The sequence below is a fragment of the Notamacropus eugenii genome, chromosome 5, assembly GCF_028372415.1.
Source record: "Notamacropus eugenii isolate mMacEug1 chromosome 5, mMacEug1.pri_v2, whole genome shotgun sequence".
Classification (NCBI taxonomy): Eukaryota; Metazoa; Chordata; class Mammalia; order Diprotodontia; family Macropodidae; genus Notamacropus; species Notamacropus eugenii.
This window is the reverse complement of record NC_092876.1, coordinates 15,627,266-15,699,354: the sequence shown is the minus strand read 5'-3', so window position 1 is coordinate 15,699,354 and position 72,089 is coordinate 15,627,266. Positions and strand designations below refer to the sequence as shown.

The 72,089-nt window shown below is 36.5% G+C and overlaps 1 protein-coding gene across 1 annotated transcript; it reads right to left on the bottom strand.

The window, feature by feature from the left end:
- Positions 1-20,317: 20,317 nt before the first annotated feature.
- On the bottom strand, positions 20,318-56,065 carry LOC140507358 (uncharacterized). The gene is given in 6 exon segments (XM_072615468.1): positions 20,318-20,323; positions 21,491-21,645; positions 21,648-22,086; positions 22,089-22,345; positions 27,773-28,062; positions 55,164-56,065. Coding segments are annotated over 6 exon segments (2,049 nt in total).
- Positions 56,066-72,089: the final 16,024 nt, after the last annotated feature.

Genomic DNA, 72,089 nt, shown 5'->3' with positions numbered 1-72,089 from the left:
AATGGCTGAATAATTGTTATGTGAATGTAATAGAATACTATTACGCTACAAGAAATGATGATCTGGAAGACTTTGGAGAGACCTGGAAAGACTTACATGATATGATGCTGAGTGAAAGGAGCAGAACCAAGAGAACTTTGTGCACAGCAACACCCACAGTGTGTGAGTTTTTTCTGGTAAACTTGGAACTTCATTGAAATGCAAGGACTTTAAAAAATTACCAGTAATCTTCAAGGCAAATGATTTAAGGCCTTCCACATTCAGAGAAAGATCTATGGAATTCAATTGCAGAATGTAATAGATCATTTTCTTTTGTATTACATTTTGGTTTGTTATATGATTTCTCCCATTCATTTTAACTCTTCTATAAAGCACCATTATGGTGAAAATGTATTTAAAAGAAATGTATGTGTAGAACTTATATAAAATTGTATGCCATATCGGGGAGGGACGGGGAAGGTAGGAGGAAAGAAGAGAAAAGAAATCTAAGCTATGTGGCAGTGAGTGTAGAACACTGAAATTAAATAAAATTAATAAAAAGTAAAGAAAATATATAGAAACTTTAAAAGGTTGCAAAGCACATCTCTCAAGAAATTCAGTCCATTGCTCCAAATAACATGCCAGCTGCACCTATAAAATTTATCATTTAGAACCAGCTGTATACTGACTGAACTGGCTGTGCACTAGGTCATAATGACATGTACTACTCACTGAACAATCATATGTATCTTCTCCTTAGATGTATGTGCACTCCCTTTCCATTAATATTGTCTAACAAGACATTGATGAGAGAAGCCTGATTTTTTCTGGTCAGCCCTGACTGTTGGCTGACTTAGTGATGATTCAGGTCTAAAACCATACCTCCATGTAGCCCTGCCTTGGGTTATTTCCCAATAAATTTTGGGTAAAATACCTGTGCAATAGATACCAAAAGTGTATTTTTCTTTAAGAACTGACTATTCCTTAACCACTCCCTTATCACACCCCAAAGCACCTAATTAGCATATTTGGCACACATCTTACTATTGAATAATCTATAGAAACTTTACCTATAACTCTTTTAAATTTCAGGTTACCTAAGAAGTCTTGCCCACTGAAAGGCATAATTTTAATAAACATTTTTGCCTACTTGACTTAAGATTGCCTGAGTTCAGTGAATTCTTTCCAGACTAGGTTGACAAGGATTTCTAGTGGTCCCTGCACCTTTCTAGACCTTAATCAGTATTGATGTGGTTCAGACTCTGGGAATGTCCCTGAACTCCCCTTGAATCTCCCTACTTAACCTGACCTTTCATGCTCAAATCTGTTGCCCTTATTCTCTAGTCTGGCACTCCATTGTGTGTCACCTCTTGATTGCCCCACCAGCTTCCTACTCAAGCTCTCCATTGTCTGATAGCCGCCAATTGCCTCCAGCTGTCTCCCACCATTTATTACATCACTAGCTTCCTCAGTCTCATTAAGACCACCCAAGAGATCTTTCCCACAGACTTTCTGTGTATACCTTCCATCTCACCTCCATGAGGGTGCTCAGATTCAATCTAGCTCAGACTATGTCTAGACAAGAATCTATCTGGCCCACTTGCTAATATAAGCATTACAAATGCTTAGGCTCCTTAACAGTCAACCCAGTATGGCAAATCTTTAATAAACTTTGTTTTTCTTTGGTTTTAAGAATGCTTGTGTCGAATTCATTCAAGCAGTACCTGATGTATCAGTATTTTGGGGTCCCCAGTACCACTTAGACCTCAACAGTATGACATTTACTTTTCCAGATCATTTTCCAGATGAGAAAGAAGGTTAGTATTACAGTGACTTGTCCAGGGTTCCTCAGGTAGTAAATGTTTGAGGTCAGATTCGAACTCAGACTCTCCTGTCTCCAGGACCTGCATATTATTCACTTTGTCAATCATTCAGTCCTCTCAGGATGATTTCATCTGTTATATTAATCTCTTCTGTTTATATAAAAGTCCAGTTCAAAAGCAAATATTGCAAAATTTCTGAATTTATTGCTACTGAAAAAAATGCTGATCAAGAAAATGTCAGTTTGTATTGTCCCATTAAAGAGATTTAATTTCTTTTTTTCCCATCTATCAATTTTATTTTATGCATTTATTTTACATATTATTTAACTTGTTTTGTTAAGTTTGTCCCAATTTCATGTAAAAAAATTAACAGTTTTAAAATTTTGAGTTTTACTTTTTCTCTCTCCCATAATTTCCTAGTTCTTTGAGAAGACAAGCAATTGTGACCCTATTTTCCATATTAACGATGTTATATCCCCCCCACACAAGCAAAATAAAAATATAATAATAAACCTAAAGTAAAAAAAAAATACTATGTTTCAGTTGATAATGTTTAATATAAAATTTTGGAACAATCTCTTTGTTCTCTCTGAAGCAAACTCAGAGAATGCCTTTCCTATGTCAGCAAAAACCAGCCAAGGCTGACTCTACATTCCTTAAGGAGACCTTTAACCTAAGACCCTATGTTATAGCATATCTTGAATAATGGGACTTTCCTTTGTATCTTGTTGTCTATAGACACATACTATGTTATGGCATATTAATGGTAAAGAAAATATAGACATCTTAGGTCGTAATTTCTATTGAACATTGTTTACGCTTTCCCATATTAGTTATCTGTTTTGGGGCAGGAAGCCTGCCACTTACTAGTGGTGGGACTTCCGAGACATATGTTTACCCAGCTTGGAATCCCAAGGCCTGACCAACATTGCCTTGTTAATTGTCCTGTCTTCCTGAATTTATGATTTGCTCAATTAGGAGAGTTCCTTTCTCATGGCAAAATGTATATAAGCCAGAAGATTTCTGCACTGGGTAGCCAGAACATTTCTGGCTCCATAATGCATTATGTTACCGTTGTCTTTAATAAGGAATTGATTAATTAATTAATTAAATCATAAAATGTATGCATTTAGCCTGATGCCTTTCCTTAATACAGTTTTCAGGTCAACAGTTATGGCGCCCAAACGTGGATTGGAACTGTGGAAACGAATGGAAATTTCCTCATCTCGCCAACGCCAGAACTCCGGCGCCAATAGGAACCGTTTTTCCTAGAGTCCTGGGCCTTGACGGGGTCGGAGTAAGTCCTTCCATTCCCAGCTTCCAAAGGACTCAAAAATTCCCTTTAAAGATAACCGCAGGACAGAGACCACTCTGCGTGAAAACGCCTCTGTATTAATTAGGTCTCCTCTGAAGATCGATCTAGGGAAATCAGCTAGCTATGGGTCAGTCAAAAACTAGAAGCAGAAATCCGGCTGACAAGACCCCTGCTTCTTGTGTGTCAAGCCGTTACCAACCTGATGATCACAGGTATTACTAGCACTAGTGCTAATCAACTAAAGATAGCCCTAAATTATGTTGGCCACCACAGGGCTCTTTTGGACCGGTCAAAGTTACTTTATCTTACAACCAAATTAAGAAAGGCCAACAAAACAACTAGCCAGCAGCGAGGACGTTTCATCCTGGGCTTGCTGAATTGGCTGAACAAGAACAAAAGACAGGTAGCCTCTTCCTCTAAGGCTGGGAGCTGCTTCAGCACCTAGCCGTATCCTGGCAAAAATCCTTTCTTCTTCAAGGGCTCCAGTCTGTCCTTCCCTTCACTCCCCCCGTCCTATTCCTCACCCTTTTCCTTCCTCCTCCTCCTCCCCTTGAAGGCCTCTGATCTGGGGAAACTAACGGCACCTAGATGCAATCTTTCCCCCTCGCCTTCCCCTACCTTAGACCCGAGGAAGGCAGCCTCTGTTCAAGCCTGCGTTGCCTCCCTCCTCCCCATTCCCGATCCCCGCTTTCCCGTAAGGGCTCTGGTCCTGAAGAGGATAGTTACAATCCACCTAAGAACTAAAGGCCTGAACCTATTCGCATGGGGCCTGTTCCTTTAAGACATTCAGAAACTTTGGGACACCAAGACTCCCCACCCCTCCAACGACCGCAGGGGTGCTCTGAGCAAAGGCTGCAGGATTCCCCTTTATTATCAGACCTTGGATTCTTGCAACATACTTTCCTCAGAATGATAATAGCCAATTCATGATGGGGATTTTTAGCAAGCTTCTAATTGCCTTCTCTCTCTGGGTTGTTTTTTTTGAGCTGCGTTTGTATTTGTCCTGTTGTCAGTTTGTCGGTTGGTGTATGTCCCTGTCCGTATCATGTGTGCTGTGAATGAGTGTGTTACCTTGTAAGATTTAAGTGCAATCAGCCAGACTTCAAGGGCTGCAGCTAGGGAAATAAACAAACAAAACTTTGAGACTTTTCCTTGTCATTCTGGTCTGGCCAACCTGGAATTACAATGGAAAGTTAGATCATCTTAGGTAAAATCATTTTAGCAGATTTGTATGTTGTGAAATTTATCAGAACTATTTCGGGAACTGATCATTTGAAATAACTCCTAAGATTGTGAGTAGCCCACCTTTCTAGGTAAAACTTGGAAATGTCCTAGACATTCCTCCCACACTGTCCCAGCAGCTGCATCCCGTCTTGGGCTCAGTAAATTCTGCTGCTTTGGGGGGAATTGGTAAATGTGGAAGAATCAGGCCTGTAGAGAGCATTCTCTAAATTCTGCCTGTGAAAGTCACCACTGGGACATCAGTTTCTCTGCTCTTGGTAAGCTTCACTTCTCTGTTCAGTTGCAAAAAGTATTTTATCTCTGTTTGACCCATTTTTCTGATTTGTAAAAATAATTGTGCTTGTTGTTATGGGATCAAAATGATAAAGTGATTGTAAAATGCTTAACGTAATGACTGGTATATGTTACATACAACATTATTATCTCTAATGTAATTGTTAACTTTGAAGTAGTTTTAATTGCTAAAAGTAATAAGATCAATAATTTCTGGAAATGCAAATTATACCATCTGCAGTTATTGGTGTTTTAAAACTGTATTTCTAGGATTGTATTTCTAAATTTCTCTTAGATTGTGAAAATTGAGTGACCACTGTAATCTAAAAATAGTGTTAGACAAAGCAATTTTTAATTTGAATTTTGTTGAAACTAAAAGATGTTGGGAAAATTGTGTAACACCAGTTATGTTACTTTATCACTCTTGCTAACTTTGTCTTATAATGTTTTGTAATTGTCATTTAGAAAACCATGTATTTTCACCCTTGTCTGTTAAAAAAAAAAAGTTAAAGCTAAACAATTTGGCTCTCTTCTATGAAGTTGTAGGATTGTTAACTAAGTTATTTGGGATTACTGTTTTAATGCTGAAACCTAAAACTGTTAAGTGATTCCTGTGTATGGAAAGGAGGGAATGGAATGAAAATTAGATTCCCTCTGCCCATTCAGAACAGTCCCACAATGGAGTGAAAATATCATTTAAATCCCTTCTGCTCATTCAGAATAGTCCTCCCATTCCTGTCGGTATGATCATCAGTCCTAGTAAAGGAATTTGGTTGGTTAATGCAAATTCTAAACAATGAATATTATCTGCACAGAAGTTGTAATAATAATTGGCTTTTACATCAGGACAAGTTTTAAATCTGAGAAGGAAAGATGTTAAATGGAATCCCTTATGTGTGTGTGTCCTGGTAAATCTTTATTGTTTATTGTAACTCCATGAGAGTGGAAATAATTGTTATCTGACTCTAAGCTGTGATTAGTGAAACTTGCTGTTTAAGGTAAAAGGCATTTGGGACCATAATTATTTTTGTTTTGAGTTTAAATTTGGGTATAGTTGTCTGCATTAAATCAGTATCTGAGACACATACCACAAAGGAATATTTCTCACCTGTCTATTCCTGAGCCTGGCTATGAAACAGATACTGCATGATTGGAGAATTTCACTCTTATCTGAATTCAAACAGAGTAAAGGATGTTTTATCCTGTCATATATGATACCAAATATGTCACATGTCCCTGCTTTTTCCTTCTATAGCAAATTTCTGTGGTAAATAACAAGTGACCAGCAAAACGTGAGCCTTTTGTGTAATCTTACTGGGAAATCTAATATTATTTTTATCTGAAATTAGAACATGGGTAGAAGTTTATATAAACTACTTAAGACTTATCTTAAGATGTTCCCATTGTTTAAAAGAATTTTAAAAGCAACAGTGTTTTTCTGTGAGTCAGTCTCATATCTAAGAATACTGTAATAATTAAGAATTCAGTTTGTTATAATACTTTGGAAATTCATATTACTTAAGAACATTTTTGTAACAACTCAGCTTTAATGAATTCCGGTTTTAAAGGTTTATTTTTGCTTAAGAAGAAAAAAAGAAAGATATTAAGCATTTTAAAAGTTTCCAACTAGTTTTCTTCATAGGAGTTTAGTGAACATTACAGTAAATTTAAAACTGTTTTTAAAGAAGGGAAATACTTTTAGAAGAAATGTTTTGAAAAATCATGTGTGGTTCTTAGAAGGCCTACTAAAGCTTCAAAATGATATACTGTTAAATTAAGCTGTTTTGATCTGAATATGTAGTCATTCTATGGCCTAAGTTAGAGTTAAAGTTTGCGTTTCAATTTATTATGTAAAAGATTTAATTCTTGAAGTATCTCATTCTTCCAGAGTGAGTATAATTAGGGAAGAATAACAACTTGTGAAACAAAGACATAATTCCATCAAACTATAAATTTAGTCATTAACCTCTTTGTTTTGTTTAAGCGGGAATGAGATTCTAGTATAGTTATGCTAGTAAAAAGTAATAACTTATGAGCTATCTTGTCGTATGGCTAAAATGTAAAAGCAAGTGGAAGAATAGGATTGAGAGATTTGGAAAGATAAATTAAGTTCTGTTTGAAACTATGAAAGGTAGATAAGATTTGGGAATAAATATGGGTTATCCAAACCCCTCTTGCTCCTAGATAGTTGTTCTGGATACTTTTGTGTCAGTTTCAGATGGTTTAAAGAGTGAGGAAGTATTTTATCTGAGGGATACCAGCCAATATTTATTTGCTATATAAGACTGGGACTGCAATTTACTATTGTTTGAAGCTCTGATTACAGGAATACTTGTCTAAGTTGTCATAAAGCCAATTGACATGTGCTGCAGGCTAATGGTGGATGCATGGAAAGGTTTTGAAGACGACCTTGGACACGGCCGAGGTAGGATCTTCCTAACTCTATTTCCCAAATGTGCTATTTCCTTTCTGATAAAGGAAATTCTCCACCTGATTACCTCTAAGCCCTGCTTTCAGCACCTTGTAACCTCATGACTACATGTCAGATAATGGCTTATTCCTGGAATCAACTAGAACTAAGGAGATTCTTTCCTTCTGTTAACATTGTCCCTCTTTTTCTTTTATAGCAAATCTTTGTAATTAAGAAGTATAATACTAAGTCTATCAAATAATAAATGGAAATTGGAACATCTCTGAGTTATTATAATGGGGTGCAGGAATGAATAGCTTACAAATTTAACCTATATTCCTGGCCAAATAAATAAATATAATATAGAGATAACATCGATGAAATGATTAGATCAGGTAAGAAGACAAAGATGTAATGTGATAGATGTCCAATTAAATAGACTAACAAATTTTGAGGAAAAACAACAGGATCAGCCTGATTCCTCTAAGAATCATATGCAAATGGATATGATTGACTTCTAAAATTTGTCATGCTTTTGATAATAAGATCTCAAATTTGGATTTTTGCATAAAATTTGTATAGGATAGTAGTAAAGTAAATGAAATTATTTCTTCTCCATTAAAATATCTGTCCAATAAGTTAAAAGGCAGATGAGTTCATCATATAGTTGAACCCTCACATTTTAAAAGATTCTTATTCCAGGTATGAGATTTAGATAAAGACAGAAACAGCAAATAATGTGGATCGAAATTTTCTGAAATTTCAAAGATGGAGAACAAATTTTAAGTAATTGTACTAATTTATACTATCAGAAGTATCTGGGAACTTCTAGATCTTAACCAGAAAAGCAGAATTCTCCTTTTGAACTGTCCCAAGAATAAAACCTATTGTCAAAGAAAAGATATCTAGGTATCAGATAACTACATGAGAAATCTGGGATACAAAGTTAAATGCAAATTAAGAATGGATTACTGGGATACAAGGAACTTAATGTTAATTAACACTGAAATAATAATTGTATTGATTTGTGTGGTTCATGTTTAATTTTCTTGTTTATATTGGTGACATGTAAATCTCCCTTTCAAAAGTAGTCTATTGTGAGCCATCTAAGTTTTAATCTGTACCTGACAATGTAAAAATGCAATTTGTGAACTGTAAAAAAAAAACTTCATTGTGCTGTTTGAACCTAGCCCTGCATGGCTGGGAAACCGAACTATTGCTAAGTGTCTTTAGCCATGTTAACTATGTTGTATTGTTTCATCTCAATTATCAACCCATGTTTTCTGGGAGATCCTGTCAAGTTTTCTGTATAGACTCTTGGATCCATCTGTCACCTCCATTGCTCCTGCTCCTGAGTGGATCATGCCCTCCAATTTTGAAGAGACCTGAAGAAGATGCCATAAGACATAGACAACTTTCCCAAGAGCCTAGACCAGACTTGCATGAAGAGTAAACTCTCACACTACTGGTTATTTAGAGGTTTTTTTTTTTCATATCTTTGTTGGTCTACAGGAGAAGCCTTCGGCTTGCCTTTGACCAAAAGGAGGGAATGATAATGTTTAATATAAACTTTTGGAATAATCTCTTTGTTCTCTCTGAAGCAAACTCAGAGAATGCCTTTCCTATGTCAGCAAAAACCAGCCAAGGCTGACTCTACATTCCTTAAGGAGACCTTTAACCTAAGACCCTATGTTATAGCATATCTTGAATCATGGGACTTTCCTTTGTATCTTGTTATCTATAGACACATACTATGTTATGGCATATTAATGGTAAAGAAAATATAGACATCTTAGGTCGTAATTTCTATTGAACATTGTTTACCCTTTCCCATGTCAGTTATCTGTTTTGGGGAAGGAAGCCTCCCACTTACTAGTGGTGGGACTTCCGAGACATATGTTTACCCAGCTTGGAATCCCAAGGCCCTACCAACATTGCTTTGTTAATTGTCCTGTCTTCCTGAATTTATGATTTGCTCAATTAGGAGAGTTCCTTTCTCATGGCAAAATGTATATAAGCCAGAAGATTTCTGCACTGGGTAGCCAGAAAATGTCTGGCTCCATAATGCATTATGCTACCGTTGTCTTTAATAGGGAATTGATTAATTAATTAGTTAAATCATAAAATGTATGCATTTAGCTTGTTGCCTTTTCTTAATACAGTTTTCAGGTCAACACAGTGTACATTGAAAATCCTTTCTCTGGAGATGCATAACATTTTTCATCCTAGGTCCCTTGAATTTTCTTGGATCGTTGTCTTGATCAGAGTAGCTAAGTCTTTCATAATCTATCTTTACAATATGACTATTACTGTGTACAGTGTTCTACTGACTCTCCTCACTTCAGTTTGCAGTTTTTCCTGAAACCATTGTATTCATCATTTCTTATAGCACAATAGTACTTCATCACAATCATATATTTGTTCAGACATTCCCATCTGAATGATAAACAAATTAGGATCTTTTGCTGTTTTTGTTTTACTAAAAGTGCCTCTGACTGAATAATGTGATTGTAGAGGACCTTTCCCACCCATTGATGGGTCTGCTCACTGTGGGAATCGTGATTAGGGGAGTTGTTTTGTAAGAGGGTCCCAAGTATCTTTTGATTTTTCTGTTGAGGCACTAGGTCAGAGGGCTATGCCCTCTGGCTCTAAAAAGTGTATAAATACTCTCAGAGTGAGGTTTTACTTTGGGTGTTTAGTTTTTGGAAGAAGGTCTATGTGCCTGATGAGCCTCTGGGAAGCCACTACAGCAACCCCACTCCAGTTTCTTGAAAACCTAGATGTTGGTGCTTCAGGCAGTTTGGATTTTTGGTTTCTCTGAAATTTTGACTTTGATTTACTCTGATACCTGTGTTTTATTAAAGTGATTATTAACCCCTCAAAAGTTGCCTTTTCTTTTATGAATGTAGATCTAAGAACCTGTGATAGCATTTCCTCCTTTGTATATTGGGGTGCTTACTATTACAAAGGGCAAATCCTCAACTTTCAACTCTTTGCCATGACAAAGAGAACTGTGTGTGTGTGTGTGTGCGAGTGCGTATGTGTGCGTACAGTTGACCTGAAAGTTTATTAAAAGAGGCAATAGCAAATACATACTGTTTTTTCCCTTAAAACTAGTGGTTACATGGCCTTGGATCCAGAGAAAGAAATCTCTGACTGCCTGACACAAGAATGACCAGGCTTAAATACACCTTATCATGAGAAAGGAATTTTCTTAATTGAATAAGTTGTAAATTCAGTGAGACAAGACAATTAACAAGGTAGAGTCAGTAGGAAATTAAGATCCTAGGATGTCTGTTTTCCTCTGTTTCTGCATATCAGGATAAGTAAATCCCACCATTCTGGCTGTAGGCAACCTGTCACAAACAGGTCTTTGAATTTGTTGAGAAAGGAAAGGGCATTTTTAGAGCAAAGCAAGATAGTATGATTGATTAGGTCAGGTTTTGACCCTTATTTAAAGTCAAAAATGATATTATATGCTATGTATCTAGATCTTGACCTTTCGTTCCTCCAGATAAATTTTGCCATGATTTTTTTCTAGTTCTATAATTTTATTTTTTGTAGTTTTGTTAGTACAGCATTGAAGAATTAAATTAACTGTGGTAAAATTGTACTTTGTATTATTTTGTCTTGACCTACCTATGAGTAAAGAATATTTCTACATTCCTTTAGATGTCTTTAATTGTGTGAAGAATGTGTGTAATTATTTTCATATAATTCCTGAGTTTCACTTGGCCGGAGGACTCCCAAGCAATTCACGTTGTCTGTTGTCTTTTAAATGGAATTTCTTTACTGTCTCTTCTTTCTTAGTTTAGTTGGTAACATACAGAAATGTTGATGATTTATGTCAGTTTATTTTTTATCCTGGAACTTTGATGAGTTGTCAGTTGTTTCACCTAGTCTTTTCAATGATTCTCTATGGTTCTCTAAGTATGCCATCATTTCGTCTGCAAAAAGTTATAGCTTTATTTCCTGATTACATATTTTTATCCCTTGAATTTTTTTCTTGTCTTATTGGTATATCTCACATCTCTAGCAAAAAATTGTATACTACTTGTTAAAATAAAAATCCTTGCTGCACTCCTGATCTCATTGGGAAAGCATTAAGTTCATTACCATAACAGATAATGCTTGCTCTTGGGTTTAGATAAATACTACTCCTCATTTTAAGAAAAGTTCCATTGATAACTACGTTGATAGTATTTTCATTTGGCTTTTGTTATTATTGTCAGAGATATTGCCAATTATGCCCATAATTTCTCTAATATTGTATCATCCCTGCATCCCTCAACATCACACAACTCCAACTCAAGAATACCCTTATGAATGCAATATATGTGGAGAAATCTTCCCAATGAGAACACAACTTACTCAACATCAGGTAATTTACAATTTAGAAAATCCTTATGAATGTAATGGCTTTAGGAAGAGTTTTATTCAGACATCAGGGCTTATTCAACATCGTATAATTTATACTGGAGAAAGATATTACAATAGTGTTACATGTACAAAGGCCTTGCATTGTAGAAAGAAACATCCTCTCTCAGATAATTCATACTGGAGAGAAATATTTTAAATGTAATGAATGTGGGAAGGCCTTCTGCTAAAATTTTCCCTTCTCCATAGATCTGACAGGTAAATCTTAATAACTTCTTGAAGTATAATGTCTAAACTTTGTTTGATCATGACATGTTCTGCTCTATTTTTTTAATCTTTTGATTTTGTTTTATTATTTCTTTCTGACTTATGAAATTATTAGTTTCTCTTTCCTCAATTCTAATTTTAAGGAGTTTTTTCCCAGCAAGTTTTTGCACATCTTTTTCCAATTGTTAATTTTTCTTTGCATTCCTCTTAATTTTTTCCAGTTTTTCCTCAATAAGTCTTATTTGATTTTTAAAGTCCTTTTTAATATTTTTCTCCAAAAAATTTTAGAAGGAGTTTATAATGATTTATGGTTTTAAAGTTTTATGATTTACCTTTTTCTTATAAGCTTTTCTTATAAGCTTTACAAGTAGAAGCTTTGACTTTATTGTCTTCCTCTGAGTTTCACTTGTAACTGACTGAATGCTAAGTTTGACATGACTGAATGACTGAAAAACAACAACAAAAGATGAGGGAAAAGCCTATTCTATTCATTACCACCCGCAGCACAGGCATTCAGCCTTACAATCTGTTTCTTAATTGATTTTTATTGATTGTGTGCTTATAAATAGATTACCAATAAAAAAAAAAAAAAAACACTGGTGACTTACACCTGTAACACATATGGTTAATGGGAATCAGGCTGAATCCCTGAAGGAGAGATTAATTTTTCCTATTAAAGCAACCAGACTAATTTCTTTCCTTCAGTGGAAGCATGTGACCTAGAACAAAAATGAGAGTATATGTGAAATTGTGTTGTTCCTTTGACCCATAGACATAATAATATTTTTTTCATTCCACTCTGGTGTCTCTTTGGATTTTTGTGCATTCTTCTGTATTAAGAAAAAGAACATTTTCTTGATATCTTTTGTTTTTACATCACTCACATTTCCCAAAATAGCCCTCCTTCCCCAATCTCTCTAGTCCTTTCTTATAATAATGAATAAAAAAGAGTGAGGAAATTTGGTAAAATGAACTAACAAATAAAAAATTATTCGTTGTTCCACATTCATATTCACACAACTCTGCAAAAGCATCAGGAATTCTTCATATTTTTTCTTTGGGGCAAAGTTTGGTCATAATTTTTCACCATCTATATTCTGTTGATTTGTTGTTTTTCTTCCATTAACATTGTATGAATCATTTTTATACTTATATCTGTAATCAAACTCCTTATTCTCTGTACCTTAGGTAATTATTTAAGAGTATAAATTGAAAAGAACTTGTCAACCTTCATTAATAAAGGATATTTCTTCTTTATAAGTAATGGAAATATCCTTATATTTTTTGTTACTTGGCCATATATCCTTGATATTAGACCTGCATGCAATAGTTGATATAAAAGATCCCCTTCACAATATCCTTCCAGTCACTGTCATATCTTCTAATTCTTTTTGCAGTAATATTGTTAAAGTAAAAGCTTTTTATTTTTATGTGATTAAAGCTAACTATTTTATCTCATAATCACTTCTGCCCCTTGTTTTGTTAATAAATTACAAATAAGTCATAAGTTGTGAAAGGTATATGAAATTATTCTCTTGTTTATTTCATTATGGTAGGAACTTATCATGTATGATGGTATGTTATGTATCTATTTAGAGTTTATTGTGACATATGGCATTCTATAAAATGCTGGTCTATATGTAATCTCAGCCAAACTGCTTTGCACTTCTCCTAGTAATGCTTATCAAATAAGAAAGACTTCCCTAGGGAATTCATGCTTTCAGGTTTATAATGTACAGGATTATTGAGTTGAATCATTTCTGTTTCATTGTCTGTTTTATATTTTTAAATGTGTAGCAGATCAGTCTTAATATCTGTTTTATTGTGAACTCAAACAACAAGAAAAAATTCTATGTTCCTAACAGAATAAGGCATTAAAAATGACTGAATATAAAAAAAAATCATATAATTCATACTAGAGAAAGATATTGCAAATGTGATACATGTACAAAGGCCTTCCAGTGTAGGAAGAAACTTATCCTATATCAGACAATTCATAAAGTAGAGAGACATTTTAAATGTAATGAATGTGGGAAGGCCTTCTGCTAGAGGAGGGGTCTTACTGTCATCAGGAAATTCATATTGGTGAAAAACCTTGTGAATATAATCAGTGTGGAAAATCCTTCAGTCAAAGATCAAGACTTACTCAACATCAGATAATTCATACAGAAGAGAAATCTTACGAGTGTAATGAATATGGGAAGGCCTTTCAATGAAGAATTGCTGTTATTTAATACAGCATATATTTCTTGATGGGAGGAAGCCTTATGGAGATAATAAACATAAGAATAATTTCAGCTAGCATTACAATACTTTGTTGAGAGAGAATAGTATATAATCTTTGTGATAAACAACTATAACCTCCTAGCTAGAATATTCTTTATTTTTTTGCATCAATATTCATTAAAGAAATGGATCTATAATTTCTTCCTTTCTTTTTCCAGGCTTATGTATCAACACCATATTTGTGTCAAAAAAGGCATTTGATGGGACTCTATTTTTTTCTAATAGTTTATATAATATTAGAATCAAATATTCTTCAAATATTTGGTAGAATTCACTTCTCAATATACTTGATCCAGGGTATTTTTTCTTTCTTTAATTTATTTTATTTTTGAATTATGTAGTGTAACAATCATTTCTATAATATAATATAATAAAAAGGATGATTCCACCTGAAACTGCAAATCTATTTTTCAGAACTTTCTAATTCAATTTAAATATATAACTTCACCACATAAATTTCTTTCTTTTCTTTTTTTTTCACTCCCTTTGATCTAGAAGTGGCTACCATTAGATACAAAAAAGTATGTATATGTGCATATATGTAAAATCATTCTATGTGTGCTTTGCCCATTTATCAATTAAGGCATGACTTACATTCCTACGTATTTCACAGATACCTTTATATATTTGAGATATTAGACCTTTATCTAAAAAACTGGTTATGAATCCTCCTATCACTCCCTCAACCCCTCAAAATTCTACTTTCCTTCTGATCTTGGCTACATTTGTTTTAAGTATACAACCTTTTTTTGTTTTAATGTAATCAAAATTATCCATTTTGTACCTCAGTCTACTCTATATTTCTTGGTTATTCATAAATTGTTTGCCCATCCATATTTCTGGCAAATAATATGTATGATTTTCTTCAAACTTTCTTGTAATATCTCTCCCTAGATCTAGGTCACATATTGATTTTAACTTTATCTTGGCAAATGCTGTAACCTGTTGGTCTATGCCTAATTTCTACCAGAATGCTTTCCAGTTTTCCCCATCTTTTTTTTTTTTTTTTTTACCAAATAAAGATTTCACATTCCAAAACTTTAAATCTTTTCACTTGTCAAATACAAGTTTATGAACTACAATTTACTTGCCATTCTAAATTTCATGTTTACTCTTTCCATTTAATCTGCTTTCAATTTCTTAGCTGGTACTAGATAGCTTTGATAATTACTAAATTATAATATAGTTTAAGATATGGTACTACAAAACTTTTTGCCTTTACATATATTTATTTAAAAATTCCTTTGATATTCTTGACTTCTCTGTTCTTCCAAATGAATTTTGTATTTATTTTATTTCATTAAAATATTTTTGGGTAATTTAATTTGGGTGGCATTAAACATAAATTCATTTAAGTTAAATTATCATTTTTATTACACTGGCTCTATGTACTATGTACAAATATTTAAATCTGATTTTATTTTTATAAATGTATCTTTATAAGAAAAGTGTAGTTTTCCAATAAATAAAAGAGTAAAATAAAAGATGTAAAGTTGTCCATTTTTTGAACTGAATAGTTACATATCTCAAAGAATTTGGAAAAAGACTAGTTTTTATTAAAGAAAAAAGCAAATATTAAGAAGTATATGTTTGGAAGACAGTTTTCAGGTGGGATTTGAGGAATTTCAGGCAGAAAATAAATTATGGCATCAACATAAAAGTTTAAATGATTTTTCAAAATAGTCATTTGTATGTGAAGATTTTCATGATTTGATGAGGCAGAGAAAATATTTTGTTAATTAAAAATTAGTTTCAAGAACACAGAATGCAATATGTTCCATATGAAGAATACAGAGATGCAGGGCATTCTGACGTCTCATCTTATTTGCATGCAGTTATTTTAAGCAAACAAAGTAAAACTAAAAAAATAAAGAAAGAAGTAATTCACATGACCATTTGGCAACTATGGGATGATTAAAAAAGGGAAATTCCTTCCATAAGATAGATTTAGTGGGTTATTATCTCATAAGTAAAATGTGAGTCACAGAGTGCCCTGTAGGCTTTGATACAATGAGCATAGAGGAAAGTAAGGCTGAGGCTGTTATGTTAAGGGCATTAAAAAATGGGCAGGATGGGATGGAGCCAAAATGGTTAAGAAAAGGCAAGAACTTATCTGAACTCTCCCAGAAAACCCTCTGAAAAACCTGGAAATAATTCGCCCCCAAAATTCTGGAGTGGCAAAACCCAAAAAGGTATGATGTGAAACAATTTTTCAAATCAAGACAACTTTGAAGTGCAGCCTGGGCCACAGCAAACTAGGAGTAGACTTTTAGAGTCACTGAAACAGCAGCAGTGGTAGCTACCTCCAGAGTTCTCAGCCCACATACGTTAAGGGGTAGAGCAACTGACTAGAAGAAAATTACAGGTGTCACTTTGCCATCACCAAGGGCATGATTTTGTTGATTTTCCCATACTCAGATTCAGGTTGCAATTCTGGGTTGCCGTCCCAGAGCAAGGAGGAGCAATAGCATAATAGAACTTGCCGCCATGGTGGAATGAGAACCTTTGTCACAGTTCCACCATAGGAAAGAGTCTTTGTGGTTGCCCACAGATTGAATCACAGCCCAGGAAAACAGTAAACACAATTCTTACATCATATTACCTTGGAAGAAGAGAAAAATTATTTTTCATTTAGATTATCTCTGAAAAAAGCAACATAAAATCCCTGACCTTGGGACATCTACCCTGTAAACAGAGCCCTACTTTAGCAAAGAGTTAAAAGTCAAGAAATACACTTGAAAAATCAGGAAACAACATAAAAAATTCTGATTGTATTAAGCTTATATTATGAAGAGAAAGACCAAAACACATACTCAGAAGAAGACAGTAAAATCAAAGCTCCTGCATCCAAAGCCTTAAAGAAGAAAAAAAAACAAGTCGTATTAGCGTCAGGCCACTGAAGAGTTCCAAAGGATTTTAAAAGTCAATAAGAGAGCATAATGATAATTTAAATAGGGAGATCTTTCAATTTCATTAATGGGGTCATGTGACCTGCCTGGGTCACATGGAAGTCTGAGTCACATGAAGCCTGTGCTGGGAGGAGTTTGTTGAATGGGTGGAACAAGAAAAGAGCAAATCTGAAAGGAAATTATTCAGAGTCTTGTCAGAACAGACAAGAATGCAGAATGAAGAATGCAGAATGCAAACAAGCATGCTGCTGGTTAGTGAGAGTGAAAGAGCTTGTTTGTGATTTTTTTTAAGAGAAACATGCTTGTGATTTGTTGTGGGAGGCCTATCAGGGGAAGACTTGGGGATGGTGTTGTTCTCTGCATTATTATTGTGTATAGATTTTTGTTACTATGATTGATTTGGTTTTCTGGTGTCTGAATCAATGTTTTGGTTTTGTCTTCCATGTGTAGAGTCTCTTGTATTTCATGATTCACAACTGTGCCAGGATATTCATGGCCACCACAGGAGCTACAAATGTGGCAATGGCGCAACAAATGAAAGTGAGGATGCCACCACAAAATGTTAGATCTCTATTTGGAGAACAGAATGGCAAAGGAGATAGAGGAAGAAATGATTGTCCCAAGGTGGTAGGATTTGCCTTATTCCCCCATAGCAAGAGAATGGGCTGAAGACAGCAGGCTTTGTGAAAACTCAGAACCAATGCTACAGAAGGGAGAGCCCAGACACTTAGAAACATGTTTACAGTGAATACCAATAGAACAAGGGAAAGAAATGGTAGAGGGGTGCAGGAGAGGCTGGGCCTTATTAACAAGCTGCCAAATTAAATGTAAAAGCAGACTCAGGCTGCTGGAGGAGAAGGCTCAGATGGAAAAGGAGCTGACTGGTTTGTAAGAGAGGCTTTTTATGCTCTGGTATTCAAACTTGCCTTTAGAAAAGCAAGCTGGGGAGTCTCAGCTGGTAGAAAAAGCTGAAGGTAGTTTAGTTCACAAGAAGAAGCAACAAAGTAACAAGAGATAGGATTTGTGGTCAGTTTGTCAGGCAGAAGCACAACAGAAGAATTAAGGGCGGGGCACCCAGTGCTTGTGGAGGTAATTGAGGATTTTACTCAGCAGGAGGTCACAGATATTTTGAGTCAGTTAATCTAAAGAATAGAAGAATCATTGGTATCTTGAGTGGTGAGAATCAGTGAAAAATAAATCTTGAGAGAGAAGAGTAAATAGCCTGAAGATTTAAAGTTAAAATGGATTGACAAGAAAAGAATTGTTTGCTGCTCTATTGATTGCAGGGGTGGATTTTGGAACAATAGATGGCATTTCACCTAATGAACTATATAAAATATACTGAAGAAAGAAGTTTGATATTAGACTGAGCAGAGAGATGAGAAGTGCTTCCACAGATCCTCCTAAAATATTGTATCCAGTTCATCATACCTGCAGGAAGAATTGGAAGTTGTCCAGGCTCCAGCTCAGGTTAAAGATAATATACCTCTAACCAGAATGATAACCTTAAAACTGCAAGCTGTATTTCACAAATCAGAATTGTGCCAGGTTATTCATGGCTGCTATAGACACTGTGAATATTGCATTCGTGCTACAGAGATGTAAAGGAAAAATTGGAAGAGAAATGGGACTGAAGCAGTAAGATTGTGAAAACAGAATCAATATCTTGTTAAAGAAGCACAAAAAATAATGAAGAAAATAACACTTTAAAACCCAGATTAGAACAAATGGTGAAAGAAGTTAAAAAAATTCAGTTAACAGAAGAATGCTTTGACAAGCAGAATTGGCCAAATGGAAAAGGCATTATAAATGCTCACAGAAGAAAATAATTCCTTAAAAATTTGTATTGAACAAACAGAAACTAATGACATTATGGGACAACTGTAAAAAAACAAATCTAAAGAATGAAAAAAAGAGAAGATAATGTGAAATATCTCAGTGGAAAAAAAAGCAGATCAGGAGAAATAGCTTACAAATTTTTGGAGTTCCTGAAAGCCATGATAAAAAAAGAACCTATGCATTACCTTTCAAGAAACTATCAAAGAAAAGTTCCCTGATATCCTTGAAAGAGAGGGTAAAATAGAAATTCAAAAAATCCACCAATCACTTCCTGGAAAAGATCCCAAAATGAAAAGTTCCAGGAATAACATAGCCAAATTTCAGAATGTCCAGGTCAAGGAGAAAAATATTACTATCAGCCAGAAAGAAACAATTCAAGTGTCATAAAGTCACAGTCAGGCTAATGAAACATTTAGCAGTGTCTGCATTAAAGAATCAGAGTACATTGAATTTGATATTACAGAGAAGACATCAGAAAGAATTACAACCAAGGTTCACCTACACAACAAAACTGAGTAATAATCCTTCAGGGAAAAAAATTATTTAATAAAAGTAAATAGATTTGGAAATTCCTGATGTAAAGACCAGAGTTAGATAAAACATGACTTTCCAATGTAATATTCCAAAGAAGCATAAACAGGTAAATCGAAAAGGGAAATTGGAAAAAACTTAAGAAATTTAAACTGTTTACATTCCTAAATGATATGATGGTACTTGTAACTTACAAAAACTTTCTAATTATTAGGGCATAGACAGAGGGCATAGGTAAGAATTAAAAATGAAGGGATGATCCCTAGAAAAAGAAGGGGAATGAGAAGAAGAATGCACTGAGAATAAGGGAAGGGGACAAGTAGAATGGGCTAAATAATCTGATATAAAAGGGACATAAAAGTGTTTTTGCAATGGAGGGGAAGGTGGAGGAAGTGGAAGAGAATACTTGTATCATACTGTCTTTGCTACTGGTTCAGAGGGTATAATATACACACAAAACTGGTTACAGAAATCTATCTTATCTTACAGAAAAGTCGGAGGGGAAGGGGACAGGAGAAAAGAAGGGTGTATGCCATTGAAAGGGTTAGGGGAGGCAGTAATCAGAAGCAAAACACTTTTGAGGAAGGACAGGGTGGAAGGAGAGTGAGAACAGAATAATCAGAAGGGAAATAGGATGAAGGGAAATACAGTTAACAATCAAAACTATGAATAACATTTTTGAATTAAGTTTCCCTTCATCTGTCAAACATGTAGAGAACTGACTCACACCTATGGGAATGAGTCATTCCTTACTTGATAAATGATCAAAAAATATGAATGCTTCTTAGATGAAGTAATCAAGATTTTTATGGTACATAAGAAAATGTTGTAAATCACCACAGATTAGTGAAATGTAAGTTCAAACAATTTGAGGTACTACCTCCCAACTATTAGATTGGCTTATAGGACAGAAAATAAAAATGACAAATGTTGGAAGGGATGTCATAAAATGTACTGTTTGTGAAGTTGTGAACTAATTCAACCATTATGTAGAGCAAGAAGGTGTTATGCCCAAAGGACTATAAAACCAGGCATACCCTTTTACCTAGCAATACCACTAGAAGATCTAAATCTGAAAAGAGTTTAAAAAACAAACAAAAAGAAAAAAGGAACTATATGCCTAAAAATATTGATAGCAGCCCTTTTCTGGTGGCAGGTTTGAAATTGAGGGAATGCCCATTAATTCAATAATAGCTGAAAAAAGTTGTGGTATATGATTGTGATGGAATACTATTGTGCTATAAGAAATCAAGAGTCCTCAGAGAAATCTGGAAAGACTTACATGAAATCATACAAAATGATAAGAGTAGAATCAAGAGAAAATTGTACAGAGCAATAGTAATATTTTAAGATGATTATCACAGAATGCCACATATTCTCAACAATACATTGATTCAAAACAATTATGAAGGAGTAATGATGAAAAATGCTATCCATCCCCAAAGAAAGAATTGATGGGATCTGAATACATATTGAAGCAAATTTTTTTTTTCAGATTCCTTAATTTTGTTCTGTTTTTCTTTTAATTTTGCTCTGCATTTTCTTTTGCAACATGAATAATATGGAAATATATTTTGCATGACTACAGATATATAATCTATATCAAATTGTTGGCTTCCTCAATGAGTGCATGGGATGAAAGGGAGAGTTTGGAATTCAGTTTTTAAGAGAAATGTTGAAAATTGCCTTTAAATATAATTGGGCAAAAAAAAATGAAATAGAAAAAAATAATGATGAGAACAGTATGATTTGGAAGAGATATGTGGTACAATTCCTTAAAGCTTACATTTGAGTAAGTGAATGCTTATGACCATAATATAGATTCCACTCCTGGATTTTCTTCTCACCTTCCAAACTTTGAGACCTTGTCCCTCAATGGATACCTTCCATCCCACTCAAACTTTGGAGTTTCCATTTGTGTGTTGTCTTCTTTCACCAAAGGGCAGGTAGTAGTTCTTTATTTATTTTGTTTACTTTGTCTTTTTTTTTGTGTTCTCAATTCTTAGCACAGTACATTGTATATAGTACATACTTAGCAAATGCTTATTGCCTTATTGCTGTTTAATTGGACAATACAGAGAATATCCTGATGAATAAATAGCTGAACTCTATTACTAAGTACTTTGCCAGTTATCTCACTTGATCCTCACATTAACAAATTGGAAAATGAGATAAAAAGAAAGAAAAAAGACCTTTATAATGAAGAGATTTTCTATAAACAAGAAATATCCTGACTTACCAAAGTCACTAGAGCTGACTTCATGTCCTTGTTTCTCAAACTGTAGATGGCAGGGTTTAGGGTTGGGGGCATGACAACATAGAAGACAGATACCAAGAGGTCAAGCACAGAAGGGGTGTCAGAGGTGGGTTTTACACGAGCCACAAAAGCAGTTGTAAAAATACAGTGGTCACAGTGAGGTGGGGCAAGCATGTGAAGAATGACTTGGACCTGCCTTCTGTGGATGGCATCCTCAGAACAGTGGAAAAAATGTAGACGTAGGAGATAACAATGTAGAAAAAACAGCCAAGATGCAAAACTATAGTTGTAACAGAGGTTCCAATTTCAGCCAAATTTGGCTGTGAACAGGAGAGTCTGAGCAAATGAGAGATCTTGCAGAAGAACTGACCTAGTAAATTGGCTTTACAGAAGGGAACAGAGAATGTGCTGACTGTGCGCATGATTCCTGAGAAACTACCACTGATCCAAAAAGCAGCTGCCATTTGTACACAGGCTCCTCTGTTCATGATGGTCTCGTAGTGCAGGGGACGGCAAATGGCTGCATATTGATCATAGGACATCACTGTCAGCAGAATCAGCTCAGTGGAGGCAAAAAAAAAATAATACAATAAGTCTGGATAGTACATTCAGGGATAGAGATGGAGTTTCTATGGGTCAGGGAGATGAGGATGGACTTAGGTACTGTGACAGAGATGTAGCAGAGATCTATGAAAAACAAATGCTTCAGGAAAAAGTACATGGGAGTTTGAAGGTACTGGCCAATAGTAGTGACAAGGATAATAAGCAGATTTCCCACCATGGCTGCCAGATAAATCAGAGAGAAAAGCACAGCATGTAAGATCTTTGGATCCCAGACTTGAGAGAAGCTCATGAATAGGAAGGTCGTGATGATTGTGTTGGCAGCCATTGCCATCCTAGGGACACGTTAGAAGAAATAGGAAGAGATCAGAGAGACATTGAGATATAACTCTGTGTACTATCAGAACAATGGGATTTATTTTTAAACTCAAAGGATTGAAAGGGAGAGCAACCTCCTAGGACATCTTTGATGACCTTTTGCATTCTTATGGGCTTCTTCTTGGATACAGAAATCAATCTTCTTCTGAATCAGCTTCTAGCTGAAGATGTGTACTGGCTATTACCAGGCAATGTTGCTGTGTTGGTGACTTATTCCTTCCAGTCCAGTTCAGCCTCATTTCAGATGCACTTTGCAGAAGAGAGAAATACAAAAAATGGAGAATCCCTGCAGAGAGTAATTCAAATGGCCTCTCAGGTCAGATCTTTGACTGGAAAAGAAGGAGAATGGAAAGCAGGGATGTTGAAAATCAGAGCATAGAAGCAATTTCTACAGAATATTAGTTTGCACAAAAGGAGGGATAGTGAGTGTCCAGAGAAAGACTTTCAATCTTGATAAGAGTTCATCTCCACAGCATTTTGTTCATCTATAGGCAGCACAAGGCTGTATAGGAAAGGCTACAAAAAAATTGGAGAATACCTAGAGACCAACTTCTATGAATTCAAAACCATTTTTTATGCAAACACAGATATTTAAATAGCCCTTTAAGATTCAAAAAGCAGAATAAAGGGAATAAAAGATATTAAGGGAAGAGAGTAAGCATTTGTATTCTGCCTTCTATGTGACAGACATTGCATAAGCTGATTTATTTATTTTTTTTATTTTTTGTTCTCTTTCCTCCTTCTTTCCTCTTCTCTCTCTGTCTCTCTTTCTTTCTCTCTCTGTTTATCTCTCTCCTTCTTTTACCAGTATTATCTTATTTGTTCCTTACAATCACTATGAGGGGCAGGAGATATTCTCATCGTTTTGCTATTTAGTATACCGAGACAAACAGAAAATAAGCGACTTGCCAGCATCCCAAAGCTAAGAAGTCTCTGAAGCCAAATATAAACTCATATCTTCCTGATTTCAGGCCCAGTTGCCATCAACTGCCTCAGGTTTTTACTGCTTTCCAGACACTAGTAAATGCTAAGTACTATAAATATAAAAACAGCAACACAGGCCCTCTTCTCGAGAAGCTCATTTCTTCTGAACTAACCAGGAGAGAAATTATACATAGAACAAAGAATTTCACTGCAGACCAGAAGGAAAAGTCTGACAATTCTGAGAGTACAATAGTGAAGTCAATGGCAAGACTGAGGAGTCTTTAGAATATGCTAGCAGGGCAGACAATGGTGGCTTCAGAGGGTAGAGGGACAGGAACCATGTCTTGGCCCTTTGATCCTCCATTTTCCTGGAAGAATTACATTTAATTACTTCCATAACATGAAAGAAATATGACTAATCACCACAGGCTTCCTGACTGGCCAATTCACTGAGGGCTGGGCAACCCCTGGGTTTGTGGGAAGTCCATTTCATAAATTATTTCATTTTATCCCCCAAAGTACCATAAAGATCATAGCTGTGTTGTGGAACCCTACAGTGCTAGAGCTATTATTAATTTTTTATTACTGCAGTTATAATTATTTCACCAAGATGGACATTCAGAGGACTCATAGCCATACATACTTGGCCTGGGATCATGTTTAAGCATGCCCTAGTGCCATCACTACTAAATATTGCTTTTTCCAACATTGTGCTGAAAAAGTCAGACAATGGAGGGAGTGTTGCTTAATAGAGCAAAGTCAGCAAAGCACAGACTTTGAAGGAAGGAAGATTCAAATTTCAAATTTGCTTCAGACACTCTCTAGCTCTATGAAGTAGAACAAGGGACATAACCTTTCTGAACCTTCATTTCCCCATTCATCATTTTAAAATAATACCAGAAATGACTGCTTAAGTGACATTAGGCACGGAAAGTATTTCTCAAACCTTGAATAGAGTAGACCATGAACTCTTTATGAATGCTTGCATAGTCCAAGAAACTGCAAAATCCTTAGAAAGATTGTTCCAAATCACTCAATACAAGAAGAATACAAATGAAATTTCTTTTTAGGTTGCACCATCTACTCAGGAAAATAGCAAAGGGAAAAAAGATGGGAACAGTTCATTTCAGAAAGGCTAGTAAATCATTCCTGTATTTCAGGGAAGCAATTGGCACTTAGGACAGGAAAATGACCAAAGTGTCCATCCCCTCTGATTAAAAGGTTCCCCTGCTAAGCACAGATCTCAGAGGAGGTCAGTGACAAACTGAAAAGTTCCATTAACAAGAAAATAATGGTAGCAGCATTTATGTTGTAGCAAAGAAGTAAAGATTACAAAGATGCTCATCAGTGGTGGGAAAGTATCTTTGTACATGAATGTATCAGACCCCTTGATGCTATAAGAAATGGTGACTACAAGAGATGGGAAGACTTACATGAAAAGACACGCGGTGTGTTAGTAAAAAAAAGTCTCTGAAAAAAATACTCTTGATGAACTTGAATGTTTAATCTGAACTATTAGAATTTTCTCCAATCCTTTCAAAATTATATTCAACGAGTCAAAGTATGTGTTTCTCCTTCGTTGCTGAAGACCATGTCATAAGAGAAATAATGGCATGATTTGTACGTGACTTTGTTTTGAATGAGGGAGATCTGTGCAGGTCAGTGAACATTAATATAAAATCATGAACCAAGCCCTGGTTTGTAGTATTGACTGATTTCTGAGGTGGTAACACTCACACTGAAATTTCCCTAAGAGATCTTCTCCTAAGAGCCATTTTATGTCTACCCATTCAGCTGGAAAACAATATGCATGATGATTCCCTAAATTGATATAAATAGAAAGAATGGTGACCACAAATAATTATACTAGAACTGGAAGAATCAAGCTTTTGGACTAGAGAACAGAGGAGAAAACACACCTTCTTCTCTTTGCATAGGTGAGATTGATGTATGTGAACCACTGCCTGCATTGTGAGAATACATTGAAATTTGGCTTATTTTGCTGACTGGTCTCCTCTGAAACTTTCCTCTGACCACCTCCACACTTCCTTCTTCCTTGTCTGTGTCAAGAGATTGCTCTCTAGGGAGGGGAGACAGAAGTGTTATATTTGGAAATAACTGTATTTAACGTTAAAAATAAAAATATATGTCAATAAAATGGAAAAAAAACCCTCAAATTACTAGGAATGTTTACTATTACTACACAGCTTAATAATACTAAATGCAACAATTATAGGCATATTATAACATGTTCCTCACTGTTGTGGGAAACGTTGAAATGAGAAGAGTTTAAGTGTTTGGACTGAGAGCACTTGAGTCAGAATTCATCTCTAATATTTACCACCTGTATGAACTTATTTTGCCTCTCTGGGTCTCAGTTACATCACCAACAACATGAAGATGAACTCATTGGACTCTAAGATAGCTTCTAGGTCTAGATTTTTCATTCTATTTTAACTGTAAGAGAGTTGCTTGAATCAATAAATCAATTTTCCAACTCTTTTCATAAGATTAGTTGAACTGCGGTTGGGGATTGATCCATGGTCTCAGTCCACTCTTTTTTACTGTCTGTTAATTCCTCAGAATCCTCATGGTAAAATAAAAGAGCTACAAGTAAAGGCCTCTGGAGGCCCTTTAGTTCATATCTACATAATCCGATTTTCAAGTGTTATTGGTGTAAAGAATATCATATCCAGGATGTTTACATTATGAAGTCAGGGTTTCACTCATTTCTGAAGTGACACAATAGACAATTTCACTTAGAAATACTGGAATTGTATCTGTCATTTCTATATCTAATATTTATGGCTTCAATTCCCTTTAGTTATGCACATGGAAAATCTCCATGAACGTCAAGTGCTTTTTTCTGGGTGTGAATTCATTAGTTTTGGGAACTCATGGTGAGGAATACATCCTCTAATACAAATCTGCAAATGTACTGGACTTTAGAGTCTTCAAGAATTGCTTCAGGTGCTGAGAGATTAAATGACCTGCTCATGGTCCACCAGCTGGTATTTCAGGGACTTGAACCTAGGTGAACCAGACCTCGAAACTTGCTCTCTAACCCCTACACCATATTGCTCTAGTTTATGATCTATTATAATCTTTGGGTCAGCTAATCCTATGCCCTTCAGTATTGGGAAGAAACACACTATTAAACATATGTCATTATACACTATTTCCCCTAGTCTTATTTTAATTAAATAAAAAAATAAATACTGAGAATTATGAGAATTATGTCAGTTTCCTTACTTAATTGGCAGACTAATCTTACTGTGGTACCTTGAGTGAATAGAGCAACGATTTCTCCTCACCTTGCAAGTACAGAAAGTAATGTGGCATGAAGAATCTGTGGGGTATCCAAGCAGAGAAGTCACTGGAAACTTCTGAAATAGGTCAGTGAGCATTCTGTCTTATCCCTAAGAGAAATACTTCAACGATTAGGGAACTAACCTTTATCTTCTACTAGAACTTTATCATCTCTACTTTTAAGGGATTGAAAATGGTCTCTTCTGTGGCATAAAATTTTTTCATATTTTTTGTAAGGTAATAAATTTCTCAGGGATGTATTTTCTCAAAGTGGAAGAACGAGCCTCATGGGACCCAGGGCTGTGATTAACCACAATAGACTGGATTTCTTGCCTTTGTGATCAAATCTTCTTGGCCATGATAAGAGATTGGGGAAGAACAATTACTGTCTTAGCTTTACACCTGGGACTCCAAGCATGATCAAAAAATGGTCTCAGGATTCCCTGCCCACATCTTCCTTATAGGAATGATAGAAGTGGCTGTCAAATTAATTTTCAAGAGAGATAGCATCAGAAAATGAGAATATAAAGTCATCCTAAACCTAAATTTTTGTTTGGACCCTAGTCTGACTCATTTTGTCATTAAGATAAGATGGAAATTACACTAGAACTGCTATTAAATGTTTAAGAAAATAGCATAGGTAATGTTGCATTCAGGGTGGAACTACTACTCTGTGTATGCCCTCAAAATGTGTATGGATAATCAAAATGGATACTGAAACTGCTGGTGAGAGGAATCATTATTTGTAACCACTGTTTTAGGGAGATTCAGATTTCCCTCTTCTCTTTTTATCCTCATTTCAAGAGCAGTATCCAAAGACCAAACTAACCTTCTCTTTTATGCAGTCCAACCTGATCTAACAAGGAATCTCTAACCTATGGTGAACTTCATTCAGTCAAGATTAGGTGGAGATCCTTTTGTCTAGATTGCCAGAGGCTAAAGGTAGTCCAGTACAGAGATAGGGCACTCTATTCATGAGGGTCTCATAGTAGAGGGGGAGGCAAATGGCTGCATATCGATCATAGGACATCACTGTCAGCAGAATCAGCTCGGTACATCCAAACAAAATCATACAATAAGTCTAGGTAGCACATTCAGGGATGGAGATGGAATTCCTGTGGGTCAAGGAGATGAGGATGGACTTAGGTACTGTGATGGAAATGTAACAGAGATCTATGAAAGACAAATGTTTCAAGAAGAAGTACATGGGGGTGTGAAGGCGATGGTCGATGATAGTGATAAGGAAAATGAGCAGATTCCCCATCAGAGCTGCCAGATAAATTAGGGAGAAAAGTACAGCATGTAAGATCTGTAGCTCCCAGACATCTGAGAAACTCATGAGGAGGAAGTTGATGATGACTGTGTGATTGGTCATTGGCTTGCTTGGGTCACACCAGCAAAAATAGAAAAAAATCAGAAATACATGGGGACATAACTTGTGCACCATGAGAATCATGGAATTTCTTTTTAAACCCAAAGCCCTGAAAGGGAAAAGAGCCTCCTAGTCATCCTTGATGACCTTTTCAAATTTTATGAGCTTTAACTTGGATGCAGGAGTCAATCATCCTCTGAATCAATCCCTAGCTGAAAATATGTACTTCAGAGTAGAAGAGAGTGTTGGAGTGGCCTTGCCTCATTCCTCTCAGCCCACTTCAGAGTCATTTCATATGTCCTTTTCAAAAGAGAGCAATATACAAAATGGAGAATCCCTGCAGAGAGTAATTCAAAGAGTTTGTTAGGTCAGATCTTTAACTGAAAAAGGAGAATGGAAAGCAGAGATTCTGTAAACCAGAGCACAGAGTTCATTTATACAGAATCTTAGGATTCACAAAGAGAGTAATAGTGAGTGTCAAGAGCAAGATAGCCCATTTTAATAAAAGTCCATCTCCATACCATTTTATTCAGCTATAGGCAGCCCAATAATGTATAGGAAAAGCTAGAACAAAAAGTGGACGGTACCTAGAAATCAACAACCATGAATTTAAAATCATTTTGTATGTGAACACAAACACTTAAATACAATTTTAAAATTCAAAAAGCAGAATAAATGTAAGAAGTATTAACAGAAAGGAATAAGCATTTATACTGTGCCTACTCCGTGCCAGGCATTATACAAAGTGCTTTTCTCTTTCTTTCCTTCTCTCTTTCTTCCCTTCTTTCTCTCCTTCTTTCCTTCTTTCTCTCATTCTTTCTTTGTTTCCTTCCTTCCTCTCCCCTCCCTCCTTTCCTCCCTCCTTCCCTTCCTTCCTTCCTTCCTTCCTTCCTTCCTTCCTTCCTTCCTTCCTTCCTTCCTTCCTTCTTACCTTCCTTCCTTCTTACCTTCCTTCCTTACTTCCTTCCTTTCTTCCTTCCTCAATCATCCCGCCCTTTCTCTCTGTCTCTGTCTCTCTCTGTCTCTGTCTCTGTCTCTCTGTCTCTCTGTCTCTCTGTCTCTCTGTCTCTCTGTCTCTCTGCCTCTCTGTCTCTCTCTCTCTCTCTCTCTCTCTCTGTCTCTGTCTCTTTCTCTCTCTCTCTCTCTCTCTCTCTCTCTCTCTCTCTCTCTCTCTCTCTCTCTCTCTCTCTCTCTCTCTCTCTCTCTCTCTCTCCTGTCTTTTACAAGTATTATTTGTTCAATACAATAACTCTAAGATGTGGGAGATATCCTGACTATTTTCTTATTGACTCTACTGAGGCAAACAAAATATAAGTGACATGCCAGCATTCGAAAGCTAATAAGTGTCTGAAGCCAAATTTACATTCAGATCTTGCTGATTTCACACCCATTTACCACCAACTGTCTCTAGTTTTTACTGTGTTCCAAGCACTACTAAATGCTGAGTAGTGTAAATACTAAAAAAAACAAACAAACACCAAAAAAATATCTGGTCTCAAGGTGCTCTTTCCTTCTAGAGTAACCAGGAAAGAGATCATACATAGAACAATGAGTTCTACTGCAGCTTAGAAGAAAAATTCTGAAAATTCTACTTCTGCAAGAGTGAAAATAATGGCAAGATTCATGAGTCTTAGGATTCATTAGTGGATCAGATAGTAGTGCTTTCAGAGATTAGAGGGACAAAAAGTATTTCATTGGAAGAATTATATTTTATGATTAGTTATAAATTATAGTTTTTCATTTACTTTATTTTACTTGTTTATTTAATTATTATTAATTTTATAATTATTTTTATATTTTTTTTATAATTCCCAGAACATGAAAACAATATGAGTAATAATCCCAGGCTTCCTGACTGGCCAGTTCACTGAGGTCTGGGCAACTCATGGGTTTGTGGGAAGCCCATTTCATACAGCATCTAATTTTATCCCCAAAACTATGATGAGGAACATAGGGACATGGGCAGTGGGGACACTATGGAGATGTGAAGGGTGACACTCATCACTATTAAATGACCTACCCATAGTCAGATAGCTTAAAACTGTAGGAGGGAGTGCTGGAACTCATTTCATTTTTTGATGTAAGCCCAGTACTCACAGAAATAATAGGATTTCACATTTGGAAAGGACACTGGAAAATATCCAGTCCAAACCATACAAGTCTCCTAGTCTCTATCTGAACAATTCTACTGAGGGAAAATCTGTCACAACCTGGGGCAGCCCATTCCACCTTGATATAGCTTTATTTTTTATAAAGGATTTTGTTTTTTTTTGTGGTACAAATTGACATTTTGGATTACCCCCACTAATTCTAGTTTTCCCCTGTGAAAGCAAAAAGTACAAGTCAAATTCTTCCAAGTGCCTACCTTTCAAAATCCCAAGCACAGTTTCCTTCTCCTCACATAATATTTCTCCAAGCTGTACAATTCAAGTTCCTTCAACTAATCTTTTTAAGGTGTAGGCTCAGAGTCCTTTATCATTCTTATTTCACCCCATTGTAAATTCTCCAACTAGTTAATCTCTTTCTAAACTTGAGTACTCAAGAATGGACGTGAAGTTCCAGGTGTCCTCTGAACAGGTTGGGGGATATCATGGAAGAAAGAACCTAGAAGCTAAGTCACAGTGATTAGTGATTCCTATTCCAGCATATTGGCATAGTCTTTGTATGGGAGACCATTAAAACTATCCTCAATCGTGTAAAGCTCCATTTTTCATTATATTGAGAGTAGAGCTCAGAGAATTTTTATGTTGTAAAAACTATCCAACATGATAGCCCAGGAGCTACCGAATAAAACCCTTCCCTAAAGCAGTTACATTGGAGGTTGGATGATGGAAAGAATAATGATGGAACAGTCCCTTCTAATTTTGTGTGATAATTATGTCATTATTACATTACATTTCTGTTCAGTTGATTCATTAAGCTAAACTTGCACCCATTTCACAGTAAATAAAAAAAATATTTTCCTCCCTGTTGTAATAGGAGTGACTCACTTTACATTCAGTTTCTCTAATCTGATAGAAAAATCATAGGTACACAACAGTTTGTTAGTGATATTAAAAAAAGGAGTGGGGCAAGAAATAATTTGATATCTAACTTATGAATCAAAAGTGGGAATGTTTAAGAAATGCTTATCAAATGATTCTCTTATTATTTAGGCGAGGATATTAAGGACTCTACTACAGTAGTGACCAAAAGGTTTTTGCACTGATGTTATCTGATAAAAAATGGAGAAATTCGATGGAAGAATAAAGAAGAGTTTCAGAGAAGTGGGGAAGGTAGTCTTGATGAGGTCATCAGGGAAGAAACATACCTAAAACAGTACACTGACTTTACTTTAATCCGTTTGCATGTGTCAAGAGTGATATATTTAACCTTTACAGGAATGGTTGCCTCTCAATGACTTCCTCATAGAGCAATAAACATTGCTACAGTACTCAAATTCACTGCCAGATATCCCAATCTAGAAAGAGAGACATGTTACATATTTTGACCACTGAAAGATATAATACAGTGGACTAATGGAAAACAAAATTTTACCAAGCAATTCAGAGGCTAGAAAATCCATCAGTTAATAAAATAGTTCAAGAATGTAGCCTGGGACCTGCAAGGGTAATCCATTACAATCACTTGCTACCTAAGGGAAACCAACGGGGCCATTATGTTGACTATCTTGCCATACTCTGCCTTGGTGGGAGCACTCTCATAGCAGAGACCTCAGTTCTGAAAACAAAGTGAAAGAAGGAACAATAATCATGTGGACAGCCTCCTGAGGAGGCTCATGGGAGGAAAGACTGAAAGAATTAGACAGGTTTTGCCTGGGGAGGGACAGGGACATATTCAGGAAAGAGGATGTTAACTATGTTCAAGTACTTGCAGTTATGTTATACTGGAAAAACTGGTTTTATTCCTCTTTGCCCTCACTGGAACATTCAGGGACAATAGGTAAGAGTTAGAGAGAGGCAAGTTTCAGTCTGATGAAAGAAAAGAAAACACAATATCAACAACAGCAACAATAAAAATTCCGTTATCATACAAATGGAACCATACACAGATGTAATGGGCTTACTCTAGAGATTAGAGATTCTCTCTCAGTAGAAGTTTCCAAGAAAACGTAGGCTAAATGCCTACCTAATAGGGATACAGTGAAAAGGAATTCTTGGACTAAATGTCCCCTAAGAAATATAGTCTTAATGCAGTTCTGATTTTCCAGAATTCTGAATCATGTTGGCAGGGTGGCCTCCAAATCCAATTTTTAAACCTTCTCTCTAGCCTCATCAGCAACTAGACACCTCTCTCCCACTAGGTGTCCACACATTTATAATTTCTTTGTTCCTTGTTGCACAGAGAAACTCAATTTGCTGAATGAATTTAAGTGAATGTTTTAGGCACTTACTATTTTAACACTATCAAAATTTCCATTTGGTAGAAAGGTATCTGAAGAACTCATAATCACATACTGTAAGAGTGGGAAGGAACTGTAATAGTCATCCAGGCCCACACATGCACCAAAAAAATTCCTGCCCTAATATACTGCATAAGAGGCTGTCCAGCCTTTGCTTGGAGACCTCCATGGAGGGGATAATGAACCCCTCTAGAACCACTCTCCTCTGCTTTGTGGAGCTTGGATTATGAGGAAGTTCTTGACATTGATCTATTTACAACGTTCCTTGTTGCTCTTGGTTCTGTCCTCTGGCACCAAAGAGAATAAGTCTGATCCTCCACACATGTAACAGACCTTCAAATATTTCAATATAGTTTTCATTTCCTGTCACCCCCTCATGCCTGAGTCCAACTCTTCTCTTCTCCAGGATTAATATCACCTGCTCCTTCAAAGGAGCAATGAGGAAGACAAAGATTCTTATACAAGGCCCGTGGACCTTCAACGGAATGGCTGAATAAATTTCTTAGGGTCTGTCAACTTCGATGGGAAAACAGCACCTTTATTTTCATTACCTTCTAGATGAAATTTAATATTTCCTTCAATAATTTAAAAACATTATTGCAAGGAGGGATCAAAAGTTTTTCCCAGATTGCCGAGGCAGATTAAAACACACAAAAAATCAAGTTCATTGATTAAAATAAAAAAAGGAAAATAGATTTACTAATTATAGAATTCATTGCATTGAAGGAATTGGGGGGGGGGATGGATTACTTTCCCCAAATCATGTTACATTTTGCTTTTACTCTGCCAAGTTGAGACTCCTGAGTCAGCTCATTGATACAATGGTTAAGAGTGCTAGCTATAGAATCAGGATGACTTGACTTCGAATTATAACATAGACATATAGTATGTATGTGTGTGGATGTGTTGTGGGTGTGGGTTTATGTTTTTAGTTGTGTGATCTTTGGTAAGTCACTAAACACCTCTCAGTGTCAGTGTCCTCACTTATAAAATGTACAGAATATTAGCACCTATCTCCCAGTGTTGCTGTGAAGATTAAATGAGCTATTGTTTGTGCTGTGTTTTGAAGCCCTAAAGTGGTACAGAAACGCTAGATTTTAATAACTGTTTATTACTGGAGTTAGAATTGTTTTACCAAGATGGTCATTCAGGGGACTGAGCCATATGTACAACATTCAAAGCTGTGTTTAAGCATGCCCCAGCATCATCATTGCTAAACACTGCTTTTCATAATTTTGTGCTAAAAAGGGCAGATAACAGAGACAGTGGTGCTTAACAGATAAAGCACTGGCTTTGGAGGAAGGAAGACTCAAATTTCAAAATTTCCTCAGATACTTACTAGCTGTCTGATGTAGGGAAAGGCACACAACCTTTATGAGCCTCCATTTCCCCAATCATTGTTTGAAAATAATAATACCAGAAATGACTACTCATGTATGATAATTCATCGAAAGTATTTTTTAAACCTTAAATATAGTAGACCATGAATTTTTAGGAATGCTTGAGTGGTCAAAGGACATTAACTGATCTCAAAAGAATTGAAAAATCCTTAGAAAGATTGTTTCACAACATTCATAATAAGAAGAATGCAAATTGAAATTATTTTTAAGTTCACCACCTACACAGAAAAATAGCAAAGATGACAAAACAGGCAAATACTTCATTTCAGATAAGTTAGTGAAGCATTCCTGACTTTTGGGAAAACAATTTGCAATTAAGAAAAGAAAATGAGGGGGCAAAGCCAAGTTGGCAGAGTAACAGTATAGATTTGCTAGTCCTCTCCCACAAAAACCTATCATATACCTGATAAAAATGACTCTAAACAAAATCTGGAGCTACAGAACCCAGAGAATGATGGAGTGAAGCAAATCTTTAGCCCGAAATAGCCTGGAAAGTCATTGAGAAATGTGTATCATGCCTCAATAAGAGCAGAGTGCAGTCCATCATGGACCCCGTGAGCACAGACATTACCTGTGGAACAAGAAACAAAGAATCATAAAGGTGTGGACACCTGGTGGGGAAGAAGTCTCTGGATGGTGATGGGGCTGGAGGGAAGGTTCGGAAAGTGCATCTGGAGGCCACCCTCCCTACATGAATTATCAAGAATACCTGCCCTGATATTGTAGAAGAACAGAGTAAAATAAATATTGAAAGAATCCACCAATCACCTCCTGAAAGAGATCCCAAAAGGAAAACTCCTAGGAATATTGTAGCCAAATTTCAAAGTTCTAGGTAAAGGAGAAAATATTGCAGGCAGCCAGAAAGAAGCACTTCAAGTATTGTGAAAATACAATCTGGATAACACAGGATCTAGCTGCTCGTACATTAAGGGTTCACGGAGCCTGGAATATGATATATCACACTTTAGAAGAGCTAGAATTAAAACCAAGAATAACCTACCCAGTAAAATTGAGTATAATACTTCAGGGGAAAAATTGTTACTGTTGTTGTTGTTTTGTTTGTCCTTCATTCTCATAGAGGACCATGACATCAAGATGATGACATGACTTTCAATTGACTTTGATTTGGGAGAAGGAGGGCTGTGCAAGGTCACCAACCTCAACTGTTTCTCCTGAGCATTCTGGGTCCAGTCACCTGATACTCATTAGGATGACTGGAGATAGCCCAGGATGCAATGCGAGACCCTGGCCCTTTCAGGCTAAGGTCTTATCACATTTTCACTTTGAGTGAGATACACCCATTTAAGACATAGACTTCTTTAAGTTACTCAAGGGATGGCCCCTTTAATCAAAAAGAAAATCAAACTGGGAGGGGAAGATTGTCTGGGTTCCTCAGTAAAAGAGAAACAATTACTATTTAGTGATTATATTCACTGTGCTAGGGGGATGGGGACTTATTGTCCAGTTTAAGAAATGTAGCCAGTAAACCCAAAGGAAAAAAAAAAGCAGCTTTTGGCCATAGAGTGTACCTTACCCTGGTTAAAACACCAGAAGGGAAGAGACAAGAGGAGAGAAGAGGAGAGGAGAGGAGTTTCTACTCACTCACAGGTTATGTTTGTCCTTCGTTCTTGAAGGAGAACATGACATCAAGATGATGAAATGACTTGCAGTTGACTTTGATTTGAGTAAGGGAGGTCTGTGCAAGGTCACCAACCTTACTGTCTTCTCCTAAGCCATCTGGGACCAGTGGTCTGATATTCATCATGAAAACTGCAGATGGCTCTTGATGAAATGTGAGACTCTGGTCCTTTCAGGCTAAGATCTTCTCACATTTTCACTTTGAGTGAGATATACTCATTTGATGAATAGGCTTCATTAAGTTACTCAAGGGAAGTCCCCTTAAATAAAACAAAAATCAAATTGGGCAGGAAAAAACCCTCAGTGTTCTTCACTTAAAGAGAAACAACTACTATTTATCTATTAAATATGATATTACAAAGGTCAAAGGAGCTAGGATTAAAACCAAGATTCACCTACCACCAAAACTGAGTATAATACTTTAGGGGAACAAATGGTCATTCCATGAAATAGAGGATTTTCAAGCATTCTTGATAAAAAGAACAGAACTGAAGAGATAATTTAACTTTCAAACACAAGTTTCAAGAGAAGCATGAAAAGGTAACAAGAAAGAGAAATGATAAGGGATTTACTAATGTTGAACTGTTTACATTCCTTCATGGAAAGATAATATTTGAAACTCTTTAGACTTTGCTGAGTATTGAAGTAGTTGGAGGGATTACATACCTATAGACCAAGGGCACAGCATGAGTTGAATAGGTAGAAGTGATATCTAAAAAAAATATATTGAGAGGTGAGAGAAGAATATATATTGTGAAGAGAAAGGGATAAATAGAATGGGACAAATTATCTTATATAAAAGAGAGAAGAAAAAGCTTTTATAATGGAGGGAAAAAGGGGGGAGGTGAGAGGGAAAGAATGAATCTTACTCTTATCCCATTTGCCTTAAGGAAGGAATAACATGATTTGGTATGAAAAATCTATCTTACACTCCAGGAAAATAGGGGAAAAGAATAGGCAGGGGGTGGGAGGATGATAGAAGGGAGGAGAAATGGGAGGTGGGGATAATTAGAAGTAAACACTTTTGAGGAGGGATAGGGTCAAAAGAGAGAACTGAATAAATGAGGGGCAGGATATGATGGAGGGAAACATAATTAGTCTTTCACAATATGACTGTTAGGTAAGAGTTTTGCTTAACTGCACATGTATATCCTATATCAAATTACTTGTCTTGTCAGTGTAGATGTGTGGGGAGGGAGGAAGGGAGAGCAGTTGGAACTGAAAATTTTAAAAATGAATGTTAAAACTTGTTTTTACATGCAACTGGGAAATAAAATATACAGGCAATAGGGTATAGAAATCTATCTTGCCTTACAAGGAAATAGAGGGGATGGACATAAGAGAAGGGAGGGGATGTGATAGAAGGGAGAACAGATTGGGGTAAATGGTAATCAGAATATATGCTGTCCTGGACTGGGTGGAGGGGAGAGATGGGGAGAAAATTTGGAACTCAAAATCTTGTGGAAGAAGCTGTTGAAAATCAAAAACAAATAAATAACTTTGAAGAAAATGACTGAAACGTCCATTCCATCTGACTCAGAAGTCCCACTGCTAGGTAGTGATTCCAAAGGAGGTCAGTGACAAGCAGAAAGATTTCGTCAACAAGAAAATATTCATAATAGCATTGTTTCTTTTTCTGTTGTAGCACATCTGTAAAGCAAAAGTAGTTGCACATCAGTAGCAGGAGTGTTTTAACAGATGTTGGTACTTGAATGAATTGGACCAGATAATGTTGTAAGGAACGGTGACTACGAGAGATGGGAAGACTTGCATGAAAAGACACAAAGTGATATAAACAGAGCCAAGAAAAGACAGGGTGTGCAAGCTCAAAAACTGCCTCTGGAAAAAAAATGTAGTCATGAGAAACTTGAAAGCTTATTCTGCATTATTACTATTTTCTCTGATTCTTTTAAGAATTACACTTAATTTGTCAATTAGTATTTATTACAAAATCAGGAGCCAAGCCCTGGTTTGTACTATTGGCTGATTTCTGAGGTGATAATGTTCACACTGAAAATTTCCCAATTGCCTCTCAAGTGCCATTTTAAGTGGAGCCAGAAAGCATATCTCTGGCAAACTGTATGCATGATGATTCATTACAATGTTATAAATGGAAAGAATGGTAACAACAAATAGCGATGCCAGAACTGGAAGAATCAAGCTTGGGAATAGAGAAAATAGGAGAAAACACATATTCTACTTTTGGCAGAAGTGGGATTGATGGATGTGGACCCCTGACTGCTTTGCTAGAATACATGGATATTTGGCTTATTTTGCTGACTGGTCTCTCAGACTTTCCACTGGTTACCTTTTTCCTTCCTTCTTCATTCTTTGTTTCAAGACATTTCTCTCTAGGTAAGGGACAGAGAAGGGCTATATTTGCATATGGCTATGTGTAGAGATGTGCAAAACAAAAAAAAAAATCAATAAAATATAAAAAAAATCACTTGAAATGTTTATTTTTACTTTACAACTTAATATCACTAAATCTATCAATTTATAGGCATATTATGGACATTTTCCTAATTGTTATGGGAAACATGATGAAATGAGGAGAGTCTAATGGGTTTGGAGCCAGAGAACTTGGATCAGAATTCACTTCCGATATTTACTGCCTGTATGAACTCATTTTGCCACTCTGGGTCCAGTTTCCTTATCAGCATGAAGAAGAAAATGGACTCATTGGCCTCTAAGTTTCCTTCCAGGTGTAGATTTTGTATTCTATTTTAAGGGTAAGAAGACTGATTGAATCAATCAACCAATTCTCCAACTCTTTTAGTAAAATTGGTTGAGCTGAGGTAGGGTGGGGTGATTGATCCATTGACTCAGTCCACTACTTTCTCCTGTTCATAATTCCTCAGATCCCATATTGGTAAAATGTAGGAGCTAGATATGATGGCATCTGGTGTCCCTTTTAGTTCAGAACTGCATGATAAGATTTTCATGTGGTATTGGTTTAATGATTGTCATATCCAGAATGTTTATGCTATGAAGTCAGGGTTTCACTCCTTTCTGAAGTGACACAATTGATATTTTCACCTAGAAATACTGGAATTGTATCTAATATCATTAATGGTTTTGATTTTTTTTAAGTTCTGTCCACATAAAAATCTCATGACCTTCAAGTGATTTGTCTTGGGTGTGAATTCATTAGTTCGGGGAACTCAAGATGAGGAATACCTCCACTACTGCAAATCTGCAAATGCTCTGGACCTTAGAGTTTTCAAGAGTTGCCTGAGGTGCTGAGAGATTAAGTAACCTGCTTAGGGTCTATCAGTCAGTACATCAGGGATTTGAAACCTGGTCATCCAGACTCCAAAACTTCCTTTCTGTCCCCTGCATTATGTTGCTCTACTTTATTATCTATTAAAATCTTTGCTTCTGCTTATCCTATGCCCTTCAGTATTGGTACGAAAGAGATTACAAAAACAAACAAACAAACAAACAAAAAAACCCAACAAGAGCAAAAAAAAAAAACCCAACAACTTGTCATTATGCTCTATTTTTCCTAGTCTATTTGATAGTGACAAAAAAAGAATAAATTCTAAGAATTATGAGAATTAGCTCAGATGCCTTAATTAATTGGCATAGTGATACAACTGTGGTGCCGTGAGTGAACGGAGCTTTCATTTCTCCCCACCTGATAAGTCCAGAAAATGACTTGTAGTGAAGAATCTGTGGGTTATTCATGTAGAGAAATCACTGGGAACTTCTGAGACAGGCAAATAAGCATTTTGCCTTGTCCTTAAGAGAAATACTTCAAAAATTTATCTGATACTAGACCGTTATCATCTTTAATCTGAAGGGATTGAAAATGGTCTCTTCTTTGTGCTTGGAATCTTTACTTTTTTAATATGGCTAAAAGTTGCTCAGGAACACATTTCTCAAAGTGGAAGAAAGAGTCTTATGGGACCCACAGCTGGGATTAACCTGAATAGACTGCATTTCTTGCCTTTGTCTTGGCCATGATATGGGACTAGGGAAGGACAATTATTGTCTCAGTTTACCCCTGGGACTCCACAGCACGATCAAAAAATGGTCCCAGGACACCCTGGCCACTTCTCCCTGATGCAAATGATAGAAGTGGTTGGCAAGATAATTTTGAAGAAACACAGCATCCAAAAAGGAGGATATAAGTTCATCCTAAATCTAAATTTTTTATTTGGACCCTAGTCTGACTCATTTTGTCATAAAGTTAATATGGAAATTATGTTAAGACTTCTATTAAATGTTTAAAAAAATAATTCACAGGCAATATCATGTTCAAGCTGGAATTATTACTATGTTTATGTCTTCTAAATTTATGCATTGGCTATTGAAGTTCCTGGTGAGAGAAATCATTAATAACCAAAGATTTGGGGATATTTCCCCTTATATTTTTATCCTCCTTTTAAGAGCAGTCTCCAAAACTGAGACAATCTTTTCCTCTATTCAATCCCACCTGACCTTAAAAGAAATCTCTAAGTCTAAACTGAATTATATTCAATCAAGTTTAGTTGGAGATAGATCCTTTTGTCTAGATTGCCTGAGGTTGGGGGTAGTGCTCCGTAGAGATAGTCTTACTGTCCAAGAGTGTCATGATGTCACTCTCAGCCTTTCATTATACTAAGCTCATTTCTCTTTGTAAAGCCCATGTCTCATTAATTTTTCTGCAGAGTTGATTGCCACCCTCAGGAACACTTCTTTTGCAATGGGCGTAGAAGTAATGAGAACACCACCATGACTGTCTTTGGTCTAAGAGACAGATGGACCTATAACCATCCTTTTATAAAAGTTCTGGCATTATTAATAAAATGATTAAATTACCTGGGGATTATGTCTTTCAAGCCATTTTAAATACCATATTGGTAGGGGCCAATAGTCTATGCCAATTTCTAAGCCATATTTGTTTCCTTAATATGTACCTTATGTGATCCCAAGTATCAAAAACCTTCTTTACTAAGTGGAAAGAAAAAAAGTGAAGCTATCCCTTGCCATGAAAAAAATGTTCTAAATCTTCATTAATTAGAGAAAGGCAAATTAAAATAATTCTGAGGTACCACCTCACACCTATTAGAAATGACAAATGCTGTAAGGGATGATTAAAAAAATAGGTAACCTAATGAACTGGTGGTAGAGTAGTGAAATAATCCAACCATTCTGGAGAACAATTTGGAAGTGGGCCAAAAAGCTTCTAAAATTGTGCATACCCTTTGACTTAGAAATATCACTGCTATGTCTGTATACCAAAGTGACTAAAGAAAAAGGAAATGGACCTATGATACAAAAAAATGTAGCAAGTCTTCCTGTGGTGCCAGAGGACTAAAAACTAAGAGGATGCTCATCAATTATGGAATAAGTAAATAACTTGTGAAATATGGGATGTGATGGGTATTATTATTATTATTACTATTATTATTATGTGGGAAATGAAGACTGAGTGATGTCAGAAAAATATGTCAAGACCTATGTGAACTGATATAAAGCAAAGTGAGAAGAACCATGAAGTCATTTTACACAGTAACAGCAATGCTTCAATGATGATCACCTGTGAAATACTTGGCTATTCTATTCTGATAAGTGCAATGATCTAAGACAATTCCAAAGTATTCATAATAAAAAAAAAATGTTGATCAAAAAAAAATTTCATTCACTTCTGGAGATAGAAGTGGTGAACTGAGTGCAAATTGAAGCACACTTTTCTCACTTTTTATTTCTTTTTTTGAAATATGACTAATACAGAAATATGGTATGCACAATTTCACATAAATGTTATAATATTATTTGCCTTCTCAGTGGGTGTGGTATGAAGTAGATGGGAATGAAAGAATTTGGAAATCCATTAAAAAACTGCTAATAAATACATAATTTGAAAAGTTAAAATAAAAACAAAGTTAAAATAAGTTAAAACAAAAGTTAATAGTGAAGTAAAATAAAAGTTAGTAATAAACCAAAAACTAAAAGAAAAACAAAACCTTTACTTTAGCCCCCAGAAGAGGCAAAAGATATAGAGCACTTCCACTAGTCCAGAAATTCTACCTAAAGAACATTTTATTGTTGAATCATTTCAGTCATTTTTGACTCTGACTCCATTTGGGGTTTTCTTGGCAAAGATACTGGAGTGCTTCGCCATTTTCTTCCTCAGCTCCTTGTACAGATGAGAAACTGAGGCAAACAGGATTACATGACTTGCCCAGGGTCACACAGCTAGCAAATGCCTGAATCCAGCTTTCAGCTGAGGTCTTTCTGACCCTAGAGTTCATTCTCTATCCACTGCACCTCCTAGGAGTCTTCATAAAATAGATTTGATGAGAAGCAAAGCAGTGATCATAATCAACCTCTCTATTGAGTCCTGCTCTTCCTTATAGTCCTGTTTTTAAGAATACTTTCAAAAGCAATGAACTTCAAGTTGCTACTGAAAGAATCTACTGATATTCTGCTAGATCTCTTCATCACATGGAGTCCTGTATTCCTCTTCCCTTCCAGATTCATAGGTCTGCCTTGTATGGACTGTCCCTCAAAGACAAGGTCACTTAACCTTCTTCTCCTTGGATTTTCATAGTTTCCTGTTCTACCCTATATTGGTTTTAGTTTTTATGGATCCTGTAGATCCAATGACAAGTCACAACAACAATAGTGGCCAGTATTAACATTGTATTTTAAAATTTGAGAAGTACTTCACATACCTTACCTCATTTGATACACACAGCTCTGTAAAGTAGGTACTATTGTTACCCTTTTACAGTGAGAAACTGAGGCTGCTTTATCCATATGAAAGACAGAAGTGAAAAGGCAAAAAGTTTTTAAAAGTCTTATCAGACCTGATGGTTGGTTGACTCTTGTAGAAGAGCACAAAAGGACAGCAGTCCTTCAAGAGGTTGAGCTAAAAATCCACTCATGTTTTAAGTCATCCACATTTACAGAAGCTGGTTCCCTGGGAAGCGCCAAAGGTCACTCCCAAATTTAACTGATCTTGGAGTAGCCACAAATACTGATATTTAAGGCAGAATTTTCTCTTTTCCTCTTCTAAGGTGTCAACTGAAAAGCCAAAGAGCCCTGTGAAAATATATAGGAACTCTAGAAGGTTACAAAGGCACATCTCTCAAGAAATTCATTTCATTGGTCCAAATAACATGGTTTCATTCACATGCAAAATAACTTCCTGGGACAGTGTTTGGAAAAGTGTTTTGTTTGACTGAAGCAAATGCCTCTTTTCTAGTTTTCTAGTTAACAAACAGTAAAAACAGATAAAAGTAGTGTATTATCTACACTTGTTCAGCAATCATGTCATTGTACATATGTGGTTCACTGTGCAGTACCATTTAGCAAATCCTTCTAAATCCTACTAATTATCTGTCTCCTGCTACTACCCTCCTCAAGGATGTACTCAAATTTGGCAGATAATTCTAATCAAAATGTAATATACATGAGTTAACTAAGATATGGGTTCATAATCAGTGTTATTCTTTCTATGTCATTTTTTTATTTGATGATGATAAGTTCAGAAATTATTACTCACTATGATTTGGTATTTCTTTTTTTTTCATATATTGTTGTTGAGTGGTCCAAATCTTTGTGACCCCATTTGGCATTCTCATGGCAAAGATTCTGGAGTGGTATTGATGGGGTGCTTGGGTGCATGTGCTTGAACCCCAATTCTAAAATTACATTTCTCTTAAAAATCACATTTCTCTCCCACCTCAAAACACTATCTCTCTCTAGCTCAGGGGCAGCCTGCCCCAGCAAGAACCATTATCTCCATTCCTGCCATAGTAACCCGCTGCACCTGTAGAATTTATCACTTAGAGCCAGCTACATAGTGACTAAACTGGCTGTGCACTGAGTCATAATGACATTTACTACTCACTGAACAATCATATGCATTTTCTACTTAGCTGTGTGTATACTCCCTTTCCATTAATCTTGCCTAACAAGACATTGATGAGAGAAGCCTGATTTTTTCTGGTCAGCCCTGACTGTTGGTTGACTTAGTGACATTTCAGGCCTAAAACCATACCTTCTTGTAGCCCCGCCTTGGGTGATTTACCAATAAAATTTGGATAAAATACCTGTGCAGTGGTTACCAAAAGTGCATATTCCTTTAAGAACTGACCACTTCTTAACCACTCCCTTATCACACCCCAAAGCACTTACTTAGCATATTTGGCACACATCTTACTATAGAATATTCTATATAAACTTCATCTATAACTCTTAAATTGCAGGTTCCCTAAGAACTCTTGCCAGCTGAAAGGCATAATAATAATAAGCTTTTTTGCCTACTTGACTTGAGATTGCTTGAGTTCAGTGAATTCTTTCCCAACTAGATTGACAGGGATCTCTAGTGTTTCCTGCACGTGTCTTGATCCTCATAAGTACTGATGGGGTTCAGACTCTGGGAATCTCCCTGAACTCCCCTTGAATCTCCCCACTTAATCTGGCCTTCCATACTCAAATCTGTTACCTTTTACCTAGTCTGGCCCTCCATGGTCTGTTAACCTCTTGAGCGCCCCATCCACTTTCTACTCAAGCTCTCCATTGTCTGATAGCCCCCAGTTGTCTCCAACTGTCTCCCACCATTGATTATATTGCTAGTTACCCCAGTCTCATCAAGACCACCCTGAGGTCTTACCCACAGACTGTATATAGGTTCCCTCTCACCTCCATGAGGGTGTGCAGACTCTGTCTAACTGGGATTCTATCTGGCCGATTTGTTAATACAAGCATCACAAATGCTTAGGCTCCTTAAGAGTCAACCCTGTATGGTGAATCTTTAATAAACTTTGTTTTTCTTTGACCTTAAGAAGGCTTGTGTCAAATGCATTCAAGCAGGACCAAGCCTGTCAGTATTTTGGGGTCCCCAGCACCCCTCAGACCTCAACAATATGACATTTACTTTTCTAGATCATTTTCCAGATGAGAAAGTAAGTCAAACAGGGTTACAGTAACTTGCCCAGGGTTACTCAGGTAGTAGATGTCTGAGGCCAGATTTGAACTGAGGTCCTCCTGTCTCCAGGGCTTGCACATTATTCAGTCTGCCAATCGTTCAATCCTCTCAGGATGATTTCATCTGTTTTATGAATCTCTTCGTTTATATACAAGTCCAATCCAAAAGGAAATATTGCAAAATTCCAGATCTCATTGCTACTGAAAAAAATGCTGATCAAGAAAATACATGTCAGTTACATTGTCCCATTAAAGAGATTCAATTTCTTTTCTCACTGCCTATTAATTTTATTTCATGGGTTTATTTTATACATTATTTAATTTCTTTGGTTAAGTATGTCCCAATTTCGTGTAAAAAGTAACGGTTTAAAAATTTTGAGTTTTATTTTTTCCTTCTCTCCCATAATTTCCCAACTCTTTGAGAAGGCAAGCAATTGTGAGATCATGAAAACCCTATTTTCCATATTAACCATGTTACAGTCCCGCGCCCACACACACACAAGCAAAATGTTTCAATGTACATTGAACTTCCCTTCTCTGGAGGTGGATACCATTTTTCATCCTAGGTCCCTTGAATTTTCTCGGATCATTATCTTGATCAGAGTACCTAAGTCTTTCACAGTCTATCTTTACAATATGACTATTACTGTGTACAATGTTCTCTTGGCTCTACTCACTTCAGTTTGCATGAATTCATGTAACTGTCACTGGTTTTTCCTTAAACCATTGCATTCATCACTTCTTATAGCCCAATAGTACTTCATCACAATCCTGTATTTGTTCAGACATTTCCAGTTAAAGAATGTAATGACAATCAAATTAGGATGTTTTGCTGTTTTTGTTTTACTCATAATTGAATAATATGATGGGAGAAGATCTTTCCCACCCATTGATGGGCATGCTCACTGTGGGAAGCTTGGTTAGGGGAGTTGTTTTGTGAGAGGGTCCCAAGTACCTTTTGTTTTTTCTGTTGAGGCACTAGGTCAAAGGACTATACCCTCTAGCTCTAAAAAGTGTATAAATACTCTGAGAGTCAAGTTTTACTTTGAGGGCTTAGTTTTTGGAAGAATGTCTTTGTGCCTGATGAGACTTTGGGAAGCCGCTATAGCAACTCACCTCCAGCTTTTTGAAAACCCAGGTGTTGCTTCAGGCAGTTTGGATTTTTGGTTTCTCTGAAATTTTAAGTTTGATTTACTCTGATACCTGTGTTTTACTAAAGTGATTATTAACCCCTTAAAAGTTGCGTTTTCTTTTATGAATGCAGATCTAAGGACCTGTGATAGCATTTCCCCCTTTGTATGTTGGGGTGCTTACTGTTATGAAGGGCAAATCCTTAACTTCCCATTCTTTGCCATCACAAAGAGAACCATGTGTGTGTGTGCGCCCATGTGTGTATGTCTGTGTGTGTGTATAGTCGACCTGAAAGTTTGGTTAAAAGAGGCAATAGCGAATACATATTGTTTATTCCCTTAAAGCTAGAAGTTAAATGGCCTTGGAGCCAGAGAAGGAAATCTCTGACTGCTTGATAGAAGAATGACCAGGCTTAAATACACTTTAGTATAAGAAAGAAATTTTCTTAATTGTATAAATTGTAAATTCAGTGAGACAAGACAATTAACAAGGTAGGAAATCTCTGATCAAGATAATAAAAATCCCACCATTCTGATTGTAGAGAGCCTGTCACAAATGGGTGTTTGAAGTTGCTGACACAGGAAAGGGCATTTTTTAAGCAGAAACAAGACAGTATGATTGATTAGTTCAAGCTTTGACTGAGTCAAAAATGATATTATGTTAGATCTATCTATCCATCTGTCTATCTCTCTGTCTGTCTGTCTATCTATCTATCTACCATCATTGGTATATGTGGAGTTTCTGTCAAAATGATTCAAGTTTTCCTGCAAATTTTTTTTCAGCTGGTGCTTTCTTACCCCAAATGCTTGGATCTTTGGATGTATCAAACGCTACATTACTATAGTGTCCTTTTACTACTTTATACTGTGTACCTAATCTATTTCACTGATTTAATATTCTTATTCTTAATCAGTATCACATTGCTGTAATGATTATCAGTTTGTAATACAGTTTGAAATCTGAAACTCCTAGGTCACCCTCCTTTGCATTTTTTCCATTGATTTCCTTCAGATTCTATCTTGACTTTTTGTTCCTCCAGACAAATTTTGTTATGATTTTTTCTAGTTCTATAATTTTATTTTTTGTAGTTTGGTTACTATGGCACTGAAGAATTAAATTAACTGTAGTAAAATTGTACTTTTTTATTATTTTGTCTTGACCTATGTTGACCTGAAAACTTGGTTAAAGAAAAGGCAACAGGCTAAATGCATACATTTTATGATTTAATTAATTAATCAATTCCCTATTAAAGAAAATGGTAACATAATGCATTATGGAGCCAGAAATGTTCTGCTCCATTTTGCCGTGAGAAAGGAACTCTCTTAGTTGAACAAATCATAAATTTAGTAAGACAACACAATTAACAAAGTAATGTTGGTCAGGCCTTGGGATTCCAGGCTGGGTAAACATATGTCTCGTTGATAAAGAAGGAAATCCCACCACTAGTAAGTGGCAGGCTTCCTGCCCTAAACAGATAACTGACATAAGAGAGGGTAAACAATGTTCAATAGAAATTATGACCTAAGATGTCTATATTTTCTTTACCATTAATATTCCATGACATAGTATGTGTCTATAGATAATAAGACACAAAGGAAAGTCCCATCACTCAAGACAGTGTCCCAGGTCAAAGGTCTCCCAAGGAATGCAGAGTCAGCCTTGGCTGGCCTTTGCTGACATAGGAAGAGTTTGCTTCACAGAGAAAAAAGAGATTATTCCAAAATTTCATATTAAATATTATCACCTAACTACGAGTAAAGAATGTTTTTCCATTCCTTTGGATATCTTTAATTGTGTGAAAATTGTTGTGAAATTATCTTTATATAATTCCTGAGTTTCACTTGGCAGGAGGACTCCTAAACAATTCATGTTGTCTGTAGTCATTTTCAATGGAATTTCTTTTTCTATCTCTTATTTCTTGGTTTAGTTGGTAATATACAGAAATGTTGATGATTTGTGTGAGTTTATTTTCTGTCCTGGGACTTTGCTGAATTGTCAACTGTTTCACCTAGTCTTTTAAATGATTCTCTATGGGTCTCCAAGTATGCCATCATATCATCTGCAAAAAAGTTATAGCTTTATTTCCTCATTGACTATTTTTATCCCTACAATTTTTTTCTTGTCTTATGGGTATTGATCACATCTCTAGAAAAAAAATGAATGCTATTTGTTAAAACAGAAATCCTTGCTGCACTCCTGATGTCATTGGGAAAGCACCGAGTTCATCACCATAATAGATAATGCTTGCTCTTGTGTTTAGAGAGATAGTGCTCATCATTTTAAGAAAAATTCCATTGATTTCTATGTTGTTAGTATTTTCATATGGTTTTTGTTATTATTGTCAGGGATATTGTCAATTATGCCCACAATTTCTCTGATATTGAAATATCCCTGCATTCCTCAACATCACATAACTCAAACTTAAGAAAATTCTTAAGAATGTAATGTATGTGGAGAGATCTTCCAAATGAGAACTCAACTTACTCAACATCAGGTAATTCACAATTTAGAAAATGCTTATGAATGTAATGGATATAGGAAGAGCTTCATTGAGACATCAGGCCTTTTCAACATCCCATAATTCATACTGGAGAAAGACATTACAAAGGTGATACATTGTACAGAGGCCTTCCAGTGTAGGAAGAAACTTATCCTACATCAGAAAATTCATAATGAAAACAAACATTTTAAATGTAATGAATGTAGGAAGGTCTTCTGGTAGAGAAGGGGTCTTCCTGTTCATCAGAGAATTCATATTGGTGAAAAATCTTATGAATGTAATCAGTGTAGAAAATCTTTCAGTCAAAGATCAAGACTTACTTAACATCAGATAATTCATACAGGAGAGAAATGTTAGGAGTGTAATGAATGTGGGAAGGCCTTTCAGTGGAGAATTGCTGTTATTTAATACAACATATATTTCTTTATGGGAGGAAGCCTTAAGAAGATAATGAACATAAGAAAGATTTCAGCTAGCATTACAATACTTTGTTGAGAGAGAATAGTATATAATCTTTGTGGTAAACAACTGTAACCTCCTAGCTAGAATTTTCTTTATTTTTTTACATTAATATTCATTAAAGAAATGGGTCTATAATTTTCTTTCTCTGTTTTCCCAAGCTTAGGAATCAGCATCATATTTGTGTCAAAGAAGGCATTTGAGGGGACTCTATCTATTTTTTCTAATAGTTTATATAATATTAGAATCAATTAATCTTCAAATATTTGGTAGAATTCACTTGTCAATATATTTGATTCTGATATTTTTTCTTTTTTTAATTTATTTTATTTTTGATTTATAGAATATAACAATCATTTTCATAATACGGAGTAATAAAAATATGATTACACATGAAACTGCAAATCTATGATTTGCAACTTGCTATTTCAAATTAAATATATACCATTACCCCCAAATTTTTTTCTTCTTTTTCACTCCCTTTGATCTAAAAATGGTTATCATTAGACACAAATAAATATGCATATGTATGTTTATGTGCACATATGTAAAATCATTCTATATATGCTTTGACCATTTATCAATTATGGCATGACTTACTTTCCTACATATTTCACAGATATCTTTATATATTTGAGATATTAGACCTTTATCTAAAAAACTGGTTATAAATCCTCCTATCACCCCCTCAACCCCTCAAAATTCTACTTTCCTTCTGATCTTGGCTACATTTGCTTTATATATACAAACTCTATTTATTTTAATGTAATCAAAATTATCCATTTTATATGTCAGTCTACTGTGTATTTCTTGGCTATTCATAAATTGTTTGCTTATCTATATATCTGATGAATAATATGTATGATGTTCTCCAAACTGTCCTGTAATATCTCTCCCTAGATCTAGATCACAATGATTTTAACCTTATCTTGGTAAATGCTGTAAGACGTTGATCTATGCCCAATTTCTACCAGATTGCTTTCCAGTTTTCCCCACCTTTTTTTTAACCAAATAAAGAATTCACATTCCCAAACCTTAAATCTTTTCACTTGTCAAATACAAGTTTACAAATTACAAGTTGATTTGCCATTCTAAGTTTCATGTTTACTCTTTCCTTTTAATGTACTTTATATTTCTTAGGTGGTATTGGACAGCTTTGATAATTACTAAATGATATTGTAGTTTAAGATATGGTACTTCTAAGCCTTTTTCCTTTACATCTATTTTTTATAAGTTCCTTTGATATTCTTGACTTTTTGTTCTTACAAACGAATTTTGTTTTTATTTTATTTTACTAAAATATTTTTGGGTAATTTAATTGGGATGGCATTGAATATAAATTCATTTAAGTTAAATTATCATTTTTATTACATTGGCCCTATGTACTCATCAACCACATTTCTACAAATATTTAAATGTGATTTTATTTTTATAAAAATGTCTTTATAAGAAAAGTGTAGTTTTGCAATAAAGAAAGGAGCAAAATAAAAGATGCAAAGTTTTCTGTTTTTTGAACTAAATAGTTACATATCTCAAAGAAGTTAGAAAAGGACTAGTTTTTATTAAAGGAAAAAGCAAATATTAAGAAATATATGTTTAGAAGAGAGTTTTCAAATGGGGTTTGAGCAAATGGCATCAACATAAAAGTTTAAATGATTTTTCAAAGTATTCATTTGTAAGAGAAAATTTTCATGGTTTGATGGGACAGAGAAAATATTTTGTTAATTAAAAATTTTTTCAAGGACACAGAATGTAATCTTGTTCCATATTAAGAATGGAGAGATGCAGGGCATTCTGAAGTAGCATCTTATTTACATGTAGCTATTTTAAGACAATAGAGTAAAACTAAAAAATAAAGAAAGAAAGAAGTTACATGACCTTTTGGCAACTGTGGGATGAATAAAAAAGGGAAGTTAATTCTATAAGATAGATTTAATGAGTTATTTTCTCATAAATAACATGTGATTCACTGAGAACCCTGTAGACTTTGATTTAAGAAAATGAGCATAGAGGAAAATAAGGCTGAGGTTGTTATGTTAAGAGAATTAAACAATGGCCAGAATGGGATGGAGCCAAGATAGTTAAGAAAAGGCAAGAACTTATCTGAACTCTCCTGGAAAACCCTCTGAAAACCTTGAAATAATCCCCCACACCCAAATTCTGGAGTGGCAAAACCTAAAAAAGGATGATGTGGAAAAATTCTTCAAACAAAGACAACTTAGAAGTGCAATCTGGGCCACAGCAAACCAGGAGTAGACTTTGAGAATGACTGAAATAGCAGCAATAGTAGCTGCTTCCAGAGTTCTCAGCCCACATATGATAAGGCATAGAAAAACTGACCAGAAGGAAATTGCAGGTGTCCCTTTTCTGGCACCAGGGGCAGGATTTTGTTGCTTTGCTCAGATCCAGGTTGCAGTCCCAGAGCAGGGAGGAGCAATAGCATGATACAACTTGCTGCCATAGTGGAATGAGGACCCTTGTCATAGTTCCAGAATAGGAAAGAGTCCTTGTGGTTGCTCACAGACTGAATCACAGCCCAGGAAAACAGTAAACACAATTCTTAGATCATATTGCCTTGGAAGAAGAGAAAAAATTACTTTTCACTTGGATTATCTCTGAGAACAGCAGCATAAAACCTCTGAAACTTGAGACATCTACCCCGTAAACAGAGCCCCACTTTAGCAAAGAGTTAAAAGTCAAGAAATATGCTTGAAAAATCAGGAAACAACATAAAAAATTCTGATTGTATGAAGTTTACATTATGAAAAGGAAGATCAAAACACATACTCAGAAGAAGAAAGCAAAATCAAAACTCCTGCATCCAAAACCTTAAAGAAAAAACAAGTGGCATTAGCGTAAGGCCATGGAAGAATTCCAAAGGATTTTAAAAGTCAGTAAGAGAGCATAATGGTAATTTAAATACGGAGATCTTTCAATTTCAATAATAGGGTCATGTGACCTGTCTGGGTCACAGGGAAGTCTGAGTCACATGGAGGCTGTGATGGGAGGAATTTGATGAGTGGGTGGAACAAGAAGAGGTGGAGCTAGAGCAAATCTGACAGGAAACTATTCAGAATCTTGTCAGAGCAAGGAAGAATGTGGGCAAGCAGGCTATTGGTTAGTGAGAGTGATTTTGTTTAAGGGAAACCTGCTTGTGATTTGTAATGTAGCTGATTTGTGGGAGGTCTAGCAGGGGATGGCTTGGGGATGGTGTTGTTCTCTGCATTGTTATTGTGTATAGATTTTTGTTACTATGATGGATTTGGCTTTCTGGTGTTTGAATCAATTGGTTTTCTCTTCCATGTGGAGAGTCTCTTATATTTCATGATTCACAATCTCACCAGGATATTCATGGCCACCATAGGCACTGCAAATATGGCAGTGGTGCTGCAAATGTGGCAATGGTACAACAAAAAGAAATGAGGATGCAATCACAAAGTATCAGACCTCTATTTGGAGACAGAATGGCAGAGAAGACAGAGCAAGAGCTGAATGTCCTAATGTGGGAGTATTTGCCTTATTCCTCCATAGCAAGAGAATGGAGTAAAGGCACCAAACTTTGTAAAAACTCAAAACCAATGCTACAGAAGGGAGAACCCAGAGGCTTAAAAATGTGTTTGCAGTGAATACCAGTAGAACCAGGAAACAAATGTCATGGTTGGATAGGAGAGGCTGGACCTGGTTAACAAGCTGTCAAAATATATGTAAAAGCAGACTCAAGCTGCTGGAGGAGAAAGCTCAGATGGAAAAGGAGTTGACTGGTTTGCAGGAGAGGCTTTTAATGCTCCAGTATTCAAACATGCCTTTAGAAGAGCAAGCTAGAGAGTCTCAGGTGGTAGAAAAAGCTGAAGGTAGTTTAGCTCACAAGAATAAGCAACAAAGTAGCAAGAGACAGAACTTGTGGTCAGCTTGTCAGGCAGAAACACCAGGAGAATCAAGGCAGGGCACACAGTGTTTGGGGAGGTAATTGAGGATTTCACTCAGTAGAAGGTCACAGGTATTTTGAGTTGGTTAACCTAAAGAATAGGAAAATCATTGGTATCTTGAATGATGGAATGATGAGAATCAGTGAAAAAGATTAATCTCCTTGAGAGGGAAGAGTTAATAACCTGAAGATTCAAAGTTAGAATGGATTAGCAAGAAAATAATTTTTTACTGCTCTATTTGAGAGCAGGAGCAGATTTTAGAAGAATAGATAATATTCCACCTAATGAACTCCATAAAATATAGTGAGAAAAGAGATTTGAAATTAGACTGATCAGGGACATGAGAATTATCCCTGCAAATCCTCCTAAAATATTGTATCCAAGTTTCTCACACCTGCAGGAAGAATGGGAAGTTGTCCAGACTGCAGCTCAGATTAAAGAAAATATACCTCTCACCACAATGATGACCTCAAAACTGGAAGTTGTATTTCACAAATTAGAATTGTGTTAAGTTATTCAAGGCTGCTATAGACACTATGAGTACTGCATTGTCACTACAGAAATGTACAGGAAAAATTGGAAGAGAAATGGGACTGAAGCAGGAACATTGTGAAAAGAGAATCATCATCTAGTTAGAGAAGCCAAAAAAATACTGAGGAAAATAACAGCTTAAAACTCAGAATGGAAGAAATGGTGAAAAAGGTACAAAAATCCAATTAAGAGAAGACTTTTGACAAGCAGAATTGGTCAAATGGAGAAGGAGGTGTAAAAGCTCACTGAAGAAAATAATTCATTAAAAATTTGTATTGAACATACAGAAACTAATGGCACTATTGGATAGCCATAAAATAAAACCTAAATAATGGAAAAAAAATGGAAAATAATGTGAAATATTTCAATGGGAAAAAAGTGCTTTTTGCAATGGAGGGGAAGGTGGAGGATGTGCAAGAATATATTTATATCATACTCTCATTGCTTTTGGTTCAGAAGGAATAATGTACACACTCAAGTGCATATAGAAATCTATCTTACCTTACAGAAAATCAGGAGGGAAAGAGGATAGGAGAAAGGGAGGGGATATGCACATTGAAGGGATTGGGGGAGGTAGTAATCAGAGGCAAAACACTTTTGAGGAGGGACAGGGTGGAAGGAGAGTGAGAACAGAATAATAAGAAGGGAAATAGGATGAAGGGAAATACAGTTAACAATCAAAACTATCAATAACATTTTTGAAATAAGTTTCTCTTCATCTCTCAATCATGTAGAGAGCTGACTCACACCTATGGGAATAAGAGCCATTCCATACTTGATAAATAATCAGAAAATGTGAATGCTTCTTAGATGAAGTAAACAAAGCTTTTTATGGTACATAAGAAATTGTTGTAAATCACCATTGATTAGTGAAATGTAAGTTAAAACAATTTGAGGTACTACCTCACAGCTGTTAGATTGGCTTATAAGAGAGAAAACGAAAATGACAGATGATGGATGGGATGTCTTAAAATGTACTGTTTGTGGAGTTGTAAACTAATTCAACCATTATGTTGAGCAAGAAGGTATTATGCCCAAAAGACTATAAAACCAGCCATACCCTTTTACTAACAATACCACTATAAGATCTAAATCAGAAAACAGTTTAAAAAACAAACAAAAAGGGAAAAGAGCTATAGGCCTAAAAATACTGATAGCTGCCCTTTTTTGGTGGCAGGGGCTTTGAAACTGAGGGAATGTCCATTAATTGAATAATAGCTGAAAAAATTTATGGTATATAATTGTGATGGAATAGTATTGTTCTATAAGAAATCGTGAGTCCTCAGAGAAACCTGGAAAGACTTGCATGAAACGATACAAAGTGATAAGAGTAGAACCAAGAGAACCAAGAGGACTTATGATGAAAAATGCTATCTATCCCCAAAGAAATAATCAATGAGATATGAACACACATTGAAGCAAATGGTTTTTTTAGCTTCCTTTATTTTTTTTTTTTGCTTTTTCTTTTAATTTTGCTCTGTGCTTTCTTTTACAACATGAATAATATGGAACTATATTTTGCATGACTACAGATATATAACCTATATCAAATAGTTGGCTTTCTCAATAAGGTGTGTGGGATGGGAGGGAAAGAATTTGGAATTTAATTTTTAAAATAAATGTTAAAAATTGCTTTTAAATGTAATTGGGGCAAGAAGATACTAAATTAAAAAAAATAATGATGAGAACAGGATGATTTGGAAGAGATATGAGGTCCAATTCCTTAAAGCTTTCAATTCGGCAAGTGAATGCTTATGATTATAATATTGATTCCATTCCTGGATTTGCTTCTCACCTTCCAAACTTTAAGACCTTGCCCCTAAATGGATACCTTCCATCCCACCCAAAGTTTCTGGTTTCCATTTGTGTGTTGTCTTCTTTCACCTAAGGACAGGTAGTAGTTCTTTTTTTTGTTTACTTTTTCTTTTCTTTATTTTTTTTTTTGTATTCCCGATGCTTAGCACAGTATATTTTATATAGTAAATATTTAGAAAATTCTTGATCCCTTGCTGCTGTTCAATTGGACAATGCAGAGAATCTCCTGGTGAATAAAAGCTGATCTCTATTGCTAAGTACATTGCCAGGTTTCTCACTTGATCCTCTCAATAACAAATTGAAAAATGAGATAAAAAGAAAGAAAAAAAAGATTTTTGTGATGAAAAGATTTTCTATAAACAAGAAAATTTCTGCCTCACCAACCTCACCAGAGCTGCCTTCATGTCCTTGTTCCTCAAACTGTAGATGGCAGGGTTTAGAGTAGGGGGCACCACAACATAGAAAACAGACACCAACAGGTCAAGCACAGAAGGGGTATCAGAGATGGGTTTTACATGAGCCACAAAAGCAGTTGTGAAAAATACAGTGGCCACAATGAGGTGAGGCAAGCATGTGAAGAATGCTTTGGACCTGCATTCTGTGGATGGCATGCTTAGAACAGTGGAAAAGATGTAGACATAGGAGATAACAATGAAGAAAAAACAGCCAAGATGCAAAATTGTAGTTGTAACAGTGGTTCCGACTTCAGCAAAATTTGGCTGTGAACAGGAGATTTTGAGCAAATGAGGGATCTCACAGAAGAACTGACCAAGCACCTTGGCTTTACAGAAGGGTACAGAGAAAGTGATGACTGTGTGCATGAGTCCTGAGAGACTCCCATTGATCCAAGAAGCAGCTGCCATTTGCACACAAGCTCCTCTGTTCATGATGGTCTCATAGTGCAGGGGGCGGCAAATGGCTGCATATCGATCAAAGGACATCACTGTCAACAGAATCAGCTCAGAACAGGCAAAAAAAATAATACAATAAGTCTGGATAGCACATTCAGGGATAGATATGGAGTTCCTGTGGGTCAGGGAGATGAGGATGGACTTAGGTACTGTGACAGAGATGTAGCAGAGATCTATGAAAGACAAATGCTTCAGGAAAAAGTACATAGGAGTTTGAAGGTGCTGGCCAGTGGTAATGACAAGGATAATGAGCAGATTCCCAATCAGGGCTGCCAGATAAATCAGGGAGAAAAGCACAGCATGTAAGATCTGTAGCTCCCAGATATCAGAGAAGCTCATGAGTAGGAAGGTTGTGATGATTGTGTAATTGGCCATTGCCATCATAGGGACACATAAGAAGAAATAGGAAGAGATCAGAGAGACATTGAGATGTAGCTCTGTGTACTATCAGAACAGTGAGATTTATTTTTAAACTCAAAGCACTGAAAGTGAGAGCCACCTCCTAGGTCATCTTTAATGACCTTTTGCCTTCTTATGGGCTTCTGCTTGGATACAGGAATCAATCCTCTTCTGAATCAGCTCCTAGCTGAAGATGTGTACTGGCTATTACCAGGCAATGTTGGAGTGTTGGTAACTTATTCCTCCCAGTACAGTTCAGCCTCATTTTAGATGCACTTTGCAGAAGATAGTGATACAAAAAATGGAGAACCCCTGTAGAGAGTAATCAAATGGCCTCTCAGGTCAGATCTTTGACTGGAAAAGAAGGAGAATGGAATGCAAGGATGTTGAAAACCAGAGCATTTCTACAAAATATTAGGATGCACAAATGGAGGGATAGTGAGTGTCCAGAGAAAGATTTTCAATCTTGATAAGAGTTCATCTCCACAGCATTTTGTTCATCTATAGGCAGCACAATGTTGTATAGGAAAGGCTACAAAAAAATTGGAGAATACCTAGAGATCAACTTCTATGAATTCAAAACCACTTTTTATGCAAACACAGATATTTAAATAGCACTTTAAGGTTCAAAAAGCAGAATAAAGGGAAGAGAAGATATTAAGGGAAGGGAATAAGCATTTATATTCTGCCTACTATGTGACAGACATTGTATAAAGTCCTTTACTCTTTTCTTTTTTCCCTTTCCTCCTTCCTTCCTCTTCTCTCTCTCTCTGTCTTTCTCCTCTCTGTGTCTCTGTGTCTCTATGTTTCTGTCTCTGTCTCTGTCTCTCTCTGTTTATCTCTCTCCTTCTTTTACCAATAGTATCTTATTTGTTCCTTACAATAACTCTGAGGGGTAGGAGATATTGTCACCATTTTACTGTTGAGTATACTGAGACAGACAGAATATAAGTGACTTGTCAATATCCCAAAGCTAAATAGTCTCTGAAGCCAAATATAAATTCATAACTTCCTGATTTCAGGCCCAGTTGCCATCAAGTACCTCAGGTTTTTACTCTTTTCCAAGCACTACTAAATGCTTAGTATTATAAATATAAAGACATCAAGACATGCCATCTTCTCAAGAAGCTCATTTCTTCTGAAATAACCAGGAGAGAGATCATACATAGAACAAAGAGTTTTACTGCAGACCAGAAGGAAATGTCTGAAAATTCTAAGGCTACGATAGCAAGATGGAGGAGTGCTTAGGATACACTAGCAGGTCAGATAGTGGTGCCTTCAGAGTGTAGAGGGACAGGAACTCCTTCTTGGCCCACTGGTCCTCCATTTCACTGGAAGAATTATATTTGATTATTCCAAGAACATGAAAGAAATATGAGTAATCCCCCCAGGCTTCCTGATTGGCTGGTTCACTGAAGGCTGGGCAGCCCCTGGGTTTGTTGGAAGCTTATTTCATAAATTACCTCATTTTATCCCCAAAAGTACCCTCAGGAACATAGTGTTATAGGAGTGGGGACAGAGGTCCCTAAAAGACACCATGGAGATGAGAAGAATGAGACTCATCAAATTTAAATGACTTACTCAGAGTCACATAGCTAAAAAAAATGTAGAGGGAGAATTTAAACCCAGGTCTTTCTTAATCAAATCCCAGTACTCACAGAAATAATAAGATTTAATTATTGGAAAAGACACCAGAAGATATCCAGTTCAAACCACACAAATCACCTAGTCTATATCTGAACAATTCTACTGAGGGGAACCCTGCTACCTCCTGGGGCAGCCCCTTCCGCATTAGTGTTGCTTTAGTTTTTAAGAAGGTTTTGTTTGTTTGTGGTATCAGGTGACCCTCTGGATTCTCCCCTCCCCCACTGCTTCTGGCTTTCCGCTGTGAGAGAAAGAAGAAGTCAAATCCTTGTTCCAAATGCCAACCTTTTAAAAATCTGAGCACAGTTCTCATCTCCTCACATAGTACTTCTCCAGGCTGTACAACCCTAGTTCTTTCAACTGATCTTCTTACACTTTGGGCTCAGAGTCCGGCATCATTTTTATTTCACTCCTTTGTAAATTCTCCATCTAATTAATTTCTTTTTAAAAGTTGAGTACATGAAGCTCCAGGTGTGGTCTTACCAGGGTAGAGCATATCATGGAAGAAATAACCTAGAAGCCTAATCACAGTAATAGTGGTTCCTGTTCCACCAGAGTGGCTTACTGTTTATATGGAAGGCCATTAAAATTGTGCTTAAGCATGTGAACCACTATCATTTATTCTGCTGAGAGTACAGCTCAGAGCATTTTTATGTTGTAAATAACTGTCCAATATGGCAGCCCAGGAGGTACTGAATAAAACCCTCCCCTAAAAGGGTTCAGTTAGAGATTGGGTGATGAAAAGAATAATTCTCATTCAGGAACAGTTGGAACAGGAAGTGTTTTGTGAAGTTTGTGAAGTCACTTGTAACTTTATATTATATTTATATAATTATTACATTTTAATTCTGTTTATGTCATTCTAATCCTTGAATTCATTTTCTTCAAGTTGCTCCATTAAGCTGAGTTTGCACCAATTTCACAGTAAGGAAAGGAAAAAACAGCTTCTTACTCCCATTTTAATAAGAGTGACTCAGTTTACATTAAGTTTGTCTAACTTGATAGCATAATCGTAGGTACAAAACAATTCATTGGTTAATTTAAAGGAAGCAGGGGGCCAAGAAATGATTTTATATCTAACTTATCAGTCAAAGGTGAGACTGCTTAAGAAATGCTTGTCAATTGATTCTCCTCTTATTATTTGGGCAAGGAAACCAAGGAATCTATCACAATAGTCAGCAAAATAATTTTATATTGATATTATCAGACTGAAAAATATAGAGATGAGGTGGAGGAGTGAGGCAGAATTTCAGAGGAGTGGAGAGGATAGTTTTCATGAGGTTGTGAGGGAGGAAATACACCATGAACATCACAGAACACTAACTTGCCTTAAATCAGTGTGGATGGTCATGAGGAATACATTTCACAATTGAGGGAATGGGTATCTCTCTATAACTTCCTCACAGAGCAATAAACATTGCTATACTACTCAAATTCAATCCTAGATATACCAATATGGAGAGACACACTACATGTTTCTGCCAATGGAAAATATAATATAATGGGCCAATGGGAAATCAAATTTCATCAAGTAACTGAGAGGTTAGAAAATCCATCATGCAATAAAATATCTCTCAAATGTGGCCTCGGCTCTGAAAGGAAAAAAACTATCAAAATCACTTGTTACCCTTGGGAAGCAATTGGGCCCTCAAGTGGACTGTCTTCCAACACTCTGACTTGGAGGGAGCACTCACACAGTGGAAGGCTCAGTTCTTAAAGTAACATGAAAGAATACCTAATAATCACCTGGACAGCTTCCAGAGGAGGCTCATGGGAGGAATGACTGAAAGAGCTAGACAGGTTTATCCTGGAGAGGGACAGGGACATATTCAGGGAAGAAAATCTTAACTGTTCAAGTACTTGCACAGTTATAGGATGCTGGACAAATTGATTTACTTCCTTTTTGTCCTCACTGAAAGACTCAGGCACAATAGGTGAGAGTTAGAAAGAGGCAGGTTTAGGCCTGATGAAAGAAAATAAGCACAATAGCAGGGCCAACAACAAAAATTCTGTACCATTCTAATGGAGCTATGTACAGACATAATGGGCTTGCGCTTGCCATTAGAGATTCTCCCTCAGTTGAAGTTTCCAAGCAAAGGTAGGCTGGATACCTACCTATTAAGGTCATGGTGAAAAGAAATTCTTGGCTAAATGTCCCCTAAGACATTTAGTCTTAATTCAGCTCTGATTTTCCAGAATTTTGAATCATGTAGGGAGGGTGGGCTCCAGATGCACTTTCTGAACCTTCCCTCCAGCCCCATCACCATCCAGAGACTTCTTCCCCACCAGGTGTCCATACCTTTATGATTCCTTTGTTTCTTGTTCCACAGGAATTGCAATTTGCCCAACACATTCAAGAGAAAGTTTTAGACACAAAAAGAGCTAACACTATCAAAATTTACATTTGATAGGAAGCTATCTGAAGAATCAAAATCCCAGAATGTGAGAGTGGAAAGGAACTTTAACAGTCTTCCAGTCTCACACATGCACCAGAGGAATTCCTCACATAACATAACACACAAGTGGTTGTCTAGCCTCTGCTTGGAGGCCTTCATGGAGGGAATGCTCAACACTCTGCTCTAGTTTGGGACACTTGGATTATTAGGAAGTTCTTCCTGATATGAGTCTGTTTGCAGTGTCCCTCATTGCTCCTAGTTCTGCGCTCTGGCATCAAAGAGAGCAAGTCTGATTCTTCATACATGTAAGAGGTCTTCAAATATTTCAACATAGGTTTCATTTCCTGTCTCCCCCTGCTGTCTCCCTCCAAGTCTTCTCTTCTCTAGGATTAAAATCCCCAGTTAGTTCAAATAAGCAGACATTAAGCCAAGGATTCTTAAACAAGGCCCATGCACCTTCAAAGGGAAAAGTTGAAAAATTTTGTGGGGTCTGTAAACTTGGATGGGGGAAAAAAACACATCTTTATTTTCACTGGCCTCTAACTGAAATTTAGCATCTCCTTCAATACTTTAAAAACTGCATTGCAAGAAGAGATTCAAAGGTTTTGCCAGATTGTCCAAAGGGTACAAGACACACACACACACACACACACGTGCACACACACACACACACACATTCAGTTCGTGGATTAAAAAAGAAGGAAAACAAATAACAATTATAGAATTCCTTTCATTGAAGGAATTGAGGGGGGAATTTATGGATTATTTTCCCCAAGTTATGCCCCATTTTACTTTTACTCTGCTAACCTGAGAGCGAGTCAGTTCATTAATACAGTGGGTAAATGTGCTTGGCTTAGAATCAAGATGACTTAAGTTGAAATTATGACATATAAACACTAGTGTGTGTGTGTGTATGTGTGTGTGTATGTGTGTGTATGTGTACAAATGTGTGTGTACATGGGTATGTTTTTAGCTGTTTGACCCTTGGCAAGTCATTTAATCACTCCCAGTCTCAGTGATCTCATCGATAAAATATGAATAGTATTACCACCTATCTCTGAGTGCTGTTGTGAGAATTAAATGAGATCTCGCCTGTGCTGTGTTTTGGAACCCTAGTGCTATAGAAATGCTCGTTATTATTAATTGTTTATTACCACAACTATAATTACTTTACCAAAATGGTCATTCAGAGGACCAGAGACATGTCTATGTGACTCAGACTGTGTTTAACCACACCCCAGCTTCATTACTAAACATTGCTGTTTATAACTTTGTGCTGAAAAGGTCAGACAACAGTTGCTTGAGCACTGGCTTTGGAGGAAGAAAGACTCAGATTTCAAATTTACCTCAGATACTGGCTAGCTATCTGATGTAGGGAAAGGCACATAACCTCTCTGAGCCTCCATTTCCCCACTCATCATATGAAAATAATAATACCAGTAATGACTACTCAAGTGACATAATATATGGAAAGTATTTTTTAAACCTTTAAATAAATGTAAAATAAACCATGAAGTCGTTATGAATGCTTGCATGGCCAAAGGACATTAACAGATCTCAAAACAATTGCAAAATCCTTAGGAAAGAAGATTGTTCCACATCTTTCATAATAAGAAGAGTGCAAATTAAAATTATATATAGGTTTATCACCTACCCACGAAAATAGCAAAATTGAAAAAAGATGGGAATAGTTCATTTCAGAAAATTTGGTGAAGCATTCCTAACCTTCAAGGAAGCAATTTACAATTAGGGTAGGAAAATGCCCCCTCTAACCCAAAGGTCCCCCAGTTGCCATAGATCTGAAAGGTGGTCAGTGACATGCAAGAAGTTTACGTCAATGAGATAATATTGATAGTAGCAATTTTTGTAGTTGTTGTTGTTTTAGCAACGAAATAAAGATAATGTAGATGCCCATCAGTGGTGGGAATATTTGAACATGTTTGTATATGAATGGATTGGACCAGTAAATGGAGTAATAGCGGGTGACTCTGTGCGATGGGAAGACTTACACATGAAAAGACACAGGGTGTGGCAGTTAAAAAACTGCCTCTCTGATAAAAAAGGACTCATGACAAACCTCAAAGTTTAATCTGCATTATTAGGATTTTATCTAATCCTTTAAAATTAAATTCAATGAGTCAATGAACATTTATTATAAAAGCATGAACCCAGCCCTGGTTTGTAGTATTGGCTGCTTTCTGAGGTGGTAATGCTCACACTGAAATTTGCCCAATTGTCTCCTAAGAGCCATTTTATGCAGATCCAGACAGCACACCTCTGGAGAACAATATGCATGATAATTCCCGACAGTGATGTAAATGGAAAGAATGGTGACCACAAATAGAAATACCAGAACTGGAAAAATCAAGCTTCTTGAGAGAAGAAGAGAAAATATGCATTCTTCTTTTTGTAGAGGAGAGACTGATGGATGTGGACCACTACCTACATTTCTAGAATGCATTTATATTTGGCTTATTTTGCACACTAGTCTCCTTCAAACTTTCCTCTGACCACTTCCCTTGTTCATTCTTCCTTCTTTGTTTCAAGAAATAGCTCTCTAGGGAGGGGAGAAAGAAGGGTTATACCTGGAGATGGCTATATTTAGAGATGTTAAAAACAAAAAAAAAATTAATAAAATAATTAAAAAAACAAATCACTAGAAATGCTTACTAATACTACACAACTTAATAACATTAAATATTTCAACTACAGGTATATTATGAACATTCTCCTAATTGTTATGGAAAACATGGTGGACTGAGAGGAGTTTGAAGGGTATGGAGCCAGAGTACTTGGGGCAAAAGTCATCTCTGGTATCTACTACCTGTATGAGTTCATTTTGCCTCTTTCTGTCTCAGTTTCTGCATCTGCAACATGAAAATTGATGTATTGATCTCATAGGTCCTGGTCAAGTGTAGATTTTTTCTTCTATTTTAAGGGTAAGAAGGTTGATTGAACCAATCAATCAATTCTCCAACTCTTTTAGGAAAGCTAGTTGGGCTGGAGTAGGGTGGTGTGATTAATTCATTGACTCAATCCACTCTTTTCTCCTATCTGTAATTCCTCAGATTCCTCATTAGTAAAATATAGGAGCTACAACTGATACCCTCTTGGGTCCCTTTTAGTTCAGAACTACATAATCTAATTTTAAAGTGGTGTTGGCTTAATGAATGTCATATCCAGAAGTCAGTAAAAAGTCAGGGTTTCATTCTTTTCTGAAGTGATAAAACTGACATTTTCACTTAGAATATTGGAATTGTATCGAGCATTTCTATGTCTAATATTTATGGTTTTAATTCCCTTAAGTTCTGCCAACATAAAAGTCTCCGTGGGCTTCAAGTGCTTTGTTCTGGGTTTGAATTCATTAGTTTTGGGAACTCATGATGAGGATATCTCCAGCAATGCAAATCTGCATATGTTCTGTACATTAAGAGTTTTCAAGAGTTGTCTGAGGTGCTGAGAGATTGAATGACTTCCTCAGAGTTCACCAGACAGTATGTCAGAGATCTAAATTCAGGTTGTACAGACCACAAAATATGCCCTCTGTCCCATACATCCCTTTGCTCGAGTTTATGATCTATTAAAATCTTTTTGCGAGCTAATCCTATCCCTTCAGTAGTGGGAAGAAATACACTATGGAAAGATATCATCCTACTCCATTTTCCCTAGTCTAATTGCTAGTAAAATAGAAAAGAAAAGAAAGAATAAATACTGAGAATTATGAGAATTAGCTCAGATACTTCACTTAATTGGCAGACTAATCTTACTGTGGTGCTTTGAGAGAATAGAGCTATCATTTCTACTTACCTTGCAAGTTGAGAAAATAATGTGGCATAAAGAATCTATGGGGTATCCAAGCAGAGAAGTCACTGGGAACTTCTGAGAAAGGTCAATGAGCACTCTGTCTTGTCCCTAAGAGAAATGCTTCACAGATTAGGAAACTAACCTTTCTCTGCTCCTAGACTTTTGTCATCTTTACTCTTAAGGGGTTGAAAATGATCTCTTCTTTGTGCCTTAAATATTTTCATTTTTTAAATAACATAATAAATTATTCAGGGACAGATTTCTCAAAGTGGAAAAAATAGCCTTATGAGACCTAGGGCTCTGATTAACCTCAATAGGCTCCATTTCTTGCCTTTGTGATCACATCATCTTATACATCATATGGGATTGGGGAAGGACAATTACTATTCCAGCTATACCCCTGCCATTCCACTGCATTGTCAAGGAATGGTCCCTGATCACTTTTCCTTGATAGGGATGATAGAAGTTGCTAATAAGGTAATTTTGAAGAAACACATTTATCAAAAAGGGGGATAACCTCATCCTAATGCTAAAGTTTTATTTGGACCCTGATCTGACTCATTTTGCCACAAAGTTAGTATGGAAATTATGCTAGGACTTCTATTAAATGCTTAAGAAAATTAACACGGGTAATATATTCTAGCCAGAACTATGTGTATGCCCCCAAAATGTATGTACTGGCTTCTGAAGTTCCTGGTGAGAGAAATTATTATTAACAATTAATATCTCAGGGAGATTCAGATATCCCCCTTTTTCTTTTATCCTTATTTCAAGACCTCAGTCTCCAAAGGCTGAGCTAACCTTTTCCCTCTATTTGCCCATCTGATGTTAATAGGAATCTCTAGTTTAAGGTGAAATCCATTCAATCAAGTGTGGGTGGAGATAGACCCTTTTTGTCTAGAGTGACCAAGGCTAGGGGAAGTCCAGTATAGAGATAGAGTCTCTGTCAAAGAATGACATGATGTCCACCCTCAATATTCCACTGGATTAAGCTCACTTCCTTTGTAAAGTGCACCTCTCATGAATTATTCACCATTCAGAATTTATTGCCACCCTTAGGAACATTCCTTTTCCAATGGACATATAAGTCATGAGCCCACCCATCGAAATTTTCTTTGGTCTAAAAGAGAGATGGCCATATGACCATCCTTTTAGTAAAATTCTGTCATTATTAATGAAATAATTGAGTTACCCAGAAATTATAAGTCTCAAACCTTTATTGGAACAACACAGTGGTATGTGCTAATGGTATATACCAATTTCCAGGTCATATATGTTCCCTTCATGTGTGCCTTATGTGATCCCATGTGTCAAGAAAACTTATTTTAGTGAAACTTTTTAATTAATTAATTTATTTTCAGTTTTCAACAATCACTTCCATAAGTCTTAGATTTTCTCCCTCTTCCTGCTCCTACCCTCCCTGAGTCAGCATACAATTGTATTTGAGTTCTATAATACCTTCTTATTAAACACATTTTAAAATTAGTCATATTGCATAGAAGAATTAAAACAAATGAGAGAAATAATGCAAAAGAGCAAAGCAAAGCAAAATATAACACAAGAGAAAATAGTCTGCTTCATTCTGTTTTCTGATTCCATAGTTCATTCTCTGAATGTCCGTGGTGTTTTGCATCAAGTCCTTTGGGAATGTTTTAGGTCCTTGCATTGCTGAGAAGGTCTGAGTCTATCAGAAACAGTCCTTGCACACTGTTGTTGTTACTGTGTGTAATGTTCTCCTGGTTCTGCTCATTTCACTCAGCATCAGTTCATTTAAGTCTTTCCAGCTTTTTGTTTTTTCCTGAAGTCAGTCTGTTCATCATTTCTTATAGTACAATAGTATTCATTGTATACATTCATATACCACAACTTGTTCAGCCATTCCCCAGTTCATGGGCATTACCTCTATTTCCAGTTTTTGGCCAACGCAAAGAGAGCTGCTATAAATGTTTTTGTACATATGAGACCTTTTCCCATTTTTATGATCTTTTTCAAATATAGTGTTAAAAGTGATATTGCTGGGTCAAAAAGTATGTATATTTTTATAGCCCTTTAGGCATTGTTCCAAATTGCTCTCTAGAATGATTGGATCAGCTCACAGCTCCACCAGCAATGAATTAGTTTTCCAGCTCTCCCATATTTTCTTCAATATGTATCATTTTCCTGTTTTGTCACGTTAACCAACCTGGTAGGTGTGCTGTGATACCTGTTGTTTTGATTTGTTCCTATCTAATCAATAGTGATTTAGAGCATTTTAAAAAACCTTCTTATTATGTGGTCAGGATCAGATAACTCTCATGTACTTCTTTGTTGCAAGGCAGTCATTAACAGCTCCTAGGCACGGGAGAGAGGGGAAATTTATTTCCATTCCCCTTCCTGTCATCTTATGGGAAGAAAAGTAAAAGGTGAACGATGATGTATTCTCTTCAAAAAAGTTTGCCCTATCATGGAGGATGGCTAGAGAAGATTCCAGAAGTAACTTGACATCATCCTCTAGGTGGTGAACTTCTCCAACTGTTCCTCTTTGTAGATGACATTGTGGTGATTTTATCAAGCTTGGAAGAGGAAAAACAATATTTTATGAGAGATCCACAATCAATCTAAAAACTTTTGTTGGCATACTACAGATACAGAAAAAAATAACAGGGAAAAATGGCTCCTGTTCAGAACATGATAGGCAACTGAATGGATCACCCATTCAATCAGTCCAAGAATTTATCATTCTTGTACAGAGACTGATGATGGGCAATAAGTTGGCCCAGAACTGAACAAGAGAAATACAGGTTTAATTTCCTAAAGCATGTTGTCAAGTGCTTTTACTTTTACTTCTACTTGAAAGAAGTCTCTCTCTCCCTTTTTTAAAGATAACATTTGTACTTTTCTAGTGGCTATTGATGACCTTGAGTCATGGAATAACAAAGATCCTGAGGAATCTAAGTTGTGGGTAAGTCAAATGGCAGTGGGCAAGTGCATGATGGGTAGTAGATTTCAGTGTATCATCAGCAAAGAATGGTGTAGGTCAAGAGACATGAAAAGGTCACCACAAATATGTGTGGCCAGGAAAATATCTAGGCCAGCTATTAATTGAGGATGAGGGATAATTAATAATAGAACAGGTGCTCCTTTTTCATCCATGAAATGCCTAGACATCCCAAGTAGGAAAAAATGGCATGTTCAGCAGCCCTGCTGAAGGGGATTTCCCAGAGGAAATGAATGAGAGGCACATTGGTGAGAAAGAATCAGTTGCTTATGATCCATATCATGGAAGATAGTAGTCCCCTTGTTGAGAATATAGATGAGTTGAAAAGATGAAAGATAATAAGCAATCTTTCTGTGAATATTTGATTTTTTTCTAATTCAGAAATCTATATTTTTTGGGAAAATCCAAATTTTCCATAATTCAAATCAATCAGTTAACATGCATTTGTTATATAAGTACTAAACTAAGTACTGTCTTTCAATGTGCTGTAATGCAAAGGCAAAAGTGAAATGATCCCTACCCACACAGGGCATACAATCTAATGGGAAAGATGGTATATATCTATGTAGGCAAGTTCATAATATATACAAATAAATACAAGGCAGTTTAAGGAGGAAAAACACTAGTTTTTAGAGGGACCAGAAAATGCTTCCATGGAAGGTAGCATTTCAGATGAATTCTAAACAAGACTAGGGATTCAAAAGAACATAGGTGAGGAAGAAAGGGATTCTAGGTTTGAGGCACGGCCAGTGCTAAGACACAATGATGGGAAATGGGGCATTGTGTGTACAGAATGGTAAGGAGATAGTTACTTTGGTAACAGTCAAATCTAAGAAAGTAGTATTGAAACAAACTTAGGGAGATCTATAAAAGGAATCAGGCAGCCCCAAATTACATGAAAAAATAGGGTTTTTATTGTGATTCATTTTTCATTCACACAAAGGTATCTGTGAGTGTGAACCCTAGTTTTAGGACATGAGGAAACCATTGCCCAGGAAGAGTGTTTTATGAGCTCTGAAATGTTCTGGGACTTGATGTCATCAGCACAGTTATCGTTAGCTGGAACATGGATAAAGTCTCTTCATCTTCAGAAAATCTCTCCTCTACTTGAAATTTATGGTGGTCCTCGTCCTTGGGAATAGCAAACACTTTGACTATAACTAGTAGGCTTATTTTTGAGCCACCAAATAGATATAGGGTAGAACAAAGTTATGTCTGTTTTAGAACTTTCAAGAAATACTGAATGACTTTGCTTGGATGGACGACAGCATCAGAGAGAAAGTTTTGAAAGTGGAGATTTCTGTCAAATTGATTTAAGAATTTGAGATTGAAGGGATGTTCATTCATTGGGGAATAACTGAATAAGTTGTGACCTATGATTGTAACTGAAGATTATTGCGCAATAGGAAATGGTGGATAGGATGATCTCAGGAAAACCTGGAAAGACTTACATGAATTGATGCAAAGTGGAGCAAACAGAGTCAAAACATTGCACATAGTAACAGTGATATTGTAAGGTGATGAAAACTGTGAATGATTTAGCCAATCTATGCAATACAATAATCCAAAACAACTATGAGGAATTTATGATAATAAATGCTATCCACCCCCAGAGAAAGAAATGATGGAGTCTGGATGCATATAAAAACATACTTTGTTTTCCTTAGATTTTTTTGTCTGTTAAATTTCACATGACGGGGGCTTAGCCAAGATGGCGGAGTGAAAGCAACGACTCACCTAAGCTCCTGGAAAAACTCCTCTGGATATATCTGGGGGGAGAGTATGACCAGACTTTGGAGGTGTAAAATCCAGTGGGTGATGGACTTTGACAGATTCAGAGCCCTGGCTGGACCAGAGGGTCCACGGGAGGGATCTGTTCCGCGGGGGTAAGACCCCGGCGCACAGCGCGGAGCCCGAGAGTGGCGGGCGAGACCAGCGGAGCAGGAGATAAGCCAGGCCGAGCCGGTGAGAGCCGCTGAGTGCCAGACATCAGCGCAGCAGTCCTTGAAATCTTCAGCCTGAAGACGGACTTCGGTGGGTCACTACTTGAACTTCCAGGAACTGGGATGGCAGAGTGATCAGTAAGTGCTCTCTCCTCCCCCCTGATGACCCTGAGGGAACCATAAAATTCTTCCCCAGATTAATCCTGGATCAGCGGGAACAGCAGAAGGGGGCGGGTGGTCTCATAACACCAGAGGCTGGAAAAGTGGCAAAGGGGGATTCTTCCTACTGTGGTGGAGGCGATCTGGAGGGACAGACAACCCAGGGCAGAGAAAATTCGCACTGAGACCCAGGCAAGCCTCAGAGCCGGGAGACGAGCCCCAGGAGGGGCGGGAACACGCGTTAGCTTCTAGGCGTGCCCCAGCCCTCCAGGGGAAAAGGGAAGACAATAGGGAAGCTGGGATTACCATCCCCTGACCTTGCCTTTGCCTCAAGTCAGCTGAGGAGATATCCTGAGACCAGACCACACCTCCCACACACCTAACAAGCTAACCCCTGGGTTGATCGGGGAAACAAAAAACAAAAGCCTGCTTTTAGCCTAGACACACATCAGCTCAACTTAAAGATCTGTACCTTCTGACTGAAAGAACCAAAAGCTACAACACTCAGCCAACATCATGAATCGGAAAAAGCAGATGAAAAGTGAAAAAACCATAGAATCGTTCTATGGGGATAAGGACCAAAACACAAACACCAAAGAGGTTAGAGCTGAGACTGTACTTCCATCTGAAACCTCAGATGGGACTATGAATTTCTCGCAAGCACAACTAGATTACCTGGAACGTCTGAAGAAGGATATAAAAGAAAAACTGGCCAATGATTTTAAAACTATAAAAAAAGAATTCACTGATGAGAACATCACCCTGAAAAAGAAAATTGAAGAAATGGAAAAGGAAGTTCAAAAATTAACTGGAGAGAATAATTCCCTAAAAGGAAGAGCTAATCAAATGGAAAAGGAAACCCAAAACCTAATTGGGAAAATTGATCAGATGGAAAAGGAAACCCAAAACCTAACTGGGAAAATTGGTCGATTGGAAAAAGAAGTACAAAAATTAAATGGAGAAAATAGCTCCTTAAAGGGAAAAATTGGTCAGATGGAAAAGGAGATGGAAAAGTTAACTGAAGAAAACACTACGATGAAGATTAGAATTGGGCAAGTAGAAACTAATGACTCAATGAGGCAACAAGAATCAGTCAAACAAAATCTAAAGAATGAAAAGATAGAAGAAAATGTAAAATATTTAATTGGAAAAACAACTGACCTGGAAAATAGGTCCAGGAGAGAAAATCTAAGAATTATTGGCCTGCCAGAAACCCATGATGAAGAAAAGAGTCTGGACAATATCTTCCAGGAAATCATCAAGGAAAACTGCCCAGAAGTACTAGACTCAGAGGGCAAAATAGTCATCGAAAGAATCCACCGTTCCCCTCCCGAAAGGGATCCCAAACTCAAAACCCCAAGAAATATAGTTGCCAAATTCCAGAGCTATCAAGTGAAGGAGAAAATACTACAAGCAGCAAGAAAGAAACAATTCAAATATCAAGGACACACAGTCAGGATCACACAGGACCTTGCAGCTTCTACATTAAAAGATCGAAAGAATTGGAACCCAATATTCCGTAAGGCAAAGGAGTTGGGACTTCAACCAAGGATCAACTACCCAGCAAAGTTCAGCATAACATTTCAGGCAAGGAGAAAGTCATTCAACGAAATAAGGGATTTCCAGAGCTTCCTGACCAAAACACCAGAACTCAATAGACAATTTGATCTTCAAATTCAGGTCTCCAGAGAATCATAAAAAGGTAAACAGAGGGGAAAAAACAAAAACAAAAACTTGCCACTCAATTAGGGCAAACTGTTTACCTCCCTATAAGGGAAGATGATACCTGTTAATCTTGAGAACTGTGCAGCTATTATGATAAAAGGGATATATGTAGAGGGAACGGGCATAAAGTAAATGATGTCATGTCAAAAATATGATTTAAGTATGAGAAGGGAATGTAATAGGAGGTGTGGAAAGGGGGAAGCAGAAAATGGCAAATTATATCACAGGAAGAAGTACAAAACTATAGTAGAGGGAAGGAGGGGAGGGAGATGAGCATTGTTTGAGAGGTACTCTCATCTGATTTGTTCAAAGGAGGGAACAATAATCTTAAGTAGATAAGCCTAACTAGCTCTATAGGTAGTAGGAGGGGAAGGGGGAAGAAAGGGGAGGGTGGCTAAAAGGGAGGAAAGAAGCAATAAGAGTAAAGGGAACTAAAAGGGAGGGGGGTCAAAAGAAGGAGGGGAAGGCTGCAGGAGGAGGGGGAGAAAAGTGAATACTATTGAGGAGGGGAAGGGAGACGGGAGAGCTAAAAGCACAAATGGTGGGAAAGAGGTTGGAGGGAAATACACAGATTGTAATCATAACTGTGAATGTGAATGGAATGAACTCTCCCATAAAACGGAGACGGATAGCTGAATGGATTAAAAGCCATAATCCAACAATATGCTGCTTACAAGAAACACATTTGAAACGGGGGGATACACATAGGATAAAGGTCAAAGGATGGAGCAGAATATATTGTGCTTCAGCTCATGTAAGAAAGGCAGGAGTAGCAATCCTAATCTCAGACAAAGCAAAAGCAGAAATAGATCTAATGAAGAGGGATAAGGATGGAAACTATATCCTGCTAAAAGGCACCATAGACAATGAAGCAATATCATTACTAAACATGTATGCTCCAAGTGGTATAGCATCCAGATTCTTAGAGGAGAGGTTGGGGGAGTTGAAGGAAGAAATTGATAGCAAAACTATACTAGTGGGGGACCTCAACCTCCCCCTCTGTGAACTCGATAAATCCAACCTCAAAATAAACAAGAAAGAGGTTAAGGAGGTAAATAAAACTCTGGATAAGGTAGATATGACAGATCTTTGGAGAAAATTAAATGGGAATAGAAAGGAATATACTTTTTTCTCAGCGGTACATGGAACATTTACAAAAATTGACCATGTACTAGGACATAAAAATCTCACAATCCAGTGCAGAAAGGTAGACATAATCAATGCATCCTTTTCAGATCATAATGCATTAAAAATTACATGTAGTAAAAGGCCATGGAAAGAGAAACCAAAAATCAATTGGAAACTAAATAATCTAATTCTAAAGAAGGGTTGGGTTAAAGAAGAAATCATAG